Source organism: Humulus lupulus, chromosome 3 (assembly GCF_963169125.1).
Source record: "Humulus lupulus chromosome 3, drHumLupu1.1, whole genome shotgun sequence".
Lineage (NCBI taxonomy): Eukaryota > Viridiplantae > Streptophyta > Magnoliopsida > Rosales > Cannabaceae > Humulus > Humulus lupulus.
Genome location: NC_084795.1, coordinates 263,581,410 through 263,653,498, shown reverse-complemented (window position 1 = coordinate 263,653,498; position 72,089 = coordinate 263,581,410). Strand labels below are relative to the sequence as shown.

The 72,089-nt window shown below is 36.9% G+C and overlaps 2 protein-coding genes and 1 pseudogene across 2 annotated transcripts; 1 reads left to right on the top strand and 2 right to left on the bottom strand.

The window, feature by feature from the left end:
* Nucleotides 1–20,677: 20,677 nt before the first annotated feature.
* Nucleotides 20,678–21,885, bottom strand: LOC133821624 (mRNA export factor GLE1-like). The gene is made up of 4 exons (XM_062253805.1): nt 21,680–21,885; nt 21,259–21,426; nt 21,011–21,169; nt 20,678–20,790 (listed from the first exon to the last, which is right to left on the bottom strand). Coding segments are annotated over exons 1-4 (372 nt in total). The 5' UTR covers nt 21,682–21,885; the 3' UTR covers nt 20,678–20,747.
* Nucleotides 21,886–40,621: 18,736 nt separating this feature from the next.
* LOC133821623 (thioredoxin H-type-like) lies at nt 40,622–41,915 on the top strand (annotated as a pseudogene).
* Nucleotides 41,916–64,155: 22,240 nt separating this feature from the next.
* LOC133823953 (probable metal-nicotianamine transporter YSL7) lies at nt 64,156–68,943 on the bottom strand. Its single transcript, XM_062256808.1, has 6 exons — nt 68,434–68,943; nt 66,453–66,607; nt 66,194–66,291; nt 65,971–66,105; nt 65,574–65,763; nt 64,156–65,478 (listed from the first exon to the last, which is right to left on the bottom strand). The coding sequence occupies exons 1-6, from the start codon at nt 68,855–68,857 to the stop codon at nt 64,369–64,371; spliced, it is 2,112 nt and encodes a 703-aa protein (XP_062112792.1). The 5' UTR covers nt 68,858–68,943; the 3' UTR covers nt 64,156–64,368.
* Between the last annotated feature and the right edge of the window lie 3,146 nt (nt 68,944–72,089).

Below are 72,089 nucleotides of genomic sequence, written 5' to 3'. Positions count from 1 at the left end.
AACTTAAAACCTAGGAGGAAATTCAGAGGAGTTTGAGGCAACCAAAACCAGATTTAAGCTAAGGTTGTTCAAAGGTAAGAATCTGTGCTCTGTTTTTGTTGAATTTAAGTCTGAATTTTCAGAGATTGAGTGTGGGAACCTAAAGGAAATATGGCTGGTTTTGCTTGGAAATTCAGTTAGGATAATCAAGAGGAAAGAGGTTGGAGGCTGGAATTGAGAGGAGTTCAAGCTGAGTTTTGATTGAGGTAAGAATCCTTAGCATGTTTAATTTTCGTATCTGATGTGGTTTAAGATTTTAGAGGCATGATTTATAGTTTTCAAGCTCTGGTTTAAGTCTTGGAAGCCATGGTTTAAGTTTCAGGAATTTGAAACTCAAGAGTGGATTTTGAGTGTGATGGTGTAATTGGGTTTGTTTTTTTATGTTTATAGGTTGTTAAAGGGTTCAATTGGGGTTTTAAATTGATTTTGGGGCTTAGGTACTTGTTTAGGTTGAATTGGAGTTGTTTTGGCTCAGGAAAAATGCAGGAGAAAACCCAGAAATTTGGGTTCGCGTAGGGGCGCCGCGGCCCTATTCTTTGGCGCCGCAGCGCAAGCATGCATCAGGATTAGGGGAAAGCCTCTGGGCGCCGCGGCCCTTGATGGGAGTGCCGCAGCCCTAGGCCATTTTTGACAGCCAAATATTGTATTTTTAGGGGTTTTCCTAGGGACTCGAGGGATGGTTCCAATGCTTTGTTTTTGGGAATTAGAGGTCCCGAGAGTACGGGATTGTTCCCAGGAAGTGGTTTTGGGATTGGTTAGTATTAAAAGTGTTTTATATTTGTTGTGACTAGGATTTTGGAGAGGCTCGTGATAGAGGACCGTGCTTGTGACCTTGGTGCATCGGAAAGCTCGGGATACAGGTAAGAAAACTGTAGCACCCGTAGAGCAGGGCTTGGGCCCATAGTATTGTTGCAGGGGGCGGCCATAAGTTGTATCATTGCTAGGATATAGCTTTAAATGAATTATTTTATGTTTGATTGTTGTTTGAGAATGCTAAATGTGGTTATAGCAGAATGAACGGCAATGGAGCTGGGAACTGCAAAGGGCCGAGAACGGCAGTGGGACCGGGAATACTACTTAGCACATGGAGTGCTTGTGGTTAGGGTGAGACCCCAATGGATACATGGGATATCCTTACGGTGTAGACCGAGATCCCAGGCTTTGGTAACGCTTCTGGGACGGCATGACCGTATATGTGTTTAAATCTTATGGACTGTTTGATTAGATATGAGTTATTTGCTATAATGATTGTATGATATGCATATGTTATGTGCTGTATGAGTTTTCTTGCTAGGCTTCGGCTCACGGGTGCTCTGTGTTGCAGGTAAGTGCAAAGAGAAAGTCAACCAGCTATGAGTACGGAGAGCGTGGGGGCGGCGCGTACATGTTTTGCCTGCCCGACCGCTTTGGTTGGGGGCATTTTTGAGAAATGGCTGTATTGAACTATGTTTTTGATAATTAGTCATCTGTAAACCTATTTTGAATTGTAAATATTTTACAAACCTTGTTTTGGGATCCCGAATGTTAAACTCTTGAATTTTAATGAAATTGAGTACTTTTAAAGATTACAGCCTTGACTTCCTGTTTAATCACACTTTTGTTCTAAAAACCTCGCTTAGCGAGTTAATTGCACTTTATAAACTCACTTAGTAACGGCTCTAAGGTAGTAGGGCGTTAGAGTAATAGCCTATAAGCTTTACTATTGTTGGCATAACCAACAAAAGCACACTTTATGGCTCTTGAACCTAACTTTGTTCTATTAGGTTCGTTTTTCTTGCAATATGCAAGACACCCCCACTCTTTGAGGTAGCCTATATTGGGTTTTCTTTCTTTCCATAATTCATATGGAGATATCTCATTTTTCTTCATCGGTATTTGATTGAGAATGTGACAAGCGGTTAATAACACTTCACCCCATAAGTTGAAATTTAACTTAGAAAACACCATCATAGAATTTATCATCTCTAGATAAGTCCTATTTTTCCTTTCGGCAACACCATTGTGTTGTGGTGTATAAGGTGCGATGCACTCATGAATTATACCATTTTCTTCACAAAATGTATTGAATTCATTAGAGAAGTACTCTCTTCCTTTATCACTTCTTAGCACCTTAATCTTTTTATTTAGTTGATTTTCAACTTCTAATTTATATAATTTAAATGCATCAAAAGTTTCATCTTTATGCTTTAAAAGAAACACATAGGTATATCTACTAAAATCATCTATAAAAGTAAGAAAATACATTTTACCACCTCTAGTTAAAACACCATTTAATTCACAAAGATCACTATGGATTAAATCTAGTAAATTAGATGATCTTTCTACACTAGGAAATGGTTTCTTAATCATTTTTGCCTTAACACATGAATCACATTTACCATAGTTTTTAATATTGCATTCAATCATACCACATTTTACTACTCTTTTCATGGTTGAAAAACCTATGTGAGATAGTCTAAGATGCCACAAAAATAAAGAATCATACTCAACTATATAGGAGGAATTAGCATTTTTATTGATAACATTGAAAGTTACATCATTGGTGCACAACTTAATCATACCCTCACAAGAGTATCCATTTCCCAAAAATACATTTGATTTGGTAAGAATAAGTTTACTGGACTAAAAAACGGCTTTAATGCCGGGCTTGCTAAGCAAATCACCACTTACCAAGTTTCGACTCATTTCGGGAACATAAAGTAGATTCACTAATGTAACTTTCTTGCCGGAGGTGAAAAAGACTTCAATGGTACCTTTGCCAAGTACCTTGGATTTTCCCTCATTGCCCATTTGAATTTCATGGTTGCCATTTGACTCTTCAAAGGTCTTGAACAATGATTTGTCATAGGTGACATGGACGGTGGCACATGTACCATACCGCCACCCTTTCCCCTTGCCTTAGACCGCATTCACCTCACTAAGGGTTGCAACTATGCTTTCCTCTTGAGTTGCATTCACCTTAGGTTCTTGTTGGTCTTTTCTATGTGTTAACCAAAGAATAATCCTCATTTTTATGAATGATACTTTTCCTATAGCTCTTCCAAGTTGGTGGTAATTTAGCCACTATAGCACCAACTTGAAAGGCCTCGGGAAGCTCAATCTTCAAAACTTTCAATTCGTTAACAATTATTTTCAATTCATGTATTGAGATATCAAAAACTTTTTGGTACCTTCCTCAAGTGCATCCCATATCTCCTTTGCCGGTTTGGTCTCGGTGTAGATGTCATAGAGCCTATCGGAAAGGGTGTTGAGGATATGGCTCCTACACAGGAGATTGTCCTCCTCCCTTTTCCTTCTTTTCTCCACCTCCTCGGGAGTGTCCTTGTCGAATGGTGTTGGGAGAGGTTCTAGAGTGGACTCTAGAATGTAGGAAATTTTGAGGGTGGTCAAAAGGAATCTCACCTTGTCTTGCCATTTAGTGAAATTGGACCCATCAAACCTATCCAACCTCACTAGGTCTTGATTCATAATCTTGATGGTCTAACCTTCCATTGAAACAAACAAAGGGTAAGCTTTTGAATGTTAAGAAAAAATATATTTGCCTCAATGGAAATTGGTAAGAAAATACAACTCTAGACAAAATATTACAAATAAATAATGATTGATTAAAAGGTGTTACAACTCTATCACTGAAAATACAAATAAACAATAGAAGAAATAGAAGAAGAGAATAGAGAAATACAACTCTAAGCAAAAGGATACAAATAAAGTAAAGTGTTTGAAACAAAAGAAATAAAGATTACAAATCTAAACAAAGATACAAGTAAATAGAACAAGAATGATGAGAATAAAAGCAATAGAAGAAAAAGTAAGAACAAGAACAAAACAATAAACTCTCACTTACACAACCAAAGTGAAGAGTGTTGGGGATCACCAACTTGAACAAGGTTTGAAACCTTTGTCCAAAAGCTTATTTCCCCCTAACTCAAGCACTAAGGGATCTCTCACAGATTTTGGAAATACTTTCTGGAATAATCAAGCCTCTAGGTGTTTCTAGCCAAGTGCTCTAGTGGATAGAAAAATTGTGTCTATCAAGTAAGCAATAGACTCCTATTTATAGAGTTTAGAGACACCCTTTGAATTTCAAATTCCACCAACCCCCATGGCTGTTACCAATGATTAATTGGATTTTTATGGAATTAAAAATGAGATTTGGGAGTTATTTGGGGTTTTTGGAGTCGTTAAACAAAGTTGGAAAAAACTGAAATTTGTTCAGTTTTACACCTGTGGCTGTGGCCAGGGACATTAGTGGTCGCGACCAGGGACATTAGTGGTCGTGGCCACTGCTCCCGATCCCCCAGGTCGCGGCCACTGACCAAATTCATCACATAAATTTGTGTTGTTTTACCAAACGGTTCCAACACCCTCCCAAGTGATTTTGTAACCCCCAAAACACATTAATGAGGTTAAAAATCATATCTCTAACAGCCATTTCACATATGACTTTTAAGAAATTCATCTCAATATTGTGTAACAACAAATTTACACAATAAAGGGTAATATTTGGAAGTTACAAATTTGTAGCTGAATTTGTAACACCAAATATGTTACATATTTAGATACTTCTCATATATCTAAATATTGTAACTCTCTATTATATGTTACAATATGTGACACTCTTTGTCACATTTATTTAATCTAAAACAATATATTATAAAATAATATAATATTACATTATATTATAAAATAATATAACACAAATGCGTAAGGAGATTTTAAATACTGAGTTTGATATGAAAGACCTAGGGCCAACAAGAAGGATTTTGGGTATGGAGATCTTTAGAGATAGAGACAAGGGAATTCTCACGGTTTCACAAGTGGGATACACTGAGAAGTTAGTTCAAGTGTTCGAACAACAACAAGCAAGGCTTATAAGCACACCAATAGGTGCTCATTTCAAGTTACGAGTTGTCAACGATGAAGAAGAAGAAGTGACAACAACTGAAATGAAGGATGTCACATAGTCAAATGCAGTGGGTGGTATGATGAATGCTATGATAAGCTAGATCGGATATAGCCTATGTAATGCCCTACTTCCTTAGAGTCGTTACTAAGTGAGTTTTGTTGACGCCGTTTTTCGTCAACTTAAATTGTATAGCAATTAAACAATAAAATATTGGTGCAAATGAACAAAGAAGAAAACAAGAGGATTTTTACGTGGTTCAGCAGTTAACTCTGCCTAGTACACGAGTCTATGTTATTAAGACTTAGGAGTTTTCTGGAAACTTTTCAGAGAAGAGTTGCCCAGAATTTTCTCTCAAGAAATCAAAAATCGGTCCCTTACAACTAGTCCTTCCTTCTTTATTTATAGAGAAGGTGACGGAATTCGTTCCCACATATTTCGGGAAGATATTCTATAAATCAATTAATTATAATGCTATTTAATGCATCATTTCCTACATACATGGAAACGTCCCATGAAGATCGGGATTGGATAACAGATTAAACGGTATCCCTTGAATATTGGGATTGTACAACAATAAACGTATTCACACGTAACTGAATAACTCGGATACGAGATTCATCAAATCTCCTAGATCAGCAGTTGGCATTGAACTCGCCGAGACTATGAGTCGATCATGAGCTTGTCACCAAGCTTCGCCTATGCTCGGAACAAGTAGATATTGACGATGTTGTCATATTCGAGCTTGCACTTCTCGAGCTCAAGCCATCTCGTCTGAAGGCAATTAGGGAAAAATATATAGAAGTGTCATACCATGGCCATTGCGAACTCAGAGAATATTCAAGGCTACAGTTTGAGCTCACACTTGACGAGCCCAGTTTTTTGGGTTCATACCTTCTTATCTCGAAATCTGGGTGTAACATTTTGCCCCATCAAAAGTATCAGTTCGAATCCCGTGAGAAGGAAACTTTTGAACTGCCCTTCTTGGAAACTGTACCATCAATTGCACTCGAGTGTGGACACGCGTCAGGCAGGTATTGGATGATTAGAGTACTTGAGTATGTTTGCACCATGCCCGTGTCTTCTCATCTGCCACTTTTTTGCCGCCATTGCCACACCTGTATGCGTTCGTTCGATCAGATACCAAACTTGACCAACGGTCCAGATTAATTCGTTGTTTGACATTCTTTTGTGGCCTATAAATATTCTTGTGCCATCTTCTTCTCTTACTTTCGCATTCAGAGCTTTCAGAGAGAAGAGAAGAACAAAAAACCAGAACTCAAAACTCGTTCTACTCTTGAATGTTCTCCAAGCCGAGGAAGCAAAACAACGCTGACCTGTTCGACTCCATGAGATCGTTTTTACAACCACTCCTTTAGTCATCGATTTCTCTATACCCACCATCCACATTATGTAAGTATCTATTCTTGATCTCATATGTTCATATACTTTCTGTTTTTCCATGCACGTTTATGTTGTTGTTGCACTTTGGACACTAGTTTATGCTTTAGTCAATATCGTGTAGTTTTTAGGCTTATCTGATGTTATGGATTTCCAAACCCAGATTTTAAACAAAAGATGCAAATATGGCTCTTTTACTGTGTTATTTAGATTTTAGATATCATATTGTGTAGACCAAGAAACGGGTTATAGAATTAGGGTTTTCAAATAGCATGTTTCCCAAAAATATCACACTCTTGAGTAACTGCCAACTTTTTCCCTGAAAATCTGGGATCTTGAAAAAATAAATCCACTTTCCCACCTTTTGCGTCAAATACACGCTCGGGGCTCGATCTTTTCGATAGCTTAGGTTTCTCCTGACCTGACCTCGTTCTTTTAAACGAGCTTATTCCATGGTTTCGAGCATTCGAGCTCAGACCATCTTGATTTTTATTCTTAATTTCCTGTACGCCTGGCCCTCACCCTTTTTCTTTCTTGCTAGATGTCACAGAATTTGGAAAAGCGGTGGGGGTCAATACTTGCGATTCCTTATTCACCGACAATTCCGAGCCCAGAGTCACCCTTTACTCAAAACCAGTGGCTGATTTGTGAGCACGAATTAAGGTGTGAGCAAGAGGATACTCGAGCTCATTTTTTACGCCAGATCGACGAGGTCGAAGACAGAAAGAGGAAAAAACTTAGAGTCGCAGTCTATCCAGACCCGGACCCCAAGCCCAGACCAATTCCTCTCGACCCTATGCTTAGAGTAACGGTCGCTTTCAAATCAAGCAAACTTAAATTCTCACTGATGGAAGAATCAACAAATCGTCCATCCACCTCGCAGCCGACCGTTATTCCCACCTCGAGGGGAGAGTTCTTCGAGGCCGAGCACTATTGGAGCTTGGTTTCCTCATTGGGGCAGATAACCAACATCCTAGCTTTCCACGGCCTAGGATTGTCAAGCTCGCTAAGGTGCCGAGCGCCGACTTCCAATGAACATAACTATTACGCCCCGGGAGATGGAAATCCCGACAATAAGTTGAAGCTTGCGGCCTGGAGCCACGAGCACATGAGGGCAGGGGCCTTATTGCCCTTGAAGTAATTTTTTATGGACTTTCTGGATTTCGTTGGGCTTACACCCTTCCAACTCCAGACCAACTCATACAGGGTCTTGTCAACCTTGAGGTCACTTTACCCCGAGCTGAAGTGGGAAGGGCCTTCGCCAAAAGAGATTTTGTATCTCTTTTGTTTGAAAAGCAATCCCTCCTGATCTCGGGGAGGAGATGGCTTCTACTATCTCTCGAGCTATCCCAGGGAGAAGAAGATTTTCGAGGACATGCCCAACCATCCTCTCAACTTCAAACTGGCGTTCTTTTGGACGGACGGCCTGGCTCCCTTCAAATATTACTCGTTCAGAAGAATCCGCAAGTATACGATCTTTTTTTTCTTTTCGTGCTCAACTTTTGTTTAAGCTCAAACAACTCATAATGTATTCAATTATCCATCCAACTATCACTGTCCCGCTCCCACGAACGCAATGAGGGAGCATAAAGAGACATTGCTCCATCTTCCATATGGCAGGTCCTATCTTCTTCACGAAGATAGGCTTCGAGCCTGTGGTCTCCTGGAGAAGGATCAATCCATAGACAATAGGGCCTACAAGAAGTACACCAAGTGGGAGTTTGTGCCTCTTCCAATCGGCAGCCTTCCTCCAAGGCGAAGCTTTAAGGCACGATCCCCAGCTCGTCGTCCTAGGAGTTTGTGCTCGTGGAACAATGCCAATGACAAGGCTTCGAGCTTGAGTGACAAAGGTAAAGTCATTTTTAGCTCGGCCTTATGGTCTCCTTCCCTTGCCTCCTACTATCAGGATCCTTCCAACACTCAGCCCAGCTCCGAAAAAACCTGCGACCTCCAGGGAGTGCCTGTTGTCGATTTTGACTCATGTTGATGAGTACGTCGTCGACAACACCATCGGGACTCATGGAGCCACTCTTGGCTCGGATGTCCTATCTGGAGTAGGCCAAAGCATTAGTAATTTTGAGACTCCTCAATAGCAGTTTTTGGTCAACGCTGGGGATTGCAACGTCCTCTACGACAAGAGTATTGAGCTTGCCTCTACGGTAACCATTCTCACTTTATTATTTGTTGGAATTTTTCTTAGAGTATGTTCTAACTTGATTCGTCTGTGTACCAGTATCTTACTATGTTTGCTCAGCTAAATTACAAGATGAACAATGAGGTTCATTCGAGCATGTCCTATGCTCAGGAGTCGAAGGATCTACAACTCAAGCTCGTAGACGAGTACAAAGCCACGAAGTTAAAACTGGAAGTCGAGATCAAAGAGATGAGCTCCAAGGTTGAGGAGCTTGAGAAGCTGAATGCTCAGCTCGAGGAGGCGAAAAAGGAGAGCAAAGAGATGAGCTCTAGGGTTGAGGAGCTTGAGAAGTTGAATGCCAAACTCGAAGAGGAGAAAAAGGCAACCTATGAGATAATGGAGGGCAAAAAGGCTCGTCTTCTTGAAGAGTTCAAGCAGAGAAAGGATCGGGCGGTTGACTTGGCCATGTACAGGATCTGGGCCAGCAATGGCGATCTTGACACCAGCTTCCTAGGCTCTTTTGAGGATGAGTTTCTAGCCAAATGGAAAGCTCGGCTGGAGGCAGAGGAGATTGTTCAGGAGGATGCTGAGAAGGCTAAAGAAGATGCTACTGCCTCCTAAATTTTGATCCTGGGTTGTGTCCCTCTGAGACTTTTGTAATAGTTTTTATCTTTTGCTTTTTATGCCCTTGAGGCAAAAACAATTTACAACTCAAATACATTTTCAGCTCGAAAAAGAGCTATTTACTCTTGATATTTTTAATACCACTTTAATATTTTTTCTTTACATCTCTTTGATTGAAATATTTTAAGTAATCTATATTAAAAGTTTATTCTAATGTTTGTTTATTCATACAAACACGTGTTGGATTTAAGTTCAAGTTTCCATGCATTCTTGCATAGTTTTTTTTATATATCCATGTCCGATCTCGTTATTTGTCAATGTCGGATCTTACTTTAACCATGCACTCGGAAGTATGTAAGCTAAGAAGTTTAGTTGTATCTTTCTTTTTTGTAGTTACTTTTCCTCTTCCTCGCACATTTTCTTGAGGTCATGAGGTTGAAACTTTTGTTGCAAAATACTCCAGCCTCGGTATCGACTTAGCTCGCAGTAGGTTAATCTTTTTCCCACTTGTATCGATTGATTTTAGCTTGTTTGTTCCAAACATATTTAGGTCGTGTTTGGTTTGTAATCCATACACTTGTGCATTTTTTGTCTAGTTATATCTAGATCACATTGGTTCGCATATCTAGTCATATCCAGACACTTTGTTTTTTAATAATTTATTTATGCCCAAATTATCTTGGCTCGCGGCTCGCGTATTTGGTTGTATCCAAATACTTTATTTTTAATAATCCGGTTATGTCTAGACATTTGCTAATAATCTGGTTATATCCAAATTATCTTGGCTTGCGTATTTGGTTATATCCAAATACTTTGTTTTTAATAATCTGGTTATGTCCAAACTATCTTAGCTCACATATTCGATTATATCCAAATCTTAGCTCGCGTATTTGGTTATATCCAAATACTTTTTTTTTAATAATTTGGTTATGTCCAAACTATCTTAGCTCGCGTATTTGGTTATATCCAAATCTTAGCTCACGTATTTGGTTATATCCAAATACTTTGTTTTTAAATAATCTGGTTAGCGATCCAGACGTTTACTTATTTTCGTGTATGCTATTTTTGAGACCTTTATTTTTTCAAGCTTACAATATATATACCACTGATGCCCCCTTAATATCCTATGAGTGTGACCATAGGTTATTAAATTAAGAGAGTTTGCAAAAAATACATCATATTGAAACAAAAATGAACTTTATTCAAAATGGAACAATTTATTAATAGAAACTTTGTAAAGATAAACAAGCATGGTTACAGGAGACATCATTCCTACACTATTGATAGTAAGGTCGTAGATGTTCACCATTCCATGCTCGCGGTACCAACTCATCGTTTAATCTTGCCAATTTGTAGACGCCAGGTCGAATAACTGACTCGATTTGGTAAGGTCCTTCTCAATTGGGTCCGAGCACGCCAGTGGCTGGGTCCCTTGTAGCTAGAAAAACACGCCTTAATACCAAGTCTCCCAATCCAAATTTCCTGTCCCCAACCGATTTATTGAAATATTGGGTAGCTTGCTGTTAATATGCCACATTTCTCAGTTGAGCTTCATCCCGTCTTTCTTCAATCAGGTCCAGACTTACTTCGAGCTGGGATTGGTTTGAGGCTTGATCATAAGCATGGCTACGAATAATGGGTATTTTGACCTCTATTGGTAACATGGCCTCGCAGTCATATGCCAGAGAAAAAGGGGTATGTCCTGTTGAAGTGCAAGTTGTGGTTTGGTATGCCCACAAAACTTGGGGCAACTCCTCAGGCCATTTTCCCTTAGCTTCTTCCAATTTTGTTTTTCATAGAACTCTTGAAAGTCTTATTCACAGTCTTGACTTGGCCACTTGCTTTGGGATGGGCAACAGAGGAGAAGCTCTACATTATCCCATTTTTCTCACAAAAATTGGTAAATATTTCGCTGAGGAACTGAGTACCATTATCTGATACTATTTTTCTTGGCATTCCATATCGGCAGATGATGTTCTTTACCACAAAGTCCAAGAATTTTTTTGAGGTAATTGTTGCCAGAGGTTCGGCCTCGGTCCACTTTGTAAAATAATCGACCGCCACCACTGCGTACTTGACTCCACCTTTGACAGTTGGCAACGAGCCTATGAGATCAATTCCCCACACCGCAAATGGCCATGGGGAGGTCATCATAGCTCGCTCGGATGGTGGGGCTCGCAGGATTGTAGCGAACCGCTGGCATTTATCGCATTTTTTAACATATTCAAATGGGCCTACCTTGATAGTGGCCCAGAAGTATCCTTGTCTTATTATTTTCTTAGATAGACTATGCCCCCCAGTGTGGTCTCCACAAAATCCTTCATGAATCTCTTCTAGAATTTTCTTGGCCTCTGGTGGAGTCACACATCGGAGTAGTGGCATAGAGTAACCTCTCCGGTATAACCTTCCTTCCACAATAGTGTATCTGGGAATCTGATACATCAGTTTTTGAGCCTTGTTCCGTTCTGCTGGGAGAATGCCGGTTTCGAGGTAATCAACTTTTGGGGTCATCCAGGTTTGCTCAGAGTGAATCATGCAGACATCTTCCTATTTAGGCGCACTAATATTGGGCGTCGACAAGTGCTCAATCGGCACAACATTCAGCGCATCAACCTCGACGGATGTGGCAAGCCTAGCTAGGGCATTTTCATTTGAATTTTCTTCTCGGGGAACCTGCTCTATTGTATAGAACTCGAAATGTTCGAGTGCAGTTCTTACTTTTTCTAAATATGCAACCATTTTTTTTCAGCAAGCCTGGTATTCCCCTAAAATTTGGTTGACCACCAACTGCGAGTCACTGTAACAATGTATCGCCTTAGCCTTGAGTTCCTTGGCTATTCGAAGTCTTGCCAGTAGAGCTTCGTACTCAGCCTCGTTGTTAGATGCTTCGAAGCCAAATCTCAGGGCGGAGTGAAATCGACTTCCAGTTGGAGTGATCAATATGATTCCTGCCCCCGATCCATTTTCGTTGGAAGATCCATCAATATAAAGTTTCCACAGCTCGCGGGTTAGGGTTATAACTTTGTCGTCAGTCATTCCAGTACACTCCACTATGAAGTATGCCAAGGCCTGGCCTTTTATGGTTTTTCTCGGATGATAAGTGATCTCGAATTGTCCGAGCTCAACAACCCTTTTTAATAATTGGCCCAAGGCTTCTGGCTTTGACAAGACTTGCCGTAGTGGTTGGTCAGTCGGCATATGGATGGGGTGTGCTTGGAAGTAAGGTCAGAGCTTTCTAGATGAGTGAATTAGGCTGAGAGCCAACTTCTCCATTAACAGGTATCTCAATTCTTCCCCCAGTAACCTTTTGCTGATATAGTACATGGGTTTTTGTACCTTCTAATCTTCTCGGACGAGCACGACGCTGATGGCATGCTCGGTTGTAGCGAGATATAGGTACAAGATTTCTCCTGTGATAGGTTTCAACAAGATGGGAGGTTCTGCGAAGTGCTTCTTGATCTCCTGAAATACAAGCTCGCATTCCTCTGTCCACTCAAATTTTCTGCCCCATCTCAAAAGTTTGAAAAATGGCATGCATCGGTCTGTAGATTTACAGATAACACTACAAGAAAAAAAAAGTATTCATAACACTTAAAAACTGCTAACCGGGACTATTGATAGCACTTTTGAAAATGCTAACATAGCTCCTGTTATTAAAAGTCCAGTCTTTTCTGTAACAGTTTTTGAATGTTATGTTTGGTGTTATCTTAAACTATTTAATAACACATTTTTAGGTGTTATAATATTCAAATAATAACATTTAGATAGAGTTTTTGGTTATAAATTTGAAGTTTAATCTTGTACTTTTTTCATAACACTTTTCAACTGTTACATTTGATTGTTTTGATAACATTTTTAGTTTGTTATATTATATAAACCATAACGATTTTTTACGCTTATAATATGTTTTTAAATCATAACATATAGTACTAAAATTTTAAATTTTATTTTGATAAGTATACTTATATGGTTTTTTTTTAATTAAAAGATTTTCATTATTGTATTTTGATAAAAAAAATTCAAAATTAATCATAAAATGTAATTCTCAATAGATTGATAAACCATAAGTATTACATTAAACAATAACTAATTCAAACCATGAATGTGTCTACTTCATGAGATCTTAGTTCTAACTTAAGTTTGAATGCATAACATAATAAAATTTTATAATCTTGAACAATTTTTACTTCAAAAATGAAAAATAGAAACATTACAAGATACACAAAAGTAAACCATGCGTGAAACTTGCTCCATCCTTCAATTCATCATCCTTTGTGCACTTGCTCCATATCTCTCTTCAACAACCTCATCCATTTCCAAATTTAGTCTAAAGCTCTTCCTCTTTTCATTGAGGAGTTTAACTAATTTTCCTGTAGGTATGTGTTTTGGCCTCTTTCCTTTTGTAGATGGAGGTGACATATCTTGTACTCGGCAAACTCTTTGACTAGTTTCTGATCAATCGTTTCTATAATTAGTACGAATTTTGATGAGTTACAAAAATCATATATAACAACATATTATCAATTATCATAAAAAAAAACTTATAATAAAAGTCAGAAAGAAAGAAATAAACAGTCATTCTTGGCATCAAAGAAATAAAAATTCAAAGTGTCATACTAATAGTAAAAGAGCGGATAAGCGTCTCATGGTCCATTTTTTCCACTTTTATCCTCATTATTTTATATTTACTTTTTCCACTCCATAAAAATGTAGAATTTTTACATTACATACGACTGTTTTAGTAGCCACTGCCAGCAAAAAATAAATAAATAAAAGATATATGTTGACTAAGAGAATATTCTTAGTGCCAGCACTTAGTCTACTTAGTGACTAAGAGAATATATATATATATATATATATGTGAGGTAGCTTTACATATCCTATGTACTTCTTTGTAGAATTTTTGGTTCCTATAAGTGTATATCTGACAAGTATAGAATGCCAAATTGCTATACTCCTCTTGAAGAGTTTCTTTATACTTTTGGAGGACCCTGGCATTTCTCAGTTTCTTTAGTGTAATGGTTTGATTTGAACCCATAAGTAGATCACTAGTATTACATCACAATAGCTGTCATAGAAAACACTTGCTTGGAGAACCTAGAAGCAACATGATTCTTCACTGTACAATATTTGCATATTCAGGTGAGGGTTAAGGTAGAAATAGAAGAAAGACTTGGATTTTGGGACGATTGTGAAATTGAGGAAGTACTTTTAAAGGACAACTTTAAATTCTAAGATTTTAGCTGTTTACTTTCTACATGAATGGCACTCACTATGTCTATTGGAAAGGATCATTCTGCTCTGTCTCAGAGCTGGTGTTTTGCACAAAACCAGCAATGAGACAGTCAATCATTTATTTATTCATTGCCTTTTTCTGAAAGATTGTGGATAAATGTAAAACTATTTATAGTTGGAGGCTTTTTGGATTACTTTACAGTACTCTGTAAATTTGTTAAGTTTCAATTTTTAGGAGTGGGTAACGAAAATAGAAAGTAACTGTGGGATTCTTCTGTGATGGCTATTTTTTGGTCATTGTGCTTAGAAAGGGACAAGATAAATTTTTTAATATTGAAAAAGAGATTGATATTATTTGGGCTAAAGTAGGCATCTCAGTGATTTGTTTAAAAAGAATTCAAGAATTGTATTTTTGGTTTTTCAAGAGATTGAGCATTTTTTGTTATTTGGATTTCAGTGGACTTTTCATCTCCTTTATATTTTGTCTTTGACAATAGTAGGGTCTAGTTCTTATTAAACAAAATAAAATAATGTATAAATAATATGTTTTCTAAAGTCTATGGTTTAGCTCATTTCATTTTGTCAAACTTTCTGATTATGTTCGTTGTGTTTCTCTCACACATAGATTATGATGAGAAGGCTGAAGATGCTGTTGATTATGAAGACTTTGATGAGCAATATGAAGGACCAGAGGTTCAAGCGGCCACTGAGGAGGACTATCTTTTGCCCAAAAATGCATACATTTGTATATCAAACACCTTTAGGAATGTGCTATAAATGTAAAGTATTTGTATTTGTGGGTATATGTTTTCAACACAAAGTCCATATATGCATGTATCCAGCAATATGTATTTGAGGAATGAACATGCCTACCTAGGCCACACAACGAAATAGTTGTAGAATGAGGGAGATCATACATTGCTTTTACGATGGTATACATTTCTATATTGGAGCAACAAGCAAAGTATGTGGATGCTTTGGAAATTCTCACTGGGAATTTAGGATCTCTGTTAATGATTGAAGTTGATAAACTACGTATACAGATACTTTAGAAGATTTATTTGCACTGTTTGATGTTTTTGGCTTGTCACCTACTCATGAACTCATGAATATTGGTTATTACATTACATCTTATGAAGCATATTACATTAAATCTTTCATGTTTACAGAGGTTTAAGAAAATGGATAATTAATATAGGGTAATAATATTGATCCTCTAATCTTTTATAGGTGTATACAAAAGGGATACTAATCTTTTGAAGTTTATTAGATATACATCAAATAACTAACAGAAAATCAGAAAACATTCCAACCATATTTATTAATCAACCATCAATCATTATCAATTCAAAATATTCAAACAACACACAAGTTTTCTTCCTTATCTCGCCGCAGCACACAAATTTCTCAGAACCTACTTCACTAATACACACAAGTTCTCAACCTTCCGTTATCACCGCAACACACAATAATAATAATCTCCGAACCTACTTCACTATGGATGAATACCTAAGATATTCAAACTCCTCTAACATTTGCAAAGTATTTTAACAAAAATAAAAGATAACATACCTCTTGCAAACTGCTGCAAATAAAGTTCCCTCCAATTTGAAATCCAATGAAGCCACTAAAATGAAAGCAAAATAATAAGAAATCAAAACAGTTATTATGCATAGGTTAAGCACACCATATCACATAAAAAAGCTGATGAAACTGAATTATGATTATAAGAAAACAGAGCTTAAACAAGGCAATGTAACAAGACAGAGCACAAAAATTATTGATTCAAATCAAATTAGATTACTGCTCAAATAAAAAAATAAATACTCAAACCACAATATCAATAGCCTACTCATTTTTATTCTGAAACACACCATATCACATATTATTATTATTATATTTGCAATGATAAAAATAATGAAACGAAATCAATGATTCAGTGATAAACAAAACAGAAAGAGAAATTGAAGGAAAGATGATAAGTAGAGTGAGAATTAGGGTTATAATTGGGAAAAAATATGAGTGGAGATCGCAAAAGTGAAGATTCGAAGTACATACCCATGCCGATGAGAGCTTGAGATTGAGAGAGTGATCGCCAGAAATCGAAGAGAGTGACAGAAGAAATGGACGAGAGACACAGAGATGGAGACAGAGACAAAATGGAATGTTAGTATTATATTTTTTTGACAAATATATCAAGGTTATTACTAAATAATAAATGTATATTATATTACTGCTAGTTTTATGCCAATTAATTTATCATGACATGACTATATAATCCTATAAGTTTCTTTTTATGGGATCTCAATACTGCATTGTATATATGTAAAGCCATTAATATTTCTCAAATTTGTAAATGATGGTAAACTCTTAACAGATGGACAGGACTTCTGTTCTGGGAGATGCCATCAATTATGTAAAACATCTGGAAGAACGAGTAAAGACACTAGAGGAACAACAAGAAATGAAAACCGAAAACCATAAACTAGTCATTTTGATGAAGAAATCTCTGCTATGTACTGTCGAAGATTCTTTGTCTGATAATGACATGGTTATGCAGCCACTGCCTGAAATTGAGGCCAGAGTTTCCAACAAGGATGTTTTTATAAGAATCTATTTTTAAAATAATAAGAAAAAAGAAATCATTCCTTTTAAATCGAAGTCAATAATATTAAGTGAACTGATCTAAAAGCATGTTGCTTCATACATTTTAATTTCTCATTAAGACCTGGCTAAAAGCAATCAATACAAAATATTATATAACCACTATGTCAAAAAGCAATCAGTTGAATATTTATATTAGATGAAATTAACGCATAAATGATCAACTCTTAATATACCTTAATGTAGCAACAAGGAAGGGGTGGCCCTACACGGCCCACTGTTGTGTCATCTGCCTCAGAAAAAGCAGCTCCAACAAAAGTTTCTGTCAACCCATATCCTTGGCCAATAAGAGCCCTATTTAAGCATAATCAACCAAAAAGAAAAGTATGCAATAATAAGCAATAGATATACATGAAATGAAAAATAACACAACCCATTGCAAGAATTTCACAGTGCATAGTTAGTCTAGCATGGAACTAAATATGGAAGTATTAGCATCTAAATGAATTTGGATGAGTGATTGTGTGCATATAAGTATGACATATAACTTCACATGTGGACACACTAATCTAGTAGAGTTTGAAATCCAATAATTTAACCTTTTAATCGTATTAAATAACAAGGTTAAACCTCAAATTCAATTATTGTAAATCTTAAGAATATGAAATAATTACCCCATGCAGATACTGATGAAGCATTGTGAATCCGCAGATAAAGGAGCTCCACCACAGAGCATAAATCTAATATCTCCTCCAAGTACAGAGCGTATTTTCTTAAAGATGATTAAATCCCACATCATTTTTTCCAGTCCCCAAGCCCCAAACCAGCTTCCTTCTACAGATTTGTTAATCAAGCTTTATGGCTGAGATGGGAAGTTAGGAAGACTGAATTATTTGTAGAACAAATTTTGTGATGCTATAGGCTCTAACCACGAAATGAACTTATAAAGAACTTACAAGACAAAGTCACAAAAAGTAAACTTGGATGCTCTCAAGCAGTCAGTTGGATGCACAATATCAAGCCTCACAATATAATTCAAGATATATATATGTATATATACATGTATATAAGAGGCATTTACAAGAATTTGAACCTCACACCACTCACACAAGCAGTCACTTACAACTTGAGTTAGCCTTAAGTGGCATATATATATATATAAGGAATAGTTTGCCCTTAGTCCCAGATAGGGGTTAGCCAAGGTAGAAACATCACAGTAAAAACAAAGCAAGTTTTCTCATTTCAGAAAGAATAGGAAATTAAGTGCCAAGGATTACACTGCATATGTAAATTGCTAAAAAAACGTATGTACTAGTTGATGGGATATATTTTTTTATCCAACAGTTAGTAAAGAGGAAGTAAAGGGAAAAGCAGACATAAAGAGTAAAATGGGCAGTTTGGTTGGAGAGAAAAGAGTGAAAGTGACAAGAAAAGTGAGACCTGCAATTTTTCTTTCTCCAGAAAAGGGGTGAGAACTTTTTGAAACAAGTGTAATACAATATTTCTATTTTGCCCTACACACTACAGTTACCCACATACCCCTCTATTACCTATATTTTATTATTTGACCACTTTACCCCTCATTCTAGTTGCTTCTTAGGATGCAGTTTTATACATAAACCATTTAATGAAATGACTAGTGAACAATATAAGAACTCCCCACATGATTTCTATATACTCAACAGAATAAAATTCTACACACTGCCGTCAAAAACTGTATTTTAGTAACAATGCATGCACAACATTTCTAGTCCCTTGATATGAAGAACCATATCTCATATCATATCTATACATGTATAGTGTATGTGAGAAAAGAGACATATTCTCAAATTTTGTTTCCACTCTCTCAATCACCAAATAAAGCAAAGAGATAAGAATCTGATCCAAAGATACAATAAACTAAACGTACCTTTCTAGCAAATGCTCCAGCACTGATAGATTGAGGGTAAGCAGGATTTTTGAGGATCTTGACAAGTTCTGCTGCTTTTTGTCTGCAAAAGGAAAATAAATATTTCCACCATATTATGTAAAACAATTTAGTCATTTACATGAGAAAGAAAACACATTATGTGAAAACCAACTAGGTAAGTAACATGATAATAAGCTAATTAGATAACTAGTTGTTGAATAAAAATATGTAGATTGATGGACAGAAATCCAATATTACTTGACAGCATCATTAGTTCCTGTAATCTGCCATATCAATTTAGAGATATTTCTTTCATGGCGAACATAATCCTAAAAAGAAATAACATTATGTGAGAAAATAAATATTTATCATATCAAAAAGAACTTTAAGAAGAAAAAAACATGAGATGTGCTTAAAAATGACAATCATACATAGCAATAACTGTGGAATGATAAGTAAGAAATTTAATATACAGTAACATCCATGTTTACGAAATCCAGTTAAATCTCATTTGAATTTAGTGTATAAATACATTCTTTCAGTACTATATATTTAAAACAGAGGGGAATTCAGTGGAGTGTCAAAAATGAACTATTGCCAAAACCTAGCTGATCTTTGTGAAAACTAGGGCTAAACTAGATTTTTAGATAAAAAGGCAAATGATTATATCTATAGATCAGTACAAGGTTGCTATATTTGCTTGGTAGCCAAATTACCTGCTGATGCTGAATTTATTGGTTTTTCAAATTCAAATTCCTTGGTTTTGGCATTAGTTTGCAATCCTAAAGCTTCCTTCTGAACAGCAGCCTGGCTTGACGCTTCATTGGCCTCCCTTTTAGCAGCCTTTTTTGCTTCTCTTCTCTTAGCTTCCATTGCAGCCCTATTTGCTTCTTCAGCTCTGAGTTTTGCCTGCATCAAAAAATACTTTTATTACTAACAACCGCATAAAACCAAGATAATATACCAAAGCGCATTAAGATTATATCAGAAGAATATGTAAGAATAATAGAGGACTGTGACAACCATCTTTAGACATCTACCAAAAGAAATGAATAATCTGGGCAGTCAACAAACCTCAGCTTCTGCTTTGGCTTTTTCTTGGCGGAGTTTTTCTTCCAGGAGAGCTTTCTCTTTTCTTTTGGCCCCTTCATAAGTCGCATCACTTCTTATTTTCCTTTCTTCTATCTGGGACCTGAGTTCATGGTCCCTTTGGATAGCAGTCAAGTGATTGTCAAGTGCTTCAGCACTACAGATGATGACCCAAAAATTAGAAAACAGAAAGTCCAAATCTGACTTAAACAATAAAAAAGAAGAAGGAGATGAGAAATCATTAAAATTCCAGGGAGAAAAAATATCAAAAGCATGAGCACTTCAATGAGGGGAGGAAAAAAAACAATACAACATTATTAACAAAGGAATTGTAGTCTTACATTTTTCGTTGATATTGGATATCAAGCTTTCTCTCATTTTCACGCCTTGCTTCTCCATACTTATTAACTCAAAGAAATGCAGAAGAAACCTTTTCATTTTCACTCATCAGATCTGACTCTATTGTACAAATTTTGTTCCTAATCTCCTCCTGTTATTGAGCCAATTAATATTGTCATGCACCAAGAAGGGAATTCTACGACCACAATAAGAAGAAAAATTTGCAGGGAAACCCTGGAGCTCCAGCATGTAGCCAAGGTATGAGATAAGCTATTCATGAGATATGTGCCCTAGTTATTCATAATACTAATTGAATAATTAAACATTTTGCAACAAAAATTATGCACAAATTCTACATCAGACGAAACATCATCCACTAGATAGCTACAGACCCTGACCCCAAGCTGATGTTCACTGGTTAGCTCCATCAAACCTCCTTCCACCAATCCTGTTTCCTCCATCAAGTATGGCTAAATTTCAAGAGCTGACTCATTCTCAGAGTCGTCATCATCACTAAGAGATAAATCAAGAAAATACAAAGTAATAATAGAAACTAGTGAGATCTCTAACAGTCAATGTGATAAAACATAACATAGATATATCATAGAAGTCTGTCATGAATACACAGTAGCTGAATAAATCTTTCGATGACAGAATAGGGATGCAAAACTTGAATTGATAAAAACATGGAATATAAGTAAAGAAAAACAATCAAGGCCAGTTAAATGCATACCTAACATAAAGATCGTTAAAATTAAACCGATTAGCAGAAAGGGAGCTTCTATTTTGAGCTTCCTCATATGCATTGTCAATTTCATCCACCTCATCATCGAGGACACGCATTACAAATGGCCTAGAACTTCTTTCTACGCTCTTCACATTTGAAAATTGACTATACAAAATTTACAACTGAACGCTTAGTTAAACAAAAAAACACACATGCACCAAGTAGTTATCTAAATCACACACATACATACTTACCGCGATTGCACTTTAGTGAATGGCATTGGGACTTTGGAAGAGCTACTAAGTTTTGTTTCCAATGCATTAAGCTCTGTTAAAAGAGCATCGAAGCTCCAATCAGGTTCAGGGTCGGCAGCAATTCCCTCAACAGTTTGGGGACAACGAAGTTCCAACTTAACAGCTCCCCTAAACAAATCCAAATTGATCCCACAGATCAGAAACAACCCATGATATCAACAACCATTTGCTTATACGATTTAAAAATCATAATTTACAGTAAAAAAGAAAAGTTTCAAATTCGTATCTCTATTCCTAGATGATAATCAAACTATGAATTCCAATAAAAAAAAATGCATTCTCTCTTTATAAATGTAACTGAATTACAGAAGAAAATTTAACCAAAATATGAACGATAAAAAGAATTAAGCTTGAAACTTACATTGCGTAAAACTTCAATTTGAAAAGCTTCGGTTCCCCCAAATAATAGGGTTTCCGCAATCCACTGTATAGTACCTCCCCTCGTTCGTGGCTCAAAACGCAATCACCAACACCGAGTTAGGGTTTTTGATTTTTGACCGTTGGCAGCAATACCACACTGGACGAAAGAGGTTGTTCAGTGATGGCCAAGCAAACTGTTTTAGTCCCTTCTTGGATTAAAAAGAAAAGAGAGAGAGTACTCACCATGAGATAAGAGCAAAAGCTGGGCCTAGCCTCGCACTGAGAGAGAGCCTCCTCTGCTGGCTTGCGGACGATTTCGTCGCCACTCAATGAATTGGTCAAGAACGAGTATATCGATGGGACGTCCGATTTCGATAGCGTCATTACAAGCGAGCTTTCGAATCAGTGATTATCTGATATTAAATTGCAATCTTAAATTAAAAAACACCTCACATAGACAAACGAGGTTATAGTGCTCTTGCCTGGGTTTTTGCTTCCAGCAGGAGAAATGTCGTGAGGGAGAAGGAGGAGTTAGAGAAGGAGCAGCAAGACTTGCATGAGGGAGAAGGGGGAGACTGAGCAGCGAAAATCGCGTGAGGGAGACATCAAGAATCTTACAGATCGTGGTGATCCAGCGGCTGAATGGATTAGAGACATAGTGTGAGAGAGAGTGAGAGAAGGAAAGATAGTCGAGTCTGAAAGAGACGGGCAGAGGAGGCAAATGGGTTAGACAAAATTTTCATTAGGCGCTTCTTTCTTTTTTATTTGGCGCCTAAATTGGCTGTGAAAAAAAATTAAACGTGTATTAATAACGTTTTTTAATAAGTGTTATTTTTTACTGTAATATATACTCAAAATTGTTGTATTGTAAATCTACTTAATGTCACCATCTTTCCACTTAAGATTTGGACGTCTTTATGCTTTTGAGGTGAGGGCATGTCAATTAACGCTTGGATCTTTTCAGGAATAACCTCTATACCCCACGCGTTCACAATGAAGCCCAGAAACTTCCCCGACGACACTCCAAAGGAGCACTTCTGGGGGTTGAGCTTCATGTTATATTTTCATAGCACGGTGAAGCACTCTTTGAGGTCGTCCACATGGTTATTGTTATGTTTAGATTTAACCAACATATCATCAACATACACTTCCATGTTATTACCTATCTGCTCGGAGAACATCATGTTTATGAGCTGTTGGTATGTGGCTCCAGCATTCTTGAGCCCGAACGGTATGACATTGTAACAGTACAACCCTTTATCTGTCACAAAACTCGTATTCTCTTGGTCTGGGTCATGCATGGAAATCTGGTTATATCCAGAATAAGCATCCATGAATGACATAAGTCATGCCCGGCTGTGGTATCTACGAGCTGGTCGATCCGAGGTAGGGGAAAGCAGTCCTTAGGACATGCCTTATTGAGGTCAGAGTAATCGATACAAGTTCACCATGTTTTGTTATGATTTGGAACCAACACTGGGTTAGCGACCCAATTAGGGTAGAAGGTGTCTCGTATAAATTGATTCGCCTTTAACCTATCGACCTCTTCCTTCAGGGCTTTCTTCCTGTCATCGTCCAAGAGTCTTCATTTTTGTTGCTTTGGGGGAAAGCTCTTGTCAATGTTAAGGGCATGGCTTATTACATTCAGACTTATTCCTACCATGTCCGAATGCGACCATGCAAAGACATTCTGGTTCTTCCTCAGGAAGTAGATTAATTGCTACTTTGTTTCTTCTGAAAGGTTTCTCCCCACCTTCACAGTTTTCGGGGGATCGACCTCTTTGAGCTTGACCTCTTTGAGCTCTTCTAGCAGCTCGATATCAGCCATTTCTTCTACTCTTGGATCGATCTCTTCGTCTATTGTGAAGATTGTCCCGTCCTTATTTTGAATTATAACAAGTGTTTGTGCACTTGTCTATTTTTTCCCTCTAACGAAAATGTTGTACCATTCCCTTCCTGCGAGCTGGTCCCCTTTTAAAGTCTCGGTGCCACTAGAAGTGGGGAACATGATGGCTAGATGCCTTACAAATGAAACTTCCCCCAGCCTTACTAGGGCGGATCTCCCGAGCAGTACGTTGTAGGCCAATGGAAGATCCACCACTACGAACTCCATCATCTTGGTTGCAGAGACTAGGAAGTCTCCCAAGGTTACGAGGAGTTCGATGGATCCCATACAGGCAATCCATTCTCCTGAAAAGTCGTACAACGTCGTTGCACAGGGCTTTAGGTCGCGAAGCGCGAGTCCCATCTTTTTTAAAGTGTCCTTGTAGAGGATATTCACCGAGCTCCCATTGTCAATTAGGACTCGTTGCACCCTCTTATTCGTGAGCTGAAGGGTAATGACCAGCAAGTCATTATGAGGGAATTGTACACGAGACACGTCATCCTCAGTAAAAGTTATGGGTTGAGATTCCACCCTTTGTTGTTTTGGAGCTCTGGGTTCGGGTTCGTAGGGAGACCTGTCACTAGTTTTCAGCTCATTCACATATCTTTTCTGGGCATTCCTGCCCGATCCTACGATATAGGGTCCCCCCGAGATGGTTATGACATCTTCTCCATCAATCAGAGGGGATCGTTCATCTTCCCGTGGTCGGGAGTTACTGTTCTGGGAAGGTGGTGCAGCTGCTGCCCTCTAGCTGGTGGAAGCCTGATTGGGGTTTTGATTTCTAACATATTGCCTGAAGTATCCTCTCGAGAACAGACCTTCGATCTCATCTTTTAATTGCCTGCATTCATCGGTTGTATGTCTGATATCTTTGTGGAATCTGCAGTACTTGTTGGAGTCTCTTTAGGCCTTTTGGTTTCTCATGGGGTCAGGTCATCTGAAAAGGGCCTGATTTTCATTAGCTAGGTAGATATTCTCCCAAGAATCATTGAGCTCGGTATAAACTTTGTATACAGAGAAGTATCTCTCCCCTTTCTTCTTCTTTCCCCCATTCGCCTCTGGATTATTCCCTTCATTCTTCTTTCTTTTAGAAGGGTTGTCCCCGGTGGGTTTTGAGGTCGAAGGCTCCGCCGAGGTCGAGGCAGAGTTTATGTTTGTTGTTGTAGTTATGGGCTGAGAGGTCATATTCAGTGCTGACCTCGCCTCCTCTACATTAACAAACCTCCCAGAGAGGAATTCCAGGCATTACTCCAGCTTGGACATCCATTAAATGGCCACTGTCGTCGATGTCACGAGCTCGAGTGACTTCCAAATTAAACCTTGTGAGGTAACTTTTCAGTGTTTCATTCGGCTGCCGTTAGACATTGGTCAAGGCAGATGCGTCGGGCCTAATGCCGATCATGGCCTTGAATTTCTTCTTGAAATCTCACGATAGTTGATCCCAAGAAGCAATCGAATGTCTTTTATATTTTTCAAACCAGTTCTTTGCTGGTCTCGTGAACGAGGCTGGGAACAGCATTCACCTGAGCTCGTAGCCCACATTACTGGCTCGCATGATTGTGTTGAATGTACTTAAATGACTATATGGGTCTGAATTTCCATCAAACTGTGGGACATGAGGAATTCTGAACCCTTGAGGAAACGGGGTGCTAGAAATATGAGGGGCGAAGGGCTCGAGTTCTTCATCGAAGTATTCATCCTGTTCCCGACCTCGTTCATTTTGCAAGAGCCTGAATGCTTTTTCCAATTGTTCAATCCTTTCTTGGACTGGATCTACGGGGGGTCTGACTTGAATCTGTGGGAACTAGTTATCGTTGATTACAACTCCAGTTCTGCGCCTTGGCGTAGGTTGCGTATGCCCATTAAGATGATCTCTCAAATCTGGATTCAACGGATTATCACGCCCCCGATTATGGTTCAGATGCTCCTGTAAATCTGGGTGATTTCCTCGCTTTCAAGTGTTCCTATGTTCCTGGTTGTATATGCTTTCAGACCTGGTGTCACCCGAACCTTCACTGACATGGCTCGTTACATGGTTATTTCGAGATGGGTTTCTTGCGGGCCGCCTTGTCTCAACTGTTTGGGATCAAGACATTTGGCTTCTCGTGCGATTGGGACGCATACGCTCCCTAGCAGTCTCCCCATTCCCCATGCCTTCGCCTAGCTCGCCTTTCCTTATCACCATGGGTCGGTTGTGCATTCCTTCGATTTGGCGAGAGGTGCCTTATAGGCAATGGTGGGTGTCTTATTGGCAATGGAGGCTGCCATCCATTACGAGGCCTAGAAGGCCCTGAGTTTGCTCGATCAGGTTCTGGCACATTCTGCGCGGTACCAGGATTTTAGGTCCAAGATTCCAAGGGGGCTCAGTTATTCCCTAATCCAGCTGGTGCCCACAATTGGATTGGCAGGACCTCCAGCCCAGTTATTTCTCCGGGGTCTCGGCAGAGCAGGCTGCTCTACTGGTGGCGGAGGTTGCTCCGCTCTTTGGGTTGCCGCGTTTTTGCGCAGCCATCCCCGAGGCCTACGTGGTGGAATGTGAACGTCCCGCAGAGGCGGAGTCTGGGAATCTTGTGGAGGTGGGGCCTGAGCCGCCTGTGCTTCAGCAGCTAGCCTAGTTAGCTCTTCGTTGCATTTCTTAGCCTCTGCCAACTGCTTTCACAGTCGACAGCTTTCGAGTTCCACTATTGGGACGTATCGTTCAGGATTGTAGTACATGTCCTCGTCGTCCCTAGGGGCAGGTGGTCCTCGAGAGTCGGATGAACCACTCCTCTCATCGAGGTCAGAATCCACCATAGGCTGCTTCCCAGGGCTCCGTGGGTACTCTTCCTCATCTAGGATCTCCTCCTCAGGGATAATAGGATCATTTGCAGCCATCACTAATTTGAGAGGCTTTCTGATTAAACAGATCACGCACACACTGTTTAATGGCTCTCAATGAAAGCACCAAACTGTTGGCGTCGTTTTTCGTCAACTTAAATAGTAGAGAAATTAAATAATAAAATATTGGTGCAAATGAACAAAGAAGAAAACAAGAGGATTTTTACGTGGTTCAGGAGTTAATTCTGTCTAGTCCACGAGTCTATGTTATTAAGACTTAGGAGTTTTCTGGAAACTTTTCAGAGAAGAGTTGTCCAGAATTTTCTCTCAAGAAATCAAAAATCGGTCCCTTACAACTAGTCCTTCCTTCTTTATTTATAGAGAAGGTGACGGAATTCGTTCCCACATATTTCTGGAAGATATTCTGTAAATCAATTAATTATAATGCTATTTAATGCAACATTTCCTATATACATGGAAACGTCCCATGAAGATCGGGATTGGATAACATATTAAATGGTATCCCTTGAATATTGGGATTGTACAACAATAAACGTATTCACACGTAATTGAATAACTCGGATACGAGATTCATCAAATCTTCGAGATCAGCAGTTGGCATTGAACTCGCCGGACTATGAGTCGATCACGAGCTCATCACCAAGCCTCGCCTATGCTCGGAACAAGTGGATATTGACGATGTTGTCATATTCGAGCTTGCACTTCTCGAGCTTGAGCCATCTCGCCTGAAGGCAATCAGGGAAAAATATATAGAAGTGTCATACCATGGCCATTGTGAGCTCAGAGAATATTCAAGGCTACACATCCTCGAGGTCATTGTTTACTACAAAGAGGTCGAGCTCACACTTGACGAGCCTAGTTTTTCGGGGTCATAACTTCTTATCTCGAAATCTGGGTGTAACATTTTGCCCCCTCAAAAGTATCAGTTTGAATCCCATGAGAAGGAAACTTTTGAACTGCCCTTCTTGGAAACAGTACCATCAATTGCACTCGAGTGTGGACACGCATCAGGTAGGTATTGGATGATCAGAGTACTTGAGTATAATTGCACCATGCCCACGTCTTCTCATCTGCCACCTTTTTGCCGCCATTGCCACGCCTGTACCCGTTCGTTCGATCAGATACCAAACTTGACCAACAGTCCAGATTAATTCGTCGTTTGACATTCTTTTGTGGCCTATAAATATGCTTGTGCCATTTTCTTCCCTTACTTTCGCATTCAGAGCTTTCAGAGAGAACAGAAGAACAAAAAACCATAACTCAAAACTCGTTCTGCTCTTGCATGTTCTCGAAGCCGAGGAAGCAAAACAACGCTGGCCTTTTCGAATCCGTGAGATCGTTCGGTCATCGATTTCTCTGTACCCACCAGCCACATTGTGTAAGTATTTTTTCTTGATCTCTTATGTTCATATACTTTCTGTTTTTCCTTGCATGTTTATGTTGTTGTTGCACTTTGGACACTAGTTTAGTACCAGAATGCTTTAGTCAATATCGTGTAGTTTTTAGGCTTATCTGATGTTAATGATTTCCAAACCCATATTTTGCACAAAAGATGCAAATATGGCTCTTTTACTATGTTATTTAGATTTTGGATATCATATCGTGTAGACCAAGAAACGGGGTATAGAATTAGGGTTTTCAAATAGCACGTTTCCCAAAAATATCACTCTCTTGAGTAACCGCCAACTTTTTCCCTGAAAATCTAAGATCTTGAAAAAATAAATCCACTTTCCCACCTTTTGCGTCAAATACACGCTCAGGGCTCGATCCTTTTGATAGCTTAGATTTCTCTTGAGCCTGACCTTGTAACACCAAATATGTTACATATTTAGATATTTCTCATATATCTAAATATTGTAACTCTCTATTATATGTTACAATATGTGACACTCTTTGTCACATTTATTTAATCTAAAACATTATATTATAAAATAATATAAGGAGATTTTGAATACTGAGTTTGATATGAAAGACCTAGGGCCAGCAAGAAGGATTTTGGGTATGGAGATCTTTAGAGATAAAGACAAAGGCATTCTCACGGTTTCACAAGTGGGATACACTGAGAAGTTAGTTCAAGTGTTCAGACAACAACAAGAAAGGCCTATAAGCACACCAATAGGTGCTCATTTCAAGTTACGAGTTGTCAACGATGAAGAAGAAGAAGTGACAACAACAGAAATGAAGGATGTCTCATAGTCAAATGCAGTAGGTAGTATGATGCATGCTATGATAAGCACTAGACCGAATATAGCCTATGTAACGCTCTACTTCCTTAGAGCCATTACTAAGTGATTTTAAAACATGCAATCAACTCGCTATCATGGTTTTAGGTTAAAAGTGTGGCTAAGCTATAATAAAAGTCATATAGTTTGAAAATGTAGTCATTTATTGGAATTATAAAGCGTTATACATTTGGGATCCCAAAATACTGTTTAGAAAATATTTACAATTCAAGATATGTATGAAGTCAACTAAACGAAAAAATTTAGATTAATACATAACATCTCCCAAAACTACCCCTGGCTGTGGCAACCAGGAAGGCCGAACATGTACACGTCGCTTCACGCTTTCCGTACTCATGGTTGGTCGGCCTTTCCCTTGCCCTTACTTGCACCATAGAACACCCGTGAGCCGAAGCCCAGCAAGAAAACTCAACACAAACAATCAACATATCCATAACTATCAATCAACATATAGCAAGGTAGCCAACAGGCTAAACACAGCGACCATGCCGTCCCAGGCGCTTTACCAGGCCCTGGGTTTGCTGTCTTCACCGTGAGGATGACTCAAGCATCCGAGAAGGGTCTCACCCTAGCGGATTGCACTCCACGTGCTCAATGCCATTTCCGGCCCTTTTCCGTACTCGGCCTTGCACTTCACGTGCTTAATGTTGTTCCCAGCCCCTTGCCGTATTCAGCTTCCTACCGTTCTCGGCCTTCGCCGTTCCCAGCCTTCGTTCATTCACAAATATGCAATACATAGCATATAATCAATAGATGCTTAAACAAATACAAACATAAACAATAGGGCTAGCCCTACAACACAATCACATAGGGTCATGCCCTGCAATACAAACTATAGGGCCACGCCCTACTCTACGGGTACAACAGTTTTCTTACATGTTTCTCAAGCTTCCCGAGCACCGATATCCTGAGCACAGTCCCCTAGCCTGAGCCTCGCTGAAAACCTAGTCACAACGTATCAACAACATCCATCCATCAATCCCTAATCCATTAAATAACTTTGGGATATAATTCTAGTCTCTGGGACTTTGGATTCCACCAATCCGGGTGATAAAATCCATCCAGAACCTTAACTTTTGGATTCCCGAGACAAAAACCTTCTCGGGGTCCAAAAACCCCCTAAGAGTCGCAACCCCATGGCCTTGTGTCGTGGCCCGCCTTAACCAGAAGCTCAGCCTCCCCATTCTTCAGACACGCGCCACGACCCAACCAAAGGGGTGCCACGGCCCGCCCTTCTTCCTGGCCTTCTGTTCTAGAGGGTCGCAGCTCACCAAGAACAGTGCCGCGGCCCGACCCCCTCGAACCCAAAAAATCCCTCACTTCAACAATCAAAACCCAGCCAATTTAACTCAAACTCAACCCAACAACACAATTTAACTACCATAGTAGTTCTAGAATATTCCCAGCAACAAAACCCAGCAAGAAGCTAGCTTAAAACCTCATCAAATCCTCAATTCAATCTTTAACTTCAAAGACCCAAGAACACTAAAACTCAGCCCAAGAACTACAAAAAAAAAGGCTAAAATCATAATTCAAAGCTTACCTCATCCTCGGTTTGAATCCACAAGCTAATATTGCGCTAATCTTCAAGTCTACAGCTCCAATTCCTTGTTCTAGCTTCAATGGTTTCCTTGGAAAAGTCTAGAGAAAAAAGAGTGAGAGAGAAGGGAGATAGGGTCAGTTTTGGGAAAATTCTAAATGTTTCTATGTTTTGTCTTACCTAACTTAAGTCACTTAAGTTACTCTCAAGGCTCAAGGTACCAAAAACGTCCCCGAGGGCAAAATGGTAAATTTCCCTGATATTCCCTCATAAACGCTCTAACTTCAAATATATCTCCAAATATTTATTTTCATAACCCGATAACTCAATTAAATGTCTATCACTCAAAATACCCCTTGACTCGCCCCAAGTCGGGTATCGGGTCCCGTTGTGACTTCCTAGCTAAACTGCTCCCTAGGACTATCTCAGATCGTGCATCACAAATATATCACCACTTACATGTGGTAAAGATCACAATATACACAAATATTGCATTTATGCCCTCAACGTGCTAAAAAATACAAACATGCCTCTAATAACCAAATGGGGCCCACTTGCAAATTTAATTCACCTAAACATGCATTTCTAATCACATACTCATCAAATTCACATATTAACATAATAAATCTTTTATTGCCCTCCAGGCACGTTAATCAATGCCCTAAGCCTTATTAGCAAATTTGGGACGCTACAGCCTATGGTATTGGGCTAGTAAGTAGGTTCATGAGCAAACCAAGTCCTGAATATTGGAAGGCTACAAAATGGTTGTTGAGGTATTTAAAAACCTCATCACAGCTTGAGCTAAAGTACTCTAGAGATGAAACTGCAATTACAAGGGTTGTAGGCTACTATGATTCGGATTTTGCAGGTGATTTGGACAAGAGAAGGTCCATTTCATGTTATGTTTTTACATTGGGAGGAAATACCATCAGTTGGAAGTCAAGTCTGCAGCATGTGGTGGCTTTGTCAAGCACAGAAGAGAAATACATTGCCTTAACTGAAGGTGTAAAGGAAGGAATTTTGCTCAAAGGGTTGGCTAGTGAACTCGGAATTGAGCAAGGTAAAACTGTTGTATTTTGTGACTCCCAAAGTGTTACTCATTTGTCTAAGAATAGTTTGTTTCATGAGAGGACGAAACATGTGGATGTCAGACTTCATTTTATAAGGGATATCATCTCAAAGAAGTTGATTGAAGTGGAGAAGATTGATACTGAAATAAATCCAACATATATATTTACTAAAGTTGTTCCAGTTAGCAAGTTCCAAGAGGCTTTGGACTTGCTAAAACTTAAACTAGATTAGTTTCATGTGGTAAAAGGGTGCCTTAGTCGGATTCACTGTTAAATAGAGGCAAAGGTCGAGATTATTGAAGAGTTGCCTCGTTTTTATACAGTGGTCGCGACCTGGATCATGTCTGGTCGTGACCTCCTAGTTAGAGAGTAGCGGCTGCGGCGAGGATTGTTAATGGTCGCGACCTGTGCCCATGTCTCAACATGCGTTTTGGATGTCTCGACATTTCTGGGTTTTATATCAGAAAATCAGTTTTGATGGGATTTAATGATGTGGTTGGTTCTTTTATTAGAGATGTATTTACTCATTTTGTTCAGAACGTTTCAGTTCGAATCAGAGAGTGCATTTTGTAATTGAGAGAGATTTCTAGAGAGAGATAGATAGGGTTTGCAACTTTCTTCTAATTGTTCTTTATACACAATTGGGGTTTGAGAGTAGTTCTTTAGGTCTCTGTATATTACATTGGTGGTTGTAATCTCTTCTATTTTCATAGTAAATTTCATCTAGGGCTTTGTCCTGCCTTGGATGTAGGTAGCAAAAACATCTTGTTTTTTCTACTGAACCAAGTAAACTTAGTGTTGTGTGTTTATGCTTTTGTTTTGATTTACTGTGCTTATTCTTCATCTTTTAACATTAGGTTTAATCCTAATAGTTATATTATCTACTTTATGACTAGCTATTTTAATTTATTAGAGAGAAAGGGATGCATTTATTTTATAACAAATTTATTATATTAGAATTGTATTAGTCGATAGAAATCTTGCTATGATGTAATTTATTACAATATCTATTTTATTATTATTAATAATGATAATGTCTATTTTATTTTTTCTATATTAATAGCAATAACAATAATAATGATAATCATGACAATAAAAATACTAATGAATATAAAGTTGTATCTTTTTCCATTTCAGGTTTTATATTAATAATAATGATAATAAAAATTCAGTTACAATCCTTTGGCTTATCCAAATTCCTTTTATTTTTGCATGTTATCTCACTCGCAAAGACTTTACAACTCTACTTTTATATTTATAAATATATATATATATATATTTATACTAGCTAAAAGTAACGTACAATGCATGATTGTTTAGTTTCAAAATTGTAAACATTGTCTATAATTTTAATAAAAACTGGTTTACTTTTTTTAAAATATATATATATATATAATAGAATAAATTATAGTTCTATAGTATATATAAATATTTATATCAATAATCTCTACATATATGACATCTAAACACAAAGTTGACATTGATATATATTTACATAGATACATGACATATATATAAAATACAATAATATTTAAAAAGAAATTAATAATAGAAATAAAAAAAAATAGAAAAAATCATAGTGTAGACAGTAGTATATACTATACATGCATCAATTATTTTTAGTTTCTCACAATGTTCTTTAGTGAACTTGATGAAGAAAACGAGCTTCAATTTGATAAAAAAAACAAACTATCACACAAATTTATAAGATAAAAAAATGATATGTACATTTATTATTTTTAAATATATATGACTTAATTATATAAATTATAATATCTTTAAAATATCCTATTTTAATTCATTTATTTAATTATTTTTGTTTAAGTTTATGTTTGTTCTAGTTTTGAATTTGATAGTGATAATAAAAGATTATATATTATATATTTAATATAATATTAAGTTTAAGTTTAATAAAATTTTATTTAAGTTATAAAATATATGGTTTTATTATTTTTTAAATAATTATTATTGTACAATATCTTTAAAATATCTTATTTTAAGTTGCTTATTTATTTATTTAATTTAATTTAAATTTAGGTAATTACAATCTATTGTTAAATATAAGAATATTCTGTTAAAGTTAATGGAAAAAAAAAATCCGTTAAAACCAAGAATTTCGTAAAATAGATATATATAGGGCAGCTCTTCGGTGCAACCACCTTTTTTGCTGCACTGGTGTAGCCAGGGCACTGTTTCGCTACTTAAAAAAAACATTTCCCAAATTTTTAATGACATTGTACATTGTTGTCATTTAAGAGATCCTGCAAATTTTCAAAACATTCTGAATAATTTACGGTGCCGAAAACAAGGTAGTTGCACACGTGTCTATATTTTGTATGCGCGTGTAAAATTCAACTATTTGAACATTGTTTTCGGCACTGTAAACTATTCAGAATTTTTTGAAAATTTGCAGGATGTCTTAAATGAAAACAATGTACACTATCATAAAACAAATTGGAAAACAAAATTATTTGAGTGTCGAAATGAGCCCTGGCTGCACCGGTGCAGCCAAAAAGGGGTTGCACTGAAGTGGTGCCCTATATATATATATATAAATATATATAGGGTATTGCTCATGTGGAGCTGTTAAAACTTCTGCGCCTGTGGAGAGTATTTTTTTTTTTGCACCACTAGATCAATTGAACGGTTGTGATATATATACTACTATATATATATGTCAACTTCAACTACAATCAATCAATGTCTCTTATATATAATATAGCTACACTTTCTCTCTATATATGTATAGGTTTTTCTCTCACTCTCTACCTGACTTTCTCATTCTATTGTTGATGGGAGAGTTGAAGACTTGACTTCCCTAGACAAGTGAGAGTGCTTATGACTGCCTGTGGCGCTCTCTTACTCTACTCCTTGAGCTCGTTCTTCCATTGGCTCCTAATATAATTATTGTAAAAGAATTATTTGATATTCTTTTTCTTGTCTCAATAGGAGTATGTAGAACAAATATATATATACACCTAAGGACAAACTTGAGGCTTACGAAAGCCCATAAAAATTCTAATTACATTTAATGTTACCTTAAACATAATTATCCGTAATACTCCCCCTCAAGTTGGAGCATTCGGATCAAAGATGCCCAACTTGCGAAGGAGAAAGAAAAACTGACATTTACCCAATGCTTTCGTAAAGATATCTGCTAATTGCACATGCGTCGGCACATGGCAAGGATGAATAAGACCGTCATGAATTGCATCACGAATAAAGTGACAGTCCATCTCAATGTGCTTAGTACGTTCATGGAAAACAGGGTTTTGGGAGATATATAAAGCAGATTAACTGTCACAGTAAAGATTCATAGCTTTCGGGTGAGGGACCCCTAGACTATGCAATAAACCTTTGAGCCACTTTAATTCACAAGTGATAGCCGCCATGGAGCGATATTCCGCCTCTGCTGAAGAGCGGGAAACAGTGTGTTGTTTCTTTGTTTTCCAAGAGATAGGAGATTGTCCGAGAAACACTAACCATCCTGTTAATGATCGACGAGTTAAAGGGCAACTAGCCCAATCAGAGTCACACCAACCGGAGAGGTCTAACGTAGTATTGGAGCGAAGAAGGATGCCTTGCTCGGGACACCCTTTTAAGTAGCGTACGACCCTCAACGCCGAATCCCAGTGATCTTGACGAGGCTCATGCATGAATTGCGACAAAATGTGAACAGTATAGGCAAGATCGGGACGAGTAAAAGATAAATAGATCAGTCGTCCTACCAAACAACGATAAGCCTCCGGGTCAGTAAGTAGATTGCCTTTAGCCAAAGCCAGGCGATGATTCTGCTCAATAGGAAACTCTGCTGGTTTAGCACCAAGAAGACCTGCTTCAGAAATAATGTCAAGTGTGTACTTACGTTGATAGAGAAAAATCCCTGCTGGACTACGAGCCACTTCAATACCGAGAAAGTACTTCAAAACACCAAGATCTTTCATATGAAAACAGCGATTGAGATAGTCTTTAAAGGAAGAAATATCAGCAGAATCATTCCCAGATATAATTAGATCATCAACATACACCAAAACATTGATTTGTACTGTAGTGTGGTAAAAGGTAAAAAGAGAATAATCAGAGTAAGATTGAGCAAAACCATACTTTTTCAAGGCAGCAACAAGTTTAGCAAACCAGCATCTAGGAGCCTGTTTCAAGCCATACAAGGATTTCCGAAGCCTGCAAACCATATTAGGTTGTGTCACCTCAAAAACAGGGGGAACCTTCATATATACCTCTTCCTCCAAATCACCATGCAGAAAAGCATTGTGCACATCCATCTGATGAAGTTCCCAATTTTTCACTGCAGCGACAGCGAGAAAAACTCGGATTGTCACCATTTTAGCAATGGGAGCAAAGGTTTCCGTATAATCTATACCTTCTATCTGATGGTTCCTAAAAATAACAAGTCTGGCTTTAAGACGCTCCACAAAACCATCTGAATTGTATTTAATCTTGTAGACCCAACGACTGCCCAAGGCCTTCTTTCCAGGAGGGAGATGATCCAGTACCCAAGTGCCATTGTCTTCTAAGGCACGTATTTCCTTTTGCATGGCTTCTCGCCACCCTACATCAGTCATTGCCTCTTTAAAAGATCGAGGCTCAACACCTGCCGTCACAGCTGTAAGAAAAATTCTATGTCGCAAAGAAAATTTGTCACAATTAACAAAGTGTGTTATAGGATACGGAGTACCTGAAGAATACTGAGAGGCGGGTAGAACGGTGGGACTAGATGAAGGACTCAATTTTCGCACAGTGTTTGTCACATAATCTCGAAGAAGAACAAAAGGTCGTTTATCTCTCATGCCTTTTCCCATGTTATCATTTGCAATAGCGTTCCCTGTAGCAATCACAGAGCTATATGTAATGGAGCTAGGCAAGCCGTGAGATGTTGTGCTAGGCACATCGCTAGTAGTAGGGGCAATGATGGTTGTGCTAGGCGTGGTAGGCACTGGATCAACATCAACAAGCTCCCCTGTCCCATCTTGCTCATGTGTTGCCTCGAAAACAACCATATCTTCCACATTCTTATGACTAGGAAAACTAACATCTTCATGCCCAATTAAATTTTCAGTAGCATCACCATCAGTAGAAACAACAACTTTATCACTAAGAGCAAACGGGAATTCATTTTCATAAAAAATTACATCACGAGAGACAAAAAATTCCTTTTTTTCAAGATCATATAACTTCCAACCCTTTTTCCCGTAAGGATAGCCCACAAAAATGCACTTTCGGCTGCGACTTGCAAATTTATCACTCTTTGCTCGTTGATTATGAGCATAGCATAGGGACCCAAAAACACGTAAAGCAGCATAACAAGGCACAACACCAAATAAAATTTCATATGGGGTCTTGTTATTGAGAATTGCAGAAGGTGTTCTGTTAATCAAATAACCTGCTCCCAAAACACATTCGCCCCAAAATTTAATAGGAAGATTACCCTGAAATAGTAAAGCGCGAGCAACATTCAAAATGTGTCTATGCTTGCGCTCGACCCGACCATTCTGTTGAGGCGTCCCAACACACGAAGTTTGAAAGAAAATACCATTCATAGAAAAGAATTCTTTCATACAATTGAATTCCGTACCATTATCACTTCTTACAGTTTTGACAACAGTCTCAAATTGACGATGCACCATAGCAAAAAAAAATAAGAATGCATTTTCCACTTTTGTTTTATTATTTAAAAGATAAATCCACACAGCACGAGAATAATCATCAACTATCGTCAAAAAATAAGAAGCACCACATGAAGAGGGAGTTCTATATGGTCCCCATAAATCACAATGCACAAGTTAAAAAAATTTAGTACTTTTGTTTTCACTAGTAGGAAAACTATCCCTAGTTTGTTTGGCACGGTGACAAATTTCACAAGTCTTATTCCAGTTTTTACTACTACTAATAGCAGGAACAAATTTAACGACCTTTTCTGACGGATACCCCAATCGTCGATGCCATAACTCTAAGGAAGAAGCTGACCCATCCACTGTCAATGCTTGTACTCTTGGAACACTGCGGAAATAATAGAGTCCGTCTTTTCGTTCACCCAAGCCAATCAGCATCTTTGAACTTTGGTCCTGAATAACACACAAAGAATTAGTAAAGTTCACTGTACAATGAACATCATCAACCAGTTGCGACACTGAAATCAAGTTACAATTTAATTCAGGAACATATAACACATTCCGAAGAGTTAGGCCACCAGGAAGACAAACTGAGCCCTCTTTAGTTGCTGTGGCTTTTTGGCCATCAGGAAGACCCACTGGACAAAATGGTACAACATTCACATTCTGTAAGCATTTCAAATTTCCAGTGACATGATTCGAGGCACCTGTGTCAAGAATCCAAGAAAAATTTCTAGACTTACCAATCATACGATCATTAGCACCGTCCTTATTACCAAGCATATCAATCAGAGTTTGCCATTGTTCGGAAGTGAGACCCTGTAATGGAACTCCGTCAGATGCACTAACAGAAGGAGCTACTGCCCCTTGTGCACTGCTGCCATTCGCATGAGTATGGTGGGCTGTGACGCTTACTCCACGTCCCTTGCTTGTCACTGATGGTTGCTGCCCAGTTGAACCACGAGTAGCACTGCCACGACCAAGATTGCGAGGATGATCTCCCTACCATTCGAGATAGCCCACTAACAGAAAACACATACTTTTATCATGTCCGGAACGACTACAGTGAGTGCAAAACATGGCAGATTTATCGGCACGATTTTTCTCCTTGCTCATAGACTTAACCGCAAACGCCATTACCTCAGGTTCATTGTGTGCACGAGCAGGGACACGAAGTTGTTCTTCGTGAAGTATTTTCTGAAAAACACGATTGAGAGAGGGCAGAGGTTCTTGTGAAATCAAAGTAGATCGTACCTGGGCATAGAGAGAATCATCCAAACCAACGAGAAATTGATGCACATATTCTTTCTCACGCCGTTTCTCAATCTTGGCAACAATATTGCAAGTACATTTGCCACACTCACAGCCTGGAATAGGATCAGAAGAAGCCATTTCGTCCCAAATTTTCTTCAAATTACCAAAGTATTGTTGAACCGGCATGCCTTTGGCTTGTTTGCAATTGGCCAAAGATGTCTTCAAGTGTTGAAGACGAGGACCATTGATGACACAAAATCTCTCCTTAAGATCATCCCACAACAATTTCGCATCCTCATAGTAAGAAATAGAGGAAGAAATGGAAGGTTCGATGGCCCGCATAATCCACGATACCAACATAGAATGAACCGTATACCAGTCATCAAGTTTTTCTGTTTCGGTAGATTTTGGTTTCGAAATCGTTCCGTCAATGAAACCAAATTTTCGTCGAGACCGTAAAGCCAATCGAATTGAGCGACTCCATTCTTCATAGTTCTCCCCACGCAATTTGATTGGCGTAATGGTATTACTCGGATTGTCTTGTGATCCAAGATAATACGGGGAGCCAAAATCAACTCGATATTCCTTGCTAGACTTATCACCATCAACGCTAAACATGGCTGGTGTAAAGATATATATAGATATATATATATATTTTGTCGTTTCTCCAGCCCTAGATGAGTATTCCTAGGGTCGGCTCTGATACCATGTAAAAGAATTATTTGATATTATTTTTCTTGTCTCATTAGGAGTATGTAGAACAAATATATATATACACCTAAGGACAAACTTGAGGCTTACGAAAGCCCATAAAAATTCTAATTACATTTAATGTTACCCCAAACATAATTATCCGTAATAATTATGGTTTGTATTCTTTGGAATGTGAATCTTGTGTAATTAACTGTTTTGACCATATGTTTTGACAAATTACTTTTTGATACAGTATTTTATAAAATGGTTCAAATATACCCCTAAATTCAATTTTGATGAAGAAAAAATTAAAAATGATAAAACAGTTGTTAAGATGAATGAATTTGTTTTTGTTCTTAATTGTTAGTTTGGTGAATTATTTGTTATTTTAGTTCAAAAAACTTTGAACAAAATCGAATTTAGGGTTATATTGAAATCATTTTACAAAATATAAGTTACAAAAAATAATTTGTCAAAACACATGCTTCAAATAAATAATGAGACAAAATACAAGATTCTAAAAATATAAACCCTATAATTATTATTTAAGTACACTACTACAAAACTGGGCTTTCCCGCACCCAACCACGACAGTTAACTCTGTTGACTGTCGTAATTGCTTAGCGAGACTCTACGCCGACAGTTAAAAACTGTAGGCATAGAGACCAACGCCGACAGCTAATAACTGTCACCATTGCTTTTGAGTGTCGCTATTGACCCCAACGCCGATAGTTGATTCAAGACCAATGCCGACAGTTAAAATGTGTCGCTATTGAGCCCAACGCCGACAGTTAATTCGAGACCAATGCCGAGAGTTAAAATGTGTCGCTATTGACCCCAACGCCGACAGTTAATTCAAGATCAATCCCGACAGTTAAAATGTGTCGCTATTGACCCCAACGTCGACAGTTAATAAAAGTTCAATGCCGACAGTCATAAAATGTCGCCAAAATTCAAATAAAAAATTATAATTAATGAATAATAAAATTTTAAAAATAAACTAAATTATGTAAATATGTATTTATTAAATTTATGTATTTATTACAAACTTTTAAAACTATATTTTTTTTGTTTCTAAATTTTTCTTAATATTAACTTTTGTTTTTATAATAATTTTTATATCAAATTTTAAATTAATTATGATATTAAGAGTAACAATACTTTAATTTAATTTTATAAAAAAATATTAATTACTAAATTGTATTACTAAAGTCTTAGTTAAAAAAAATTATTTGAAAAATTTGTGAAACTTTTTAATGATATTAAATAGTACACATATAATATTTAAAATTTTGATTTAAAAAAAATTAATATATAATGGAGCAAGCAAGTTTTGAAGCTCCACCCTCCAAATCAAGTAATCTTTACCACTACACCAACACTTCTTATTAAACAAAGATGTATATAAAAATATTTATATAAGTGTCCAATTTTATTTTTTGGCTTCACCTCTAATATCATAATAGACACAATCCTTAGGTCATTTTTTCTGAGCAGCGCAAAAGCTTAAGAAGAATAGAGGAGAAGGTGGTCGACGGCGGCAGGGGGGTCGGGGTCGTGCTGTACAGCGGCAGGGGGCTCGGGGCTGGGCTCGATGGAAACGATTGGTGGCTCGGAGGTTGGGATCGACAGCATGTGGGGGGTCTCGGGTCTGGGCTCGATGGCGAAGGGGGTCGAGGTTGGGCTGCACAGCGGCAGGGGGCTCGGGGCAGGGTTCGACGGCGGGTGGGGGTCTCGGGTCTGGGCTCGATGGCACAGGGGGGTCGAGGGCTGGGATCGACGGCGGGTGGGGGTCTCAGGTCTGGGCTCGATGGCACAGGGGGGTCGGGGGCTGGGATCGACGACAGGTGGGGGGTCTCGTGTCTGGGCTCGATGGCGAAGGGGGTCGGGGTCGGGCTGTACAGCGGCAGGGGGCTCGGGGCAGGGCTCGACGGCGGGTGGGAGTCTTGGGTCTGAGCTCGATGGCACAGGGGGGTCGGGGTCGGGGCTCGACCATTTTCAGAAGGGAAAGGACTCCAAGAAACTGGTAATGAAAAAAAAAAAAAAAAAGCTTTACTTTGGTTTTACTTTTCTTATGTTATTCTTTCTGTTTGTGTGAGTTGAGTTTTTTTTTTTTAAGAAATGCTTAGAACTCTATTACGATATTACCCAGAAAATTTTCGATTAAGGTTGTCCCATCCTGTTTTGTTGTCTCCGAAAGCTCAAAACTTGTGCTTGATTTATTCTGCGGTGATATAATTTGGTGGATTTGGGATTACCTATTTTAATGTTTATGTATATGCTCTGTTTTGATATGTAAATTTTGAGTAGAATATACAAAACTTCTTGCCAATTTTTCTTGTTTGTGCTCATAACTTCTTTTATTCTTTACAGGTAGTGGTTGATTTCACTGCATCATGGTGATGACCCTGCCATGTTATTGCCCCAATCCTCACCGACCTATGAAGAATTCAAGTGTCATATTCCTGAAAGTTGATGTTGATGAGTTGCAGGTATTAATCTACAACTATTTTTTTTATACTAACAAAAGGAGTTAAGATGAGGCCTCTCATTAGTAGTAGTCTATATGATAATTTTTTCATACACAATTATGGTTTAGGTTTGATTTTCGGGGTTTTGATGATATTTAGAAAAGAGAAAAGATAATCAGATGACATTTGTGCCTTTTATATTGTTATATGCATGTAGGATGTTGCTAAGGAGTGGGAAATTGAGTCAATGCCAACCCTTTTGTTCCTCAAAGAAGGGAAAATTATTGACAAGATTGCGGGAGCTAAGAAGGATGAGCTTATTGATAAAGTTGCAAAGCATGCAGCTGTGGCTGCTGCTTGACTTTGATTAGCGTTTTGGGGTTTTCATCTACAACCTCAAGTTCTCTATTTATTTTAGTTTTGGTTTGACTTTATTGGTGTTTATTCTGTATTGTAGGCTAAAATTCTACTTGGATATTTAAGAGAACCAAGGCAACAAGAAATTCTTCAAGTTGTTGGGTATTATTTTCTTTCTTACTTGTAAGAATTATGTACATTGAGGATTTGATGTATTATTTATATTGAGAATAATGAATTTTTATTGAGAATTATTTAGTCTCATAGGGATTTGATTTATTATTTACATCTGAATTGTATGAATAAATGTTGTATGTATATGAATTTTTATTATGATAAATATAATTTTTTTTACAAGTTATGTGTTGACGCCGTTTTTTGTCAAACAGTGAAGGAAGAGCACGTAAACGATAATTGAAAATGGCCAATTCAAATAAAAACAATGTAAACACACGATTTTTATGTGGTTCAGCAGTTAAATCTGCCTAGTCCACGAGTCTTTGTTATTAAACTCAAGATTATCTCCAGGAATTCTTCAAGAATGAATTCTCCAGAGTTTTCTCTCAAGGATCAGAATTTCGGTCCTTTACAATGGTACATGGTTTCTCTATTTATAGAGAAGGCTAAAGAATACTATCCCACATACTTTGGGTAGTTACTCTTTTTGTATAAATAAAATTAATGGCTTTAAATGCCTATAATCAGATATACAAGGAAACGTCCCCTGAAGACCAGGAGACGTATGATACCAAATAATATCCCACGATTCTAGGGGATTTACAATAACAAATGAGGATTACATCTCATATCTATAACACTTGCAGATATTTAAGGTGGTTATCGCGTATCTCTAAGGTTTTTAGCCTCTCAGGTCTCCCGTCATCTATCGAGCTGGGAATATCTCCTGAGGCCACACGGCTTTCGAGATCGTACGTGAGTCAAGCTCGGGACCCCAGATCCGAAGTCGTCCCTGAGGATGAGTGTGTTCCCGGAGCTATCTTCCGAGATCATGAATGCTTTGAGGTCACCATACTCGAGGTCGTCTATATCCTGCAAGCTCGACATACAATCCCGGAGCATGTTTCTAACCTTATGAGTCCACTGACTTGCGAATCCAACTTTCGAGGTCATAATTAACATAGCTCGAAATCTGGGTATAACATTATGGTAATAATAATTAATTATGTGAGTAATTTTTTTATTTAAATTTACAAATTTCAATTGTTAAAAATATATAAAAAATATATATCGAAAAATTATTATATATATAAATTTAATGTTACGGCAACACGTATTAACTGTCGACATTGCTAGCAACAGCGACACGTATTAACTGTCGGCGTTGCCAGCAACGACGACACGTATTAACTGTCGACGTTGTTAGCAACAGCGACACGTATTAACTGTCGGCGTTGCCAGCAACGGCGACACGTATTAACTGTCGATGTTGCCAGCAACAGCGACACGTATTAACTGTTGGCGTTGCCAGCAACAGCGATACGTATTAACTGTCGGCATTGCCAGCAATGGCGACACGTATTAACTGTCAGCGTTGCCAGCAAGAGCGACACCTATTAACTGTCGACGTAGCTACCCTACGCCGGCATAGGCAATTACGACAGTTAGTCGACTGTCGTCATTGCTCAATAGCGACAGTTAAAAACTATCGAAAAAGCCCGTTTTTGTAGTAGTAGTATATTTTTGTGTACAAATTTACAATTATAGAATTTAAATGTGCATTGTTGGTCGGATTCTTTTTACCCTCAAACAATATTCCTTTCCTTCCATTTATATTTATTTTCTAAATTGAATAGGCTTCTATTTATCATTTTTAAAGTTTAAAATGGTGTCTCGCATAAATTAACTATTGATTGAGTATTTTCAATAATTAAATATAAATATGTATACTTAAATTATTTTCTCAATTTTTGTCATTTTAAGATTACAAGCCAAACTTTGAGTTAATAATAACACATTTGAGAGATAGTAACTTAAAAGTGATATTAAAGAGTTTAAAGATTAGATTTTTAACTTCAAAATCTCTTACCATGATTCACAAAAATTACCATAATTTGATATGAGCAAATTTTTTATTTTTTTTTATAAGTTGGAAGTAATATATTCAAGATTGGACTTTTAATTCACAAAAAAATAAATCATCTTAGAAGTATAATAAATCATCTTGAATTTTTAATTGGAAAACTTTGATAATTGTAGAAATCATCCAAAAAAAATATATTAAAAACAATAAATTTTGCATTTATTTATCATATATAATGTATTAAAATTAATATTAAGCACTAAATCAACTAAAATACAAACAACAAATATATAAAAAAATATATATATTATTGCATAAATAACATAAATTGAACTTTAAATTTCAAATGTTTTCTAGTTTAAATAATATCTTATAAAATAGTTTTTTATTTTTATTATTATTTATTTAATTAATTTTTCATAACCATAAATTAAAAATTCGAGTGGTTTTCTATATATCATTGGATATTGTTGTACAAAATAATGCTCTAAAGTTAAATGTACAAAATTATTTGTAATGACAATATTAAAAGTAGTAATGTACGTGCACACACCACACATTTTTTTACAACCAATCACAACTATTTAAAATAATCATAATCTATAACTATTATAAAAGAGTGAATGAATTTAATTTTTTTGGTTAAATTATTTTTTTTGTAGTGTGGTCAAGTTATTTTGTCTTGTAGTAGTGTATATATATACATAAATCTATTTTTAATTTTTTTTGTTACACCTAGATTTCGAGCATGAGATTGTGATCCCGAAATCTAGGCTTGTTATGTGTAAGCTCGAAATAGACACGATCATCGTATGCCCCATCAGTCAAACCGTTTTTCCTATAAGCAGCGACCTCGAAGGTGCAAAGGGGTGTGTAGCCTTGAAGATGCTCTGAGCTAAAAAATAGCATGGTGTGACACTCGGATGTATCCCTGAGCCGCCCTTTGCCTTCCAGACTGGTTCGAGCCCGGAATGTGTGAGTTTGAATGTGGCGACATCGTTAATGTCTATTTGTTCCGAGCATAGGCAGAGTTAGGCAACGAGCTCGTGATCGACTGATGGTCTCGGCGAGTTCAAGATCGACTTCTAGTCTCGAAGATCTGATGAATCTCGTATCTGAATTAATCAGTTATGTGTGAACATATTTATTGTTGTACAATCCCAATGTTTAAGGGATAGTATTTAATCTGCTATCTGATCCCACATTTTATGGGACGTTTTCGTGTATGTAGGAAATAATGCATTAAATAGCATTATATTAATTGATTCATAGAATATCTTCCCGAGATATGTGGGAATGAATTCTGAAACCTTCTCTATAAATAGAGAATGAAACACCATTTGTAGAGGACGGAAAAATTGATTTATGGAGAGAAAACTCTGGGCAACTATTCTCTGAAAAGTTTCCAGAAAACTCCCAAGTTCTAATAACATAGACTCATGGACTAGGCAGATTTAACTGCTGAACCATGTAAAAAACCTCTTGTGTTCATCATTGTTCATTTCCTTTGATATTTTCTTGTTTAATTGCTCTCATGTTTAAGTTGACGAAAAACGGCATCAATAGATTGGTGCTTTCATTGAGAGCCATTAAACAGTGCGTTCGTGAACCTGTTTAGTCAGAAAGCCTCTCGAATTAGCAATGGCTGCAAATGATCCTAATATTCTTGAGGAAGAGATCCTAGATGAAGATGAGTACCCCCGGTGCCCTGGAAAGTAGCCTATGGTGGATTCTGATCTCGATGAGAGGAGGAATTCATCCAACTCTCAAGGACCATCTGCCCCTAGGGACGACGAGGACATGTACTACAATCCTGAGAGAAATGTCCCGATCGTGGAACTCAAAAATCTTCAACTGCATAAGCAATTGGTAGAAGCTAAAAAAATGCAACGAAGAGCTAGCCAAACTAGCTGCTGAAGTGTAGGCGGCTCAAGCCCCACCTCCACTAGATACCCAGGATCCGCCTCCGCGGGACGCTCATGTGCCACCCCGTAGGCCTCGGGGACGACCGCGTAAAAACGCGACCACCAGCAGAGCAGAGCAACCTCCGCCACCAGTGGAGCAGCCTGTCCCATTGAGACCCCGGAGAGGTAACCGGGCTGAAGGTCCTGCCAACCCAACTACAGAGGCACCAGACAGAGTATGGAATAACCGAGCCATCTCAGAGGCTCAGACCCGAAATCCTGGTACCACGCAGAATGTTGCAGAACCTGATCGAGCAAATTCAGGGCCTTCTAGGCCCTGTAAGGGATGGCAGCCACCATCGCCAATAAGACACACCCGCATTCACCAATAAGGCACCCCTCGCCAGTTCGGAGGGATGCACAACCTACCCGTGGTGATAGGGAAAGGCGAGCTGGGCGAAGGGATGGGAATGGGGAAACTACTAGGGATCATAGGGGTCCCCGTCCCGCGGGGAGCCAATTGTCTTGATCTCAAACTATTAAGACTAGGAGACCAGCAAAAAACTCATCTCGTAATAATCGTGCAACGAGCCATGTCAGCGAAGGCTCGGGTTACACTAGGTCAGTGAATATATACAACCAGGAACCTAGGAACACTGGAAATCGAGGAGATCACCCAGATTTATAGGAACATCTAAACCACAATCGCGGGCGTGATAATCCCCCAAATCCAGATCTGAGAGATCATCTCAACGGGCGCAAGCACCTTGCGCCGAGGTGTAGAATTGGAGTTGTAATCAACGATAACCAGTTTCCGCTAATTCAAGCCAGACCCCCCATTGATCCATTCCAAGAAAGGATTGAGCAGTTGGAAAGGGCATTCAGGCTCTTACAGAATGAACGTGGCCGAGAACGGGACGAAGAGTTCGATGAGGAACTCGAACCCTTTGTATTGTATATCTCTAGTACCATGTTTCCTCAAGGATTTAGAATTCCTCATGTCCCACCATTCAATGGAAATTCGGATCCGCGCAGTCATTTAAGTATGTTTAACACAATCATGCGAGCCAGTAATGTGGGCTACAAGCTCAAATGCATGTTGTTCCCAGCCTCTCTCACGGGACCAGCAAAAAACTGGTTTGAGAAATATAAAAGACATTTGATTGCTTCTTGGGATCAATTATCAAGAGATTTCAAGAAACAATTCAAGGCCATGGTCGGCATTAGGCCTGAGGCATCTACCTTGACCAATGTCCGACAGCAGCCAAATGAGTCACTAAAAGGATATCTCACAAGATTTAACTTGGAAGTCGCTCGAGCTCATGACGTCAATGACAGTGGCCATTTAATAGTTGTTCAAGCTAGAGTAATGCCTAGAAGCTCTCTCTGGGAAGATTTACAAAGGAAGCATGTAAGGTCCTTAACCGAGTTCAATCGACAAGCTCAGAGGTTTGTTAATGTAGAAGAGGCGAGGTCAGCATTGAATATGACCTCTTAGCCCATAACTACAACAACAAACACAAACTCTGCCTTGACCTCGGTGGATCCTACGACCTCAAAACCCCCCATGGACAACCCTTCTAAAAGAAAGAAGAATGAAGGGAATAATCTCGAGGCGGGTGGGGGAAAGAAGAAGAAAGGGGAAAGATGCTTCTTCGTATACAGAGTGTATACCGAGCTCAATGAGTCTCAGGAGAATATCTACCTGGCCAATGAAAACCAGTTCACTTTTAGACGACCTAACCCCATGAGAAACCAAAAGGCGAAAAGAGACTCCAACAAGTACTGCAGATTCCACAGAGATATCAGACATACAACCGATGAATGCAGGCAATTAAAAGATGAGATCAAAGGTCTGATCTCAAGAGGATATTTCAGATAGTATGTAAGAAATCAAAACCTCAATCAGGCTTCCACCAGCCAGAGGGTAGCAACTGCACTGCCTGCCCAGAACAGCAACTCCCGAGCACGGGAAGATGAACGACCCCCTCCGATTGATGGAGAAGATTTCATAACCATCTCGGGGGGACCCCATATTGTAGGATCAAGCAGGAATGCCCATAAAAGATACGTGAATGAGCTGAAAACTGGTAATGGGTCTCCCTACGAACCCGAACCCAGAGCTCTGAAACAACAAAGGGTTGAATCTCAACCCATAACTTTTACTGAGGATGAAGCGTCTCATGTACAGTTCCCTCATTATAACCCGCTGGTCATCACCCTTCAGCTCGCGAACAAGAGGGTGCACTGAGTCCTAACTGACAATGGGAGCTCGGTGAATATCCTCTACAAAGCCACACTAGAAAAGATGGGACTCGTGCTTCGCGACCTAAAGGCATGTGCAACGACGTTGTACAACTTTTCAGGAGAAGGGATTGCCTATATGGGATCCATCGAACTCCCTGTAACCTTGGGAGACTACCCAGTCTCGATAACCAAGATGATGGAGTTCCTCGTGGTGGATCTCCCATCAGCCTACAGCGTGTTGCTCGGGAGACCCGCCCTATTAGGGATGGGGGCAATTTCATCTTTAAGGCATCTAGCCATCAAGTTCCCGACTTCTAGTGGCATCGGGACTCAAAAAGGGGACCAGCTTGCAGGGAGGGAATGCTATAACATTTTCGTTAGAGGGAAAAGACAAACAAGTGCACAAGCACTTGTAGTAATTCAGAATAAGGATGGGATGATCTTCGAAATTGATGAAGAAATTGATCCTAGAGTAGAAGAGAGGGCTGACCTCGAGCCGCTAGAAGAGCTCGAAGAGGTCAAGCTCGAACAAGTTGATCCCCCGAAAACTATGAAGGTGGGGAACAACCTTTAAGAAGAAATAAAGTAGCAATTAATTTGCTTCTTGAGGAAGAACCAGGATGTTTTCGCATGGTCGCATTCGGGCATGGTAGGGATAAGTCTGAATGTGATAAGCCATGCACTTAACATTGACAAGAGCTTCCCCCCGAAGCAACAAAAACGAAGACTCCTAGATGATGACAGGATAAAGGCGAACTGATTTATACGAGACACTTTCTACCCTGATTGGGTCGCCAACCCAGTGCTGGTTCCAAAACCTAACAGAACATGGCGAAATTGCATCGACAACTCTGACCTCAATAAGGCATGCCCTAAGGACTGCTTTCCCCTACCTCGGATCGATCAGCTCGTAGATGCCACAGCCAGGCATGGACTTATGTCATTCATGGACGCTTATTCTAGATATAACCAGATTGCCATGCATTCCCCGGACCAAGAGCATACAAGTTTTGTAACCAATAAAGGGTTGTACTTTTATAATGTCATGCCTTTCGGGCTTAAAAATGCTGGAGCCACGTACCAAAGGCTGGTAAACAGGATGTTCTCTGAGAAAATAGGTAATAACATGGAAGTGTATGTTGATGATATGTTGGTCAAATCTAAACATAACAATAACCATGTGGACGACCTCAAAGAATGCTTCGTCGTGCTACGAAAGTACAACATGAAACTCAACCCCCATAAATGCTCCTTTGGAGTATCGTCGGGGAAGTTTCTTGGCTTTATTGTGAACGCACGAGGAATAGAGGTTAATCCTGACAAGATCCAGGCGTTAATCGACATGCCCTTACCTCGAAAGCATAAAGATGTCCAGAGCTTAACTAGATGAATGACGGCACTAAGTAGATTTACCTCTAAATCTACAGACCGATGTCTTCCATTTTTCAACCTTCTGAGAGGGGGCAAAAAATTTGAGAGGACAGAAGAATGCGAGCTTGCATTTCAAGAGCTAAAGAAGCACCTCGCGGAACCTCCCATCCTGTCGAAACCTATCACAGGAGAAATCTTGTGCCTATATCTCGCTACAACCGAGCATGCCATCAGCGCCGTGCTCATCCGAGAAGACCAGAAGGTACAAAAACTAGTGTACTATGTCAGCAAGAGGTTACTGGGGGAAGAATCGAGATACCCGTTAATTGAGAAACTGGCTCTTAGCCTAATCCACTAATCTCAAAAAGCTCCGACCTTACTTCCAAGCACACCCCATCCATGTGCTTACTAACCAACCACTACGGCAAGTCTAGTCCAAGCCAAAAGCCTCGGGCCAATTATTAAAATGGGTTGTTGAGCTCGGACAGTTCGAGATCACTTATCATCCTAGAACGACCATAAAAGGGCAGGCCTTGTCAGACTTCATTGTGGAATGTACGGGAATGACTGAGGACGAAGTTATATCCTCAGCTCGCGAGCTGTGGAAACTTTATGTCGATGGGTCTTCCAACAAAATGGATCGGGGGCTGGGATCATATTGATCACTCCAACTGGAAGTCGATTTCACTCCGCCTTGAGGTTTGGCTTCGAAACGTCTAACAAAGATGGCTGCATATTTAGAAAAAGCAAAAGCATGACTCAAACATTTCAAGTTCTATGCGATAGAGCGGGTTCCCCGAGAGAAAAATGCAAATGCAGACACTCTGGCCAGACTCGCTGCAACCAACGAGGTCGATGCGCAAGGCTCAGAAACTGATTTATCAGATTCCAAGGTACGCTATTGTGGAAGGAAGGTTATATCGGAGAGGATAATCTATGCCATTACTCTGATGTGTGACTCCACCCGAGGCCAAGAAAATCCTAGAAGAAATTCATGAAGGAATTTGTGGAGACCACACTGGGGGGCATAGCCTATCTAAGAAAATTATAAGACAAGGATACTTCTAGCCCAATGTCAAGGCAGATGCATTTGAGTATGTCAAGAAATGCGATAAATGCCAGTGGTTCAAAACAATCCCACGAGCTCCACCATCTGGGCTAACTATGATGACCTCCCCATGGCCATTTGGGTGTGGGGAATTGATCTTATAGGCTCGTTGCCAACTGGCAAAGGTGGAGTTAACTGCACAGTAGTCGCGGTCGATTATTTTACAAAGTAGACCGTGGCCGAACCTCTGGCAACGATTACCTCGAAGAAAGTCTTGGAATTTGTGGTAAAAAACATCATCTTTCAATATGGAATGCCAAGGAAAATAGTATCGGATAACGGTACTCAATTCGACAACGAATTATTTACCAATTTTTGTGAAAAAAATGGGATAATGAAAAGTGTTATACCCAAAAATTGGAGATCAAGGACGTGGCAATAAATGTGACAAGTGGCAGTGCATGGTCAGTAAAAGACACGTTAATAGTCAATAAATACATTGAATCCTCAGAGTTGTGATAAAGTGACCCGGTAGACTGACGAAGAATTTGGACTGCTTGAAAGATGTCATAACCAAGCCAAGTGCACCTTGGTCCTAGGAGGCTAAGGAGAATGCATCCTAGGAGGCTAAGGGGAGTGCATCCTAGGAGAGCTAAGGGGAGTGTATCCTAGGAGAGCTAAGGATGAGGTCCGAGGAGAACTCAAGAAAGTGGTCCTAGGAAACCCCAAGAGAGTGATCCTAGGAGACCCCAAGGGTGTGTCCAAAGTAAACCTCCCAAGGTTTCCTAAGTGTTGGCTCGAACGTGTCCAAGGTAAGTAGCTAAGGAGGAGGAGTCCCATGCAATCCAAGAATGGAGACTTAGATTTTGACAAGGAGAAGTCTACACCATGTCCGATCGGACATGGTTGGAGGAGCCTAGGAAGTGCCTCGGACCTATCCGGGGTGAGATGCCAAGGAGGTTGCCTCGGACCTATCCGAGGTGAGATGCCAAGGAGATTACCTTGGACCACCTTGGTCCGAGGAGAAGCCAAGGAGATTGGTTCAAGGAGAAACATGGCATGCTAGAGGAGAGTGCCATGTTAGAGGAGAGAAGTGCATGTCCTACCACCATGCATGTCCTACTACCAAGCACGTCCGACCAACAAATGTTTGTCCTACCACCATGCACATGTTCGACCAACACTTGCATGAGTGGTCAGTAGGAGGTGGATCAACTAACTAGAAGAGACTAAGTCAAGATTCCCATAAACAACTTCAACAAGATATGCAGGAATATCTCATTCTTCCCACAAATGGGGGGTTTGTTACATTTTGAATTTTGAATGTTTCTTTGTAATTTAAATGTAATAAATATAATAAAATATCCCGGTTTTAAGGGATAATGTATGTATGACCCTAAGCCTATAAATAGAGGGCTTATGGGATGAGAGAGAGGCTTCTTCTGCTTCTTCTTTCTAGAGAGAGAAAATTGGGTCTGAGTATTCTAGAGAGAGAAAGTGCTGATATTTGAGAGAACTCTTGTATTTTCACAATCTGTACTGAAGAAACTCAGTTGGCTCAGTCCATCTGATCTTGAGTATAGGTTTATAAATCACAACTCTAAGTGGATTAAGCTATTACCGACAATCGGGGTTGAACCACTATAAAAATCTCTTGTGTTATTTACTTTTAGTTCATAAACTGTCTGTTGTCGTTTACATTCTCTTAAAGGCTTGTCATATTTGACGTTCTCATGTCGTTGGCTAAAAACACAGTCAACAAAGAGCTTCTCCTTTATTGCCCATCCCCAAGAAAATGGCCAAGTCGAAGCTGTGAATAAGAGTGTCAAGAGTTCTATGAAAAAGAAATTTGGAAGAAGCTAAGGGAAAATGGCCCGAGGAGTTGCCCCAAGTCTCGTGGGCCTATCGAACTACATCTCGCACTTCAACAGGACATACCCCTTTTTCTTTGGCATATGGATGTGAGGCCATGTTACCAATCGAGGTCGAAATACCCACAATCCGTAGCCATGCTTATGATCAAGCCTCGAACCAATTCCAGCTCGAAGTAAGTCTAGACCTGATTGAAGAAAGGCGAGATGAAGATCAACTGAAAAATGCAGCATATCAACAGCGAGCAACCCAATACTTCAATAAAAAAGTTCAGAACAGGAAATTCGGTTTGGGAGACTTGGTGTTACGGTGTGTGTTCCTAGCTACAAGGGACCCAACCGCTGATGTGCTCGGGGCCAATTGGGAAGGACCTTATCAAATCGAGTCAGTTATTCGACCTGGTGTCTACAAATTGGCGAGATTAAACGGAGAGTTGGTACCACGAGCATGGAATTGCGAACATCTACAACCTTACTATCAATAATGTTGGAATGATGTCTCCTGTAACCATGGTTATTTATCTTTACAGAGTTCCTATTAATAAATTGTTCAATTTTGAATAAAGTTCATTTTCATTTCAATATGTTGTATTTTTTGCAATCTCTCTTAATTTAATAACCTATGGTCACACTCATAGGATATTAAGGGGGCATCAGTGGTGTATATACTGCAAGTTTAAAAAAACAAACAAATTTCTGGACCATTAACCAGATTATTAAAAATAAAGTGTTTGGATCTAACCAAATGCGCGAGCTAAAGCTAAGATAATTTGGACATAACCAAATTATTAAAAATAAAGTGTTTGGATCTAACCAAATGTGCGCGCTAAAGCCAAGATAATTTGGACATAACCAGATTATTAAAAATAAAGTGTTTGGATATAACCAAATGCGCGAGCTAAGATAATTAGGACATAACCAGATTATTAAAAATACAGTGTTTGGATATAACCAAATACACAAGCTAAAAATATTTGGACAACCAAATTATTAAAACTAAAGTGTCTGGATATGATTAGATATGCGAACCAGAACCAGTGTGATCTAGATATAACTAGATTGAAAATATATATGTGTATGGATTACGAACAAAAAACGACCTAAAAAGTTTTGGAACATACCAGCTAAAATCAATCAACACTAGTGGGAAAAAGATTAACCTACTGTGAGCTAAGTCGATATCGAGGATGGAGTATTTTGCAACAAAATTTTCAACCTCATAACCTCAAGGAACTGTACGAGGAAGAGGAAAAGTGACTACAAAAAGCAAGATACAACTAAATTACTTTGCTTACATATCACTTCAGTACTTCCAAGTGCGTGGTAAAAGTAAGATCCGATCTTGACAAATAACGAGATCAGATATGGATATATCGAGTAAACTATGTGCGAATGCATCGAAACTCGAGCTTAAATCCAATATATGTTTGTATGAATAAACTAACATAAAGGCAAAACTCTAATATAAATTGCTTAAAATACTTCGATCTGAGAGATGTAAAGCAGAAATATTAAAGTAAAGTCGAATGTGATATTAAAAATATCCAATGTAAATAGCTCTTTTACGAGATATAAATTTTTTTTTCCCCGAGGGCATGAAAAATAATTACTCTTAATTATTACAAGATTTTTTAAAGGGACACAGCCCATGATCGAAGAACTAGGAAGCAGGAGGTTCCTCCTTAGCCTTCTCAGCTTCTTCCTTAGCCTTCTCAGCGTCCTCCTGAGCAGCTTCCCCCGCCTCTAGCCGAGCTTGCCATTTAGCCACAAGCTCTTCCTCAAAGGAGCCCAAAAAGCTCATGTCGAGATCGGCGTTGCTGGCCCAAATCATGTACATGGCCAAGTCAACCGTCGATCCTTCCTCTGCTTAAACTCTTTGAGAAGACGAACCTTTTCACCCTATATTTTTTTGAAGGTGGCCTTTTTCTCCTCCTCGAGCTTGGCATTCATCTTCTCAAGCTCCTCAACCTTGGAGCTCTTCTCTTTGAGCTCGGCTTTCACCTTCTCGATCTCAACCTCCAGCTTTGTTTTTGCAGCCTTGAACTCGTCAGCGAGCTTAAGCTGGAGATCCTTCGACTCCTGAGCATTGGACATGCTCGCATGAACCTCATTGTTCAGCTTGTAATTTAGCTGAGCAACTGTAGCAAGAGCATGACACACAAACAAATCAAGTTAGAGCATACTCTAAGCAAAATTACAACAAATAATGAAGTGAGAGAGGTTACCGAGGAGATGAGCTCGGTACTCTTTTCATAAAGGGCATTGGAGTCCCGAGCATGGACCAAGAACTACCACTGAGGGGCCCCAAGACTGATGAGGCTTTGGCCTACCTGAGACATACTCATCAGAATGAGTAGAAATCGACAACAAGCTCCCCTTAGTGATCGCTAGTTTCTTCGGAACTGAGGCGAGCGTTGGAAGGATCCGGATAGCTGGAGGCAAAGGAGGAACATCTGCTACAGGAATGTCGACCTGGGGAGTGGGGTCTACTATTGGGCTCAGAACAATCGGAGCTGGGGAGGAGTCACCTCGGTACTTTTAGGGACCTTAGCAGGCTGACCAGACTTTTGCGGGCTCTCGGGTGCTTGCTTTGCTTGGCCCCCACACCACTGGCGAGCGTATTCTTGAGTTTGAAATCCATAGTACCTGCATGATCAAATCACATTATAAAATGATCTCAAAACGCTAAAATTAATGTAAGGCAGACAGTTAAAGAAATTAAAGACAAGTGGCAAGGAACCTAACTGGAACTCTCCCCCGAGCTTGTGTTCGACGACCATGTAATCCCCCCATCTTCAAAAGAGGATGGGGGAGTCCCTTCCCTATATGTGGAAGTTATCCTCGAAAGGTCTCTATAATCATTGGTCCCGTATTGAATGGCTATCCCATCCCAAACTTCATTTAAGCTATACATAGTTTGGAACCTTCCTAACCAATTATCAAACCTATGGACCTGCTCATCTACCCAAGACCATACATAAAAGTTATCCCTCTCATCCGGGAGTAAGATCAGGGTGTCGGGTCTATGCTTAAGAAGGGAAGGAGACCATAAGGTCGAGCTAAGAATGACCTTACCTCTGTCACTCGAGCTCGAGGCCTCATCATTGGCGTCGTTCCCCGAGCATTGACTCCTGCGACGGCGAGCTGGGGATCGTCCCTTTGAGCTTCACCTCAGAGGAAGCCTGCTAGTTGGGAGAGGCACAAACTCCCACTTGGTATACATCTTGTAGGCAGTGTCATCTGTGGATTGGTCCTTCTCCAAGAGACCACAGGCTCGAAGCTTATCTTAGTGAAGAAGATAAGACAGGGAGCGCCTGCCATATGGAAGCTGGAGCAAAGTTTCTTTGTGCTCCCTCATTGCGTCGTGGGGGTAGGATGGTGATAGTTGGCTGAAAGAATGGAATAAATTATGAGATAGTTCGAGCCTAAGAAAAAGTCGAGCACGAAAGGAAAAAGATCGTATACTTACGGATTCATCTAAGCAAATAATATTTGGAGGGAGCCAGGTCGTCCGTCCAAAAGAATGCCAGCTTGAAGTTAGGAGGATGGTTGGGCATGTCCTTGAAGATCTTCTTCTCCCTAGGATAGCTCGAAAAGTAGTAAAAGTCATCTCCTCCTCGAGCTCGGGAGGGGTTGCTTTTCAAGCAAAAGAGATACAAAATCTCTCTTGGCGAAGGTCCTTCCCACTTCAGTTCGTGGTAAAGTGACCTCAAGGCTGACAAGACCCTGTATGAGTTGGTCTGGAGTTGGAAGGGCGCGACCCCCACATAATCCAAAAAGTCCTTAAAAAAGGACTTCAAGGGAAATAAGGCCCCTGCCTTCATATGCTCGTGGCTCCAAGCCGCGAGCTTTGACTTATTGTCAGGATTGCCATCTCCCGGGGCGTAGCAGCTTTGTTCATTGGAAGCCAGATCTTGACACCTTAGAGAGCCTGACAGTCCTAGGCCATGGTGAGCTAGGATGTTGCTTATTTGTCCCAATGAAGAAACCGAGCTCCAATAATGCTCGGCCTCGAAAAAATCCCCCCTCGAGGGGGGAATGGCGGTCGGTTTTGAGGTGGGTGGATGATTTGCTGATTCTTCCATCAGTGAGAATTTAAGATCGCCCGGTTTGAAAGGGACCGTTACTTTAAGTGTAGGGTTGAGAGGAATTGGTCTGGGCTCGAGGTCCGGGTCTCGATAGATCGCGACCCGAAGTTTTTTCCTCTTTCTCTCTTCGACCTCGTCAATTTGGCGTCGAAAGTGAGCTCGAGTATCCTCTTGCTCAAACCTCACTTCGTGCTCACGAATCAGCCACTGATTTCGAGTAAAGGGTGACTCTGGGCTCGGAGTTTTCGGTGAATAAGGAATCACGAGTACTGACCCCCACCATTTTTCCAAATTTTGCAACATCTAGCAAGAAAGAAAAGGGTGAGGTCCAGGCACACGAGAAATTAAGAATTTAATTACAAAAATCAAGATGGTTCGAGCTCGAATGCTCGGAACCATGGAATAAGCTCGATCGAAAGAACAAGATCAGGCTCGGAAGAAACCTGAGCTATTGAAAGAGTCGGGCCCCGAGCGTGTATTTGACGCGAAGGGGGGGAAAGTGGATTTATTTTCAGGGAAAAAGTTGGCGGTTACTCAAAAAGGTGATATTTTTGGGAAACGTGCAATTTAAAAACCCTAATTCCGTACCCCTTTTCTTGGTCTACACGATATGTCATCTGAAATTCAAATGAAGAACTATATTTGTATCTTTTATGCAAAATATGGGTTTGGAACCCATAGTATTAGAAGAATCTAAAAGCTACACAGTATCGGCAAAAAAAAAATTCTACTGCTAAACTAGTGAATGTGCCTATAGAATAACAACAATACAAACGTACGTGCAGAAATGTAAAGAGAAAAATATATATATACAAGCGTATGGGGTCAAGAACAGATACTTACACAATGAAGCTTGTGGATACAAAGAGATCGCCGACTGAAGTGTTGATAACAGGGAGGACCTCACCGAGTCGAATATACTGGAGGAAGATTGTTTCCGTGGTTTGGAAAACATGCAAGAGCAGAGCAGCCTTCAGTTCTGGTTTCTCTTCTTTTTTTCCTCTGAAAACTCAAAGCGAGAAAGTAAAATGAGGAAGACGATGGAGGTGTATTTATAGGCCCCAAGGAATGCCAAAGGTTGAGCTAATTTGAGCCATTAAAAAGATTATGTATCTGATATGACGGTCAGGTACAAATGGAATGATGGCAGCATAAAGTTGGCAGGCGAATGGACGTGGGCATGGTGCAAAGGGCACTCGAGTGCAAAGGTACAGTTTCCAAGAAGGGCAATTCAAAAGTTTCCTTCTCATAGGATTCGAACTAACACTTTTGAGGGGGCAAAATGTTAGACCTAGATTTCGACCCTGAGATTGTGATCCCGAAATCTAGGCTCATTATGTGTAAGCTCGAAATAGACACGGTCATCGTATTTCCCATCAGTCAAACCATTTTTCCTGTAAGTAGCAACCTCGAAGGTGCAAAGGGGTGTGTAGCCTCGAAGATGCTCTAAGCTCGCAAATAGTATGGTGTGACACTCGGATGTATCCCTGAGCCATCCTTTTGCCTTCCAGACTGGTTCGAGCTTGGAATGTGTGAGTTCGAATGTGGCGACATCGTCAATGTCTATTTTTTCCGAGCATAGGCAGAGTTAGGCGACGAGCTCGTGATCTACTAATGGTCTCGGCGAGTTCAAGATCGACTGCTAGTCTCGAAGATCTGATGAATCTCGTATCTGAATTAATCAGTTATGTGTGAACATATTTATTGTTGTACAGTCCCAATGTTTAAGGGATAGTATTTAATCTGTTATCTGATCCCACATTTTATGGGATGTTTCCGTGTATGTAGGAAATAATGCATTAAATAGCATTATATTAATTAATGCACAGAATATCTTCCCGAGATATGTAGGAATGAATTCTGCAACCTTCTCTATTAAAAATAGAGAAGGAAACACCATTTGTAGAGGACGGAAAAACTTATTTTTGGAAAGAAAACTTTGAGCAATTATTCTCTGAAAAGTTTTCAGAAAACTCCCAAGTTCTAATAACATAGACTCGTGGACTAGGCAGATTTAACTGCTGAACCACGTAAAAAACATCTTGTGTTCATCTTTGCTCATTTCCTCTGATATTTTCTTATTTAATTGCTCTCCTATTTAAGTTGACGTAAAACGGCGTCAACATTTGTAAAATGTGTATTTCTTTTTATCTTAATTAAGATTTAAAAAGTTAATTTTTTAAGAATATATTTTACTTGATAATGTAGTAAATAATTTTTTTATATAATTTTTTTTATTTAAAAAAAATAGTGATTTTTTTTGTTATGATTTAAAAGTGATTTTTTTTAATAAATTTAAATAGTAAGTTAGTTTAGTAAATTTGATCAAATTATATAATCTTGTGGTAGAGAATATATTGTATTTATATATCACTTTTTAATATAGTTATTTGTGTTTTTTCTATTTTTTTAATTAAGATTTAAAAAGTTAATGTTTTTAGAATATATTTTACTTTACATTGTACTAAATATTTTTTTTGTAAGGAATTTGTTGTTATTTGATAATTAAACCACAATTCTCATGAGATATTATGTATTTAATATATTTAATTATATTTATTTCAGATTATAATAATCAGTTGTAACTTCCCTAAAATCAGGGGAAGATATTCTTCTAACCAAACTTATAATATAGTCTGGTAATTTTTATTTGTAAGGAGGCACAATCTTGTATTGAGAATACTCTGTTGAATTGCTCTGAGAAAACTTTAAGAGAGTATTACGAATCAATAATATTCACTCGTGAACTAGACAGATTTTAACTGCTGAACCACATAAAATTCCTTCTGTTCTTTTCTTCTTTTTTGAATCTTTGTTTAGTGCTCTTCAAATTTAAATTCACGAAAAACAGCGTCAACAAAATATATTTTCGTTTTTTTATTTTCGGCTAAGATTTAAAAAGTGGTTTTTTTAATAAAGTTAAATGTTGAGTTAGTTTAGTAAATTTTATCAAATTATATTATAGTGGAGAATATATTTTAGTTATATATCACTTTTTAACTTTTTTAATATTATTAATTATACTTGATAAAAAAATTAAAGAATTATTTAATCAATTATTACTATTTCTTAAACTATTATAAAAGAGTGAATATTTTTTTTTGTTTATTTAAAAAAAAGTGTGTTTCTTTTTATTTTGTTAATATTTAAAAAGTGAGTTTTTTTAAATAAATTTAAAAGTGGGTTATTTTAGTAAATTTCATCAAATTATATTATTTAGTAGTGAGAATATATTTTAGTTTTTTTATTAAGATTTAAATAGTGGTTTTTTTAATAAATTTAAATGGTGAGTTAGTATAGTAAATTTGATCAAATTATAGTAGAAAATATATTTTAGTTATATACATCTCTTTTTTAATTTTTTTTTAAATATTATTAATTTCACTTGATAAAAATATTAATTAATTATTTGATCAATTATTACTATTATATCATGCATACTTTATATCTATGTATCAATTATCACTTCTCTATTGCTCTTTACTTTTGGTATTTATCTAAAGAGTTTTATAGTTTTTTTTAAATTGTATTGAATATTTTTTTATTTTATTTAAAATTTCAAATTTAAAAGTTAAAGCTATTTTCTTGAGGCTATTAGGATGATTTGATTTTAATCAAATTAAGTATTTTATTCATTTTTCCTTTAATATTGTATTGTGCTAAAATATAATATTATATATTCTAGATCCAAATTATAAATACTTTTGAAATTTTTTAATTTTACTTTTAATATTGATAGATATTTATTTAGTTTAATTGTTTTCTCAACCTTATTATATGATTTTATTTTTAGAAAATAATATATTTTTTTAGTTATTTAAGTTTTTTTTTTTTTAATTTTATATGTATAAAAAATGCAACCCTTTTTTTTTATTACAATTAAATGATATTTTAATCAATTTTGTCAAAATTTTAAGTAATTAAAATTTAGATATTAGTTAAAAAAAATAAAAAAATTTCACACGTGCCCCACCTAGTATTAAAATTATAGGAATATGAGCCTTCTTAAGTTTAGGTTATTAGGTTAGCTTGTTTGTCAATTCACCATTTATGGGCTATTATTTTATACTTCTCTATGAACATTAAAGACACTCACACTACAACACCTTTTTTTTCACAATTTTAATTAAAATAAATAATAAGGGAGAGTGTAATACATGAGCTCCTTATGCTATATTCGTACAACATGCTCCCATAAATGCCGGTGTTTATTATAATTATAGTTACTTTTTTGTAAAATTTTAAAATATTCTGAATAATTTACAATATTAAAAATAGAGTTCAAACAGTTTGTTGCACATGCGCTTATTTTTTTTTATATACGTGTAAGTAAGTGTTTTGAACTCTATTTTCAACAGTGTGAATTATTCCAAATTTCTTAAAAATTTGCAGAAGGGTCACTATAATTACAATAAACACTGTCATTAAAAAAATATAATAAATAAATTAAAAGAAATTTGGGGTGTGTTGTACCTATTATTTTGGGGTGTTGTATCGCAGAAACCCCTAAATAATAATGTTTTTTTTTCAAAATTTAATAATTAATACATTTTAATACCTTTTTACACCTTTTCCACATTCTAATTAAAAAATATAAAATAATACTACCTTATTTTTCTTCTTATCTACTTTTATTTTTGCTACTTTTAGACTTTTTTTTTAGTGTTAACAATTTTCACTATTTTTTAAGGCATAGGTTAAATACATTCTTATCCCTTGTATGATGCATTTAATCTTAGACTTGTTGATTATATATTGTTAAAATTGTATATATTTGATTTGTAAATAGCAACAAATTAAGTTATTTAATAAAAAATATATGATAAATTAGAATTCGTTAAACTACTTTTTTATAGGGTTTATAACACTAGAAGTCCCTAATCTCTTTAAAAACTATCACATAAGTCCCCAATTTTATTGTGTATCACTTCGATCCCCAAACCTACTAAATGTATATCATATAGGTCCAATCAGTTAGAAATTAGTTTATAGAATGCACAGCGGAAAGTGATTTGTGACCCAGTTAATTACAAAAAAAATTAATTGGGTCATAAAAAGTTTTCTGCTGAGCCATAAATTGATTCATGTCGCGCTTCGTGTAAGTCATTTTATAACTGAAAGGACCTATGTGATACACATTTGATAAGTTTGGGGACCTGTTTGATATTTTTCAAAAAAGAAATTGGGGACCTCAAGTGATATAAACCATTTTTTAAAATATATTATGGAGGATTAGTTTGAGCAAAACTAATATCCATATAACATATGGGTCATTTTTTTTTTGAAAGCAACATATTATAATTTAATTATTTTGAAAGGATCCATGTAACATATGGATCACTTTTTATGTACATTATTTATATACATACACTTATTATTTTTAATTAGAGATGGAATACATTGTAAAAAAATCATATATAATTTAATTAATTTTTTTATAAATTCCAGCTATGAAATTATGTCGCTTTAAATATTAATCATGACATAAAAATTCTATAAAAATGTGTCTATTAATCAACTTGTCTATTAGATCAAATATAAATTTATAAACTTAGAAAATTCAAATATTTATGTCACAAATTTATTACTATTCACAATCCCATGAGATTATTATTCTTAAGAATAAATGCAAAAATAGATTTAAAAAATAGATTATTATTATTATTATTCCTTACAAAAGTAAATGCAAGACAAATGTATCTTTTAAAAAAATAGATTTAATGTTTGTTATAATAATTGTTGAATATTCTTTCAAGAAAAAAGATATTGGACTAAACTATACACAAACTATTTGTGTCACACTAGTTATAAAGATACTGGTTTTTGCATTGGTTGGTCCTTGTTCAAACTTCAGTTTGTTATATTTCAAATCAACATAACAATGTTGTAATAATAAATAAATAAACAAAGAAAAAGATAAGACTATGATAGCTTGGAATAATATAGTATATATATGCGGTATACCATAATGTTTATTTATGATATTCATACGTGTGGATGATAAGAGTTATTGATTAATTGTAATTGAAGTTCATATATATATATATATATATATATATATATAGCAGTATATATATCACAACTGGTGAAAAAAAAAAAAAAGTCTCCACAGACGTTTCAACAGCTCCATATATATATATATATATTTATATTTGCTCTCCTTTGAAGCAGCAACATTTTTGTTTGTGTGATGCTGTATTTTGTTTCTAGTTTGAGGTGTTTTCTATAATGTACGGGACACCTGTTATTTTTTTCCCCTTTTGTCACTGCCATGGCCGTTTAATTGTATTGTTTTTTATTTAGTTATTTTCTTGGATGTTTGGTATCTTAGTGTTATTCTTTATATTTATATATGTTCTATCTCTTATATAGAGCTCTAAGCTCTAGTTTATATATAAACATATTTATTTTCCCTTCCTCTAATTCTAATTTTTCTCCAGGTCCCAAAGTAGGGAGAGTATGAAGGTTGTTACTGTTATTGACTACAACCACTTTGAACTATAAATTCCTTATTAAATATTAACACTTTAAAAATAAATTAAAAATCAATAAAAAAGGGTCAAAATATAAAGATATGACATCTTACTCTTGCTTGATTTGCACTATGAGAATATATATTTTAAGACCTTCCTATTTTCCGGTTTTAGCGTACTGCCGAGTTGAAAATATTTATATAACACTGTTACATACACTAACATTATGCATTTTATCTCATATTGTTGATGAAAATTATTTTCTTCTCTTGAAAATTTTATGTTTTTGAAAAACTTGGAGCTTGGTCTTGGGGCATCTTGCCCAAGTTTTTGGGAGAAAAAAATAGGGGTTTTTTCATAAATATATATTTTTTTGTTAATTATTTTTTATGGAACCTGTTTTTTTTTTTAAATATTACCTTAAAATATAATTTTTGAAGTTTATTATTTACAAAAATACTGTGTTAAAAAAGCAACTAAAAAACAATGGGCAACAATTAAACATCAAATCACTGTATACAAACACATTCAAAAACTACTAAAAAACAACAATTGGATAGCAACTAAAAGTCAATCTATTGTATACTAATATATTTTAAAAAAAATTAAAAATATATCTGAAAATAACTAAACACTAATTAAACATCAACACAACAATAGAACAATATACACAAATTTAAACAACTAAAAAACATTAAAACAACACATAAACCTAAACAACACTAGACAAAAAATGAGCAAAACCGTAAAAATGTAAAAAAAATCTTTAAAAACATAAAATTGAAAAAAAAAATTGTCTGTTCCTAAATATGTAAATTTTTAGCGAATTTTAGTGTATTATGTCAATTTAATATTCTTAAAATTAAAGAAAAATAATAAATAGTATAAAATAATAGGAGGTTTCCAAATATACAATGGTAAGTAAATTGGGAATATCAATAACCTTGAAAAAGTTGTTAGGAAATATAAATATTGTTATTTTCCAAGTAGGATTTTTAGTTTTTAAAGAATGAATCAAGAATGGAATTAGAATCAATGCTAATTTAAAAAAATTATATTAGGTTAAAAATCTAAATTAGCAACAAAAAAGTAAATGCTAATTTCTTGGAGCAACAATGACCTTGTTTACTTACTCAAATAATAACAACCATATCAAGATCCAATAACTACTATTTGATTAAAAAAATACAATAGGTAACCATTTATATGGCTAAATAATACTGTAAAATTTAAATCTCACCATATATATATATAAAGATTAAAAAAAAATATTCCAAGTTACAAGCCTCTAAGTAATAGAGTATCAAATTCAAACATCTCTCCTACTAGTCCTTACCTATATTATGTAATTTTCACTTCCCACCTACTCTTAATAACTGGCTCGACAATCCTTTTGTGTCTGTGGTTTTCCCCTAATCAAGACAGTTCCTAACACGTAAAACAGTAGAACAATGAATTTGGGAATATAATAAATAATAAATAGAGCAAAAAAAACATTTACTTTTGAGATTTTCGATTACTAAATATATAAACAAATACTAAAGACAGCTTTCTTAACCACATTGTTTAAGATGTGATTATTCACAATAACTTAACACCTTTTGCCACACAAATGAAAGGGGTATAGAACAAGGATGCTTGATTCCACGAATGCTCATATAACAGAACCTTAGCTAGATGTAGCTAAAAAACCATCGACTTTATCATTAATTGTATGAGACAGAAACTTCATGCAAATTGGTGGTTTAACCCCAGCAAGAGCAAGAATTGAAGCAGGTAAAGTCCATATGCCATCACCACAGATTAATCCAGAAGCAACCGCAGGGACAAAAGCATCTGCCTTGGTCTTGTTTATCTTAGTCCATATGAACAAGATAGCGCTACCAATACACATATCAATGGCAAAGTATGACCCTAAGTAGAAAGGTATTGCCATAGCCATTGGAATTGGAATGTATTTTCCTTTTTCCTTTCCTATGACATCCTTAATGAGGTTAACCAGAATGGCAAAGCCAAAGAAAATATAACAAAGCAAGAGGCAATAGTTTGGCAAAGAGCCGAACCCTTCTACTCCAAGTATGGCCATGTTTCGATATACAACAGCAAATGGAGCAGGATATGCAGAAGAGGGGCTTCCCAGGTTATCAAAGGCTTTGTAAAAGAGCCAAAAGACACACGGAGAAATAACACAGCCCATTGCTGTCCCAATAACTTGGCTGACAAACATGGAGCGGGGTGAAGCTAGAGTTAGGTAACCAGTTTTAAAATCTTGAGTCAGATCAGAGGCTGTTGAGACTATGTTCATCATGACTCCACAAGCAGCTAGACCAGCAAGAACCCCACCGTGAGAGGAGCCTGCCCATGCTCCAATTGTGAAGATGGCAAGTTTTCCGTAGGTAGAAGCAAGGGACCAATCCGTGAGGCCACACCCATATGCATTACAGAAAGCCAATGCAGGAGCAAAGATGTAGATTACCACTATGTAATACCATTTGAGTTGGGGGAATATCTGTGGAAGAGTACCAATGGAGATGGCAGCTATTGCAACATAGCCTCCAAGAGCAAACCATACTGAAATTTGGTCTTTTAGAAACAGTTCTTTCCGGCGTTGGTCATCAAAAGATGGCTCTTCTTTAGTAGGACGATCTGCCACTGGCAGAGAGCTGTCTGCCACATCTTTATCTTGAAGCTGATTATACAAACCAGAAAGGGTTCGGCTCAGCACCTTTACGAAGTTGTACAATCCATCCCCCAAAATCATTGCGATGGCAATAAACACCTAAAACAAAGTTTGGGATTTAAAGTGTTAGGGCCAAGAATGTATGTTGTGGTTCAACTCAATACAAAATCCAAATATTTTCAATTGAAATTTACCTTGTATCCTTGAAGGCCATGCATATTGTTTGGTTTGAAGGTTGCAGAGTACCAATCCCCCTTTCTTTTATCTATTAGAGGCCACATGACCCCCCAAGAAAGAATTCCTCCAAGCAGCAGTGATATGTTCACAATGTATGGGCAAATCATTCCCACTCCGACATATGTTGCAGAGAAATCAAAGTAAAACCTGCATGGTAGTATGTTGTTTAGTCATTACATATGAAGAAAAATGAAACTTTTCTCGAGAATTGCAATGAAATTAAATTCTGTAAACAAAATATGTACTATTCTTATGTTTTGATAATTAATATGCATCAGAAGGGCATATCACAAAATAAATTGTGATCTTCCTCAAAACAATGTTGTTTTTAACAAGGTTGAGTGAGATAAGTACTTGTTCTTGTATGCCTTCAACCCCAGTGTAGGGAAACTTGCAAATCCACAATCTTCACCAGCTGTATAGAACCATTGAAAGAAACCCCATATAAAACTTAAGGAGAAATACTTGCCCAACGCTCTCACTTGTTTCCTACAATTGAAAAATAGAGAAAAAAAATTAAACTCAACACAATATATATATGCATCAAAAAGAAGAAACATGTGTCAGAGTACCCTACTTTGCTAACTTGGCCCCTTCAGGAGTGTGGAAACTGTTTATAAGATGAGCAGTTGCAGTACCACTTGGGTATGTCAATTTGAAGTCAATGATCATGATCTGATACCAACCACGACAATAACGTTAACAATGAAAGAGAAGGCATCAATACCAAAAGGCATCAATAATAATTATGGATGGGAAGAAAAAGGAAGATATGGTGATAACTATAGAAACAAATATGTGTAGCGCAACGTGTAATTGTTTGTCCAAAGGCGTACCTTACGAAGAGGCACCACTGAGAAGAGACCAAGAAAGCTAACAACGAAAAGAAAACCAATTATCCATCCCAATGAAGGATTTTTGAAATCTCTGGTATCAGAAGACTGTTTGGCAACACTTTCACTCATTCCAAAGAGGTAACTCCCAAAGCCTCCTGATTTGTTTAAAAAATAAATTTTTAGTCAAAACAGGACAAGTTGAGCCAACTTTAAATCTATTTGAACCACAAATAAGATATTATGCATTCATATAATACGTCTGTCTGAGAAGTCTACCTTTTTTCTGTGTTGTTCATTAAATAATATTCATTCAATATTACATAAATAAAATTAATCCACTTTTGCAAAACTATAAATTTCAACTGTTAGTTCATTCATGGCCACAAGTGTGCATCAATTCCTATAGAGGAAAGTGAGAACAATTTAAACTTTAGTAACTGTCTTAACAAAGATTAAAAATTTCACACGAATGTCCATAACACCAAAAAAAGGTAATTTATCCTTAAGCCTTGATAAAACATCTTAAACTGTAAATTTATAGGTTGAATATAAGGTGCGAAGAAAGCACACTTCAAATAGCTTAAGTGGTCTTAATGTCATGTCACAACGAGAGAATTTCTTTCATGATGGTTTAGGCCTCAATAAATACCAACTTCAAAGCAAATGATTATTTTTATCCTATTAATTCTTCACAATGTTTATAACAAACTCATCATTTAAACGAGTAATGTGTATTTCTTACGAAGACGTGCAAAGAGAGAAGAAAGGCCGGCTGTTTGGCTTAGTAAAAAAAAATGACGACTAAAGGAATAGTGGAGTTTGGTTGAGGGTCTTAATCAGAACCTACTTTATTCCCTATTATTTACTGTGTAAAACTTAATGACATAACAAAAGTTTGTGGATCTTAAATTTTCATTTAAAATGAGATTGAATAGTAATGGTAATGATGGTTACGTCGTAGTGGAGTTGACTGTGGAAAAAGATCACAAGACAACTCACATGCTTCATCTAAACAACCAGCCGCTCGTAGACATCCATATCCAAAACTTCTTATAATTATCTTCCTTGTTATTTTATACGATAACTTGCTGATTTTTGTTTATTTAAAACAAACTTAAAAACAAGATCTGGGTTTGCTTTCCTAAGTCGAAAAAAAGACAAAAGTGTGATTAAGGGAAGAAAGAAGAGGTGGGTAAATGAGAACTAAGTATTAATAAATAGCCAACTCGCATTTACTTGGCCATTTTTTTTTCTTTCACAAGTTTTATTGTTTGGTCCTATATTCAAAGTAGGTATTCCAAACAAATTATGAAAATAGACACTAACAGACAAATATGTTGACTAAATTAAATAGAGTTCTATTATTAAGTCTGAAAACAGTACTCTGTTTTCATTTCTAGTTTGGAATTAGGCTGACTATGAGTAAACCATCCTCCAAAATTGTAATAAACAAACCTATCATATCAATCAATTGATATTTTGATATTTAAAAAAAAAATTACAATGATCTTAATTTTTTTGGTAAGTTTGTATTTCGATATGGAAATAGTAGTGAGAAAAAAGGAAAAATAAGAAAGAAAACATTTCCCTTAAAAAAAAAATCACATTTATTTATATTTGTTTAATTCAAGCTTTTTTTTTTAATCTTCATTTCCACATATTTTTAAATCTAAACAACAGAAAATGAAACACTTCAATTTTTTTTAACAGAGGGTAAGAACTCAAAAATATAAATAAAAATAAATAAATAAATAAAAAAAGACTTTTCCATGATCAAATCTACTTAAAAATATAATAAAAAGATTGAAAAGGAAAGAAAAAACATATAAACAGAGGCAACGAAATTGGTTTTTGAAATCGAAAATCAAGATGCTAAACCAATAACAAATCACAAAAGTGATGATTACATAAATAATGAGATTTCGATTTCATAAACAGGTATAATAACGAGTAATGATGAATGAAGATTAGAGAGAAATACCGCTAAAGGCAATGCCAGAAGAAGCAACAACACAGGTCTGAATAACAGTGTTCTCCTGTCTAGTAAAGGGCTGCTTCAAAAGACCGGACTTGTCAGCGATTTTTGTCCAAGTTTTGACAAAGAAGAACCCCAAAAGACCAGCGGAAACGTTGAGAGAAGGAATAATCCCGGTGGTGAGATTGAGCTTCATGACTATGAAGGTGAAGAGAATGCTGAGCACAAAACTCACCACGAAGGCCCTCACCGTCAGCTGATTCTTCCATGAAGGAACCTCCTGGCTAGCGAAGATCTGTTCGATGGAGAGCGCCGCAGAGTCGTGTCCTTTGTTCTTCTGGTTTGGATCGTCGTCGTCGTTGTCGTTGCGAACCTCAATGGCATTCTGATGATGATTTTTCACCACAGCTTCGTCCTCCTCACGACCCATTTTTCGGAGAAGAAGATGGGCTTAGACTTTTTACCAGAGAGATTTGTTTTCCTTTTTTTTCTTTTTGGTATCAGTGCAATAGAATCTTGAATCTAGACTTATTTATAAGTATTTTGTATATACAATCTTCGTCCTTGAACTGTACCATAATTTCCATTTCGTCCCTGTATTATTTTAAAGAAAGCTTATTTTGGATTTTTGAATGTAAAAGATATATACATTTTTCAAATTTAGACATATTATTCTAAATTCATAATAATTAGAATTCAAATAATTAGATTTAGCAAACTAAATGTATAGACGTATTATTCTAAATTGAAACTATAAAATATTATTCTAAATTCATAGTTAAAAATTTAAAAACAATATTTAATATTACATATAATATATGTAATAATATACATAATATATGTATGTATAAATGAAAAAAAAAACTCTTAATCGGTTTATTCAGGTTATTTGAGAGTCTTTGTATAATTCTCAAACTGCCTAATATTATAATTAGACGGTTTGAATTTTTGTCGGGTTATTCAAGTTTTATTTTTTGTCGGTTTTTTCGGTTTAATTTGGGCAGTTTGTAAAAAAATTTGTACAACCCTAATGGTTTCTATTTTTTTATTATACTATTTTGGACCCTGCGTTTTGTCACATTATTTGTTTTGACTCTATGTTTTAATAAATTATTTTTTGGACCTTATGTTTTGTAAAATGATTCAAATAGACATGTAAACTCAATTTCGATGAATAAAAAAATTAAATATAATAATACAGTTGTCAGACAGAATAATTATGTTTTTGTTCTTATTGTAAGAATGTATAATGGAATGTAGTTTAGACAATAAGATGTGTGAAAGTATTTTAACAATAGGTGTGGATAGTAATTGTAGAAAGTATAAGCATAGGGGTGAAATGTCCAAGTAATATGTGGTTCCATCTAAAAATCAATTGGTGATGAGTGGAGTCACACATGCCCTTATATATTGTTGAATGTGCGCACACACTTTCCATGTGTGACACGCTAATACTTACTTGTTAGTTTTGTGAATTATTTATAATTTTAGTTCAATTTTTTTTTTTATCAAAATCAAGTCTAAAGTCTATTTGAACAATTTTACAAAAATATATGATCGAAAAAATAATTTATCGAGACACATGATCTAAATAGGTAATGATAAAAAAAAAATGGTCTAAAATGAGATAATTCATTTTTTTTTATAAATAATGGTGTCTATTAATAGGTTATAAATAATGGTTTCTATTAATAGGAAGGAGTGGTTTATAAAATTAAAATTTTGAACCATTTTCAAGCAGTAAGAAATGATAAATAATTAAAACAATCAGTGTGGGGATGAGGTGTGTGCGGTGTCAATAGCTGTGATTTTTAGCTATGTAAAGTAAAAAAGTGGAATGTGTCATGGCGCCAGCCACGGCTAGTTGAAAACGGCAAGTTTGTTATTACTAATATATGTATTGATTTTGATTTTGATTTTGATATCCATTTTGATTTTCTCATCATAAATTGATAATTTAAGTCTATTTATTGAGGGCAACAACATAACGTCCTCATTGGGAACTGCATTTAAAAAAATATATTAAAAAAAGATTAATAGCAATGCTATAAATAAATAGAAAAATACTTTTGGTATATTTTTTTTTTTTTTTGTGGGGACAAAATTGTTGAATTTTTAAGAAAACCATAAAACTTTTGATTTTTAAGGATATATCAAATCCCAACCCACCTCTACAATTAGTGAAAAATTACAGAAAATATTTTGTGACAAATAATTAAATTCATTAATTTAGTACATGGCACAATTATTGTGTATGACATTATCAAATTATTTTATATCATATTTATATATATATATATATTTCTCCTTAAGAGGATAATTGACCCAAAAAGTTGACTTGTAGAATTGGAGTTTGGGTATTTGTAGATAAGTTGGGAATGGAGAAGCACTAAAATAATATCAATAATAATTAAAAAAAAGTAATAAAAGATAACAAATGAGAGCTTTGTAGTAGTAGTAGTAGTAGTAGTAGTAGTAGTAGAAGAAGAAGAAGAAGAAGAAGAAGAAAAGAAGGGTAGGGTAGAGAGAAAATGGATTTGGATGGCGATGGGGTTGTCGTTTGCCCAACTCAGTCTAGTTATCCCATTTCAAACATGGTTTCGGCTTTGCCTTTTCACATTACTTTTCAGCTCAGCTAGTCTTCTTAAATTTAACATCACTTTACTTTTCAGCTCAGCTAGTTTTCTTAAATTTAACATCACTTTACTTTTCATTGGGATACAAAATTTGACTTTATGCCTTCCTTTCTAGTGAACCAACTTTGGTACGTGTGTCAGCAAATCCTATAGAACCACCCTAAAAGAATTCACAGAATACTTTAATTTTGTAGAATGCATTGCATTACTTGAATCAAACATCCAAGTTGGGGCTATCTTTAATTAATATTTGAAATGACAATAATATCCACCGTTGGATGGCCTTTTTTTTTTTCTTATTTTGAAAATGTGACTTAGATCAATGGAGATGGATAGTATTTGTCCTCCTCTCACGCATAGATTGTGAAAACATTAAGTTAACCTAGCCTTATATTACTTGTTCAAAGGGCCATTCATCTTATTCGTCACCACATACCTAAGGAGTCAGATGCAATTAAGATTATAAAGTTACTATTTTGAGTAATACTTGAGATCCTAACAAGTCACAAAAAATATACACACAATCACGTGTTAATAACATTTTTTTCCCTTTTTTTTTACTGAATGATATATCAATCTGTGTGTTCCTATGTTTTATATGTTATGTATGAGTGTACATTGCTTTATCATATTAAACTTTTTTTATGTTACTAATCAATTTAGTTGCTTTTTATAGCAAATAATTTATTTTAGACAAATATTTTTTATTGGTATATCTTTCATATCTCTTTTACGTATAAAGTGTATATTTAACAAGTTTTTTTTAGTTTTAACCATATTTTTTAACATTAAAGAAATATTATAAATACTTAGTAATTATATTAATATAAATTCAAATATAACAATAATATTGAATGCAAAACTAGATATTTAATAGTTATATTATAATAAATCAATTAAAAATATGGTAGAATAAATATTTAATAATTATATTAATATAAATTTAAATATGATAAAATATCATTATTATAATATATTTAATGTAAAAGTAAATATTTAATAATATATTAATATAAATTCAAATGT

What these genes read in the sequence shown, in the direction of transcription:
- LOC133821624 (XM_062253805.1), bottom strand. An exon ending in TTCACTAAAGTGCAATCGCG is followed by an intron (nt 21,170 to 21,258) that starts GTAAGTATGTAT and finishes AATTTTGTATAG; the next exon opens with TCAATTTTCAAATGTGAAGA. An exon ending in TTTAACGATCTTTATGTTAG is followed by an intron (nt 20,791 to 21,010) that starts GTATGCATTTAA and finishes TTTATCTCTTAG; the next exon opens with TGATGATGACGACTCTGAGA.
- LOC133823953 (XM_062256808.1), bottom strand. Translation starts at nt 68,857, where the DNA reads ATGGGTCGTGAGGAGGACGAAGCTGTGGTGAAAAATCATCATCAGAAT. An exon ending in GAAGGGGCCAAGTTAGCAAA is followed by an intron (nt 66,106 to 66,193) that starts GTAGGGTACTCT and finishes TTTCAATTGTAG; the next exon opens with GAAACAAGTGAGAGCGTTGG. An exon ending in TTGAAGGCATACAAGAACAA is followed by an intron (nt 65,764 to 65,970) that starts GTACTTATCTCA and finishes ACTACCATGCAG; the next exon opens with GTTTTACTTTGATTTCTCTG.